The following is a 72089-nucleotide window of genomic DNA, read 5'->3' as shown; positions in this document are numbered from 1 at the left end:
TTCCAGGGCTTCATTATTTATACTAATTGGGACTTGGCCTTATTTTCTCTATTTTATAGAGTAAAGATAAGTATAAGTTCTATAAGGCTATGACAGCATGAAGTGAACTCTGGCATATGCTTTCAACCTCAACAAAGCTTCAAGCAAGGATCAGAGATAGCCTCCGGACCTTTTAGCCAAAAAACAATTTTCTTTGCTGTGGAATGTCACAGAAGCTCATCACCAGAAAAGACTGGTCACTTGTTAAGGCCACATCAACTCATGTAACAGTTGGGCGATGTAAACAGAATTTACATCTGGGGAAGAAGTACCCAGACTAATGAAAGAAAAGACCTCAGGAGTTGTAATATAGTCAGAAAACAGGATGAAAAAAGCACCAAGTCTTGAAATCAAACCTGCAGAGGGAGAAAGTTTAAATCTGAACTTGACCTAAATTACTAACTGAGTGACTTGAGAGGAATCACAGTATTTTTTTGGACCTCAAGTTAGACAGTGGAGCTGGAGTAAGGAAGACTCATTTTCCAATTTCAAATTGAACCTCAAACACTTACTAGCTGTGCAAACCTATGCAAGTCACTTAACCCATATTTGCCTCAATTTCCTCATCTGCATAATGATCTGGACAACAAAATGGCAAGCCATTCCAATATCTCTGCAAAGAATTCCCTAAAATGGGGTCACAAAGAGTTGGACATGACTGAAATGACCAAACAACAAATAAATAAACATACAAATAAATGAAAGATTCAATGAGATGATGAAGTCTCTCCTAGCTCTAGATAATAGCCTGATACCTAATGTTTAATAAACACTTGTTAATTGCTTGATCTTATAATTAAGTTACAGAAAAAATACATATTTTATTAGTTAAGCTTCATACAAACCAAGAAGCAAATCTGAGTCTTTCCCTATGTATTTCTACTGGTGCTCAAGGTAGTAAAAACGGACATGTATGTTATTGTTCTTAAACAAGTTGATCTAACAAGAGGTCATCATACTTAAAAGAGTTAGCCTACTATAATTATCTTAAGCTTTAGATTGTCTGAAACTTCTTTTGAAGCACTGAAGGAGGAAGAGAATTGAGTAGAGGTCCACAGTGTCTCTCCTGGTAACTAGATAGCTAAGAAACTATCCAATTAATTTAGCTAAAATGATTTGAAAATTAAGATATATCAAATAAGTATCTATTTGACTTAGGAATGTATTGTATCAAAAGTAAATCCTATTTTAATAGTACTGGATAGGTTCCATGTCCCTCAGCACCTATTCAGAAAATTCCAATGACCCTCCAATCATCTCTAGGATCAACTATAGAATCTTTTATTTGATATTCAGAACCCTTCATAGACCTGTCCACCCCAACGTTTCCTGTGTTCCTATACCCTACTTCTCTTCTGCCCTTCTGTAACCTTCTTACAATGGCTTCTTGCTATTGCTTACACAAATCTCCAGTTTTCAACTTTCTATTTTCACTGATCATCCCCCATTCTTGGAATTTTCACTTCCTGGTTTCCCTGATTTCCTTCTAATCTTTGTTAAAATCCTACTTTCTTCAAGAAGTTTTTCTTGATCCACCTTAATTCTGGTGTCTTTGTTATTTCTAATTTTTTTTCTCGGTAAGTAGCTCATTTGCGTAGAATTATTTACATGCTATCTCTTCTGTTAAATTGTGAACTCCTAAAGTTCAAGGATTGTTCTGTCTTTCTTTGTTTCACCATTGCTTAGTACAGGAGCTTAGCATACATAGTAGATGGCTAATTAATTAACTATTGTTAATGAATGTTTATTGTGTGAGTTGCTTCTCCTCTTCTTCTTTAATTCAATGCTCACTTCTAGGATTCCCTCAAAGAGGAGAGATGCAGTTATATATTCTTCCCTGCAAATGGACTATACCTCTAAAATCCATTCTAAAAACATCTTTTCCTTCCCTAAATATGATCTTTTTATCTAAGAAATATTGAATTCTGGGGGGAAAAATGACCTAGAAATCACTTACTCTAACCTTTTCATTTTATAAATAAGGGACTTTGTTAGAAGTGAGAATTATTTTGTATTCCATGAGTACATATAAGGGTTGGACTATGAGAATGAGAAATATAAATGTTGTAGTAAATTTTAAGGATAGGCAAAACTGTTCTCATATATAATGCCTTTACAAGTCTTTATATGCTTATATGTCCTTGTGTTTCTCAAGAAAGAAATATTAATATGTGAAGAAAATATGCTGAATGCCAAGAGAAAACTGATTTTGAATTGTGTGTATGCAAAATTATGCACCAAATACCCAATCACCATAAAAGTGGTGAAGAAATCAACATATTGGAAATATTGTTTTTCCATGACATCATTAGTGAAATCCAACTGCTCTTGCAATGTATCAATTCAAAAGGGAAAAGACAAAGCTAAATATTAGAGACAATCAATAAATATCTATTAATTCATTAATGAATGCTTTTTAATCGTACAATTAAGAGTGATTTTCTTAATTTTCTTGTGAAAGTAGATGAAATAATTCTACCAAAAATAATTTTTCAGTAAATGTCTCTGATTTCTTAAACATATAGAGAACTGATTCAAATTTATAAAATATGTCATTCCCCAATTAATAAATTTTCAGAGGATATGAACAGGCTGCTTTCATATGAAGAAATCAAAGCTCAAGATCTGGCTGCCTCTACATTAAAGGAAAGAAGGGCCTGGAATATGATATTCCGAAAGGCACAAGAACTTGAGATGCAGCCAAGAATAAACTACCCAGCTAATGAGCATTTTCTTCCAGGGAAGAAGATGGACATTTAATGAAACAAATGAATTCCATTTGTTTCTGAAGAAAAAACCAGAACTAAACAAAAAATTTGATCTCCAAGCATAGAACTCAAGAGATGCAGAAAAAGGTAAAAATAACTCTTGAGAATTGTATTTCTGTTGTGGATATACAAAAAAAAATACATGTAAAATTTGATAGTACTGATATAACATAAAAAAGGAAAGTAGATATGGAAAAGGGATGATGGCAGAATAAGGTGGGAAGGAGGGATAAAAAGAGGGAAACCACATCCCACAAAGAGGCTAAGGAAACTTATCATATCTGAGGGAATTTAGAGAGGGGGAGGAACATTGTGTGAATCTTACTCTCATCAGAGTTGGCTCAAAGAAAAAATAATTGACATTTGTTTTAGAGAAAATTCTCTCTCGCCTCATTAAAAACGGGGGAGAGGAAAAGGGAAAAGAAAAAGAGTAATAAGGGAAGGAAGGGGGAAAGACTCAAAGGGGGGGAGGGAGGGATTATAAAGAGGATAAGTATCGTGATACAAGAGGGGTACATAAGTTTAAAAGGGGGAAAGAGGGTTGGGGGAGGCAAGAATAAGTAAAGCACAATCTGGGGTTATTAGGATGGCAGGAAATACAGATTTAGTAATTCTAACCGTAAATGTGAATGGGATGAACTCCCCCATAAAGAGGAGGCAGATAGCAGACTGGATCAAAAGTCAGAACCCTACAATATGTTGTTTACAAGAAACACATTTAAAGCAGGGGGATACATATAGAGTAAAGGTAAAAGGCTGGAGCAAAATCTATTATGCTTCAGGTGAAGTCAAAAAAGCAGGGGTAGCCATCCTTATCTCAGATCAAGCAAAAGTAAAAATTGATCTAATTAAAAGAGATAAGGAAGGAAACTACATCCTGCTAAAGGGTAGCATAAACAACGAAGCAATATCAATATTAAACATATATGCACCAAGTGGTATGGCACTCAACTTCCTAAAGGAGAAGTTAAGAGAGTTGCAAGAAGAAATAGACAACAAAACTGTAATAGTAGGAGATCTCAACCTTGCACTCTCAGAATTAGACAAATCAAACCACAAAACAAATAAGAAAGAAATTAAAGAAGTAAATAGAATATTAGAAAAATTAGGTATGTTGGATCTTTGGAGAAAATTGAATGGAGATAGAAGGGAATATACTTTCTTCTCAGCAGTTCATGGAACCTATTCAAAAATTGACCATATATTAGGACATAAAGACCTCAAAATTAAATGCAAGAAAGCAGAAATAGTAAATGCTTTCTTTTCAGATCATGATGCAATAAAAACTACATTCAACAAAAAGTTAGGGGGAAATAGACCAAAAAGTAATTGGAAACTAAACAATCTCATCTTAAAGAATGATTGGGTGAAGCAGCAAATTATAGATACAATTAATAATTTCACTCAAGATAATGACAATGATGAGACATCATACCAAAATTTGTGGGATGCAGCCAAAGCGGTAATAAGAGGGAATTTTATATCCTTAGAGGCTTACTTGAATAAAACAGAGAAAGAAAAGATTAATGAATTGGGCTTGCAACTAAAAAAACTAAAAAAAGACCAAATTAAAAACCCCCAATCAAATACTAAATTGGAAATTCTAAAATTAAAAGGAGAAATTAAAAATATTGAAAGTAAAAAAACTATTGAACTAATTAATAAAACTAAGAGTTGGTTCTATGAAAAAGCCAATAAAATAGATAAGCCTTTGGTAAATCTGATTAGAAAAAGGAGGGAGGAAAATGAAATTAGTAGTCTTAAAAATGAAAAGGGAGAACTTTCCACCAATGAAGAGGAAATTAGAGAAATAATAAGGAGTTATTTTGCTCAACTTTATGCCAATAAATTTGATAACCTAAGTGAAATGGATGACTACCTCCAAAAATATAGACTTCCCAGACTAACAGAGGAGGAAGTAAATTGCTTGAATAGTCCCATTTCAGAAAAAGAAATAGAACAGGCAATTAAACAACTCCCTAAGAAAAAATCCCCAGGACCAGATGGATTTACATGTGAATTTTACCAAACATTTAAAGAACAATTGGCCCCAATGCTATATAAATTATTTGATAAAATAGGGAATGAAGGAGTCCTACCAAATTCCTTCTATGACACAGACATGGTACTGATACCTAAACCAGGTAGGCTGAAAACAGAGAAAGAAAATTATAGACCAATCTCCCTAATGAATATTGATGCTAAAATCTTAAATAAGATATTAGCAAAAAGACTACAGAAAATCATCTCCAAGATAATACACTATGATCAAGTAGGATTTATACCAGGAATGCAGGGCTGGTTCAATATTAGGAAAACTATCAATATAATTGGCCATGTTAATAACCAAATTAACAAAAACCATATGATCATCTCAATAGATGCAGAAAAAGCATTTGATAAAATCCAACATCCATTCCTATTAAAAACACTTGAGAGTATAGGAATAAATGGACTTTTCCTTAAAATAATCAGCAGCATCTATTTAAAACCATCAGTAAGCATCATATGTAATGGAGACAAACTGCAACCATTCCCAATAAGATCTGGAGTGAAACAAGGTTGCCCACTATCACCGTTACTATTTAATATTGTATTAGAAACGCTAGCTATAGCAATAAGAGCTGAGAAAGAGATTAAAGGAATAAGAATAGGCAATGAGGAAGCCAAATTATCACTCTTTGCCGATGACATGATGGTATACTTAGAGAACCCCAGAGATTCTGCTAAAAAGTTATTAGAAATAATCCACAACTTTAGCAAAGTTGCTGGTTATAAAATAAACCCACATAAGTCATCAGCATTCTTATATATCACTAACAAAATCCAACAGTCAGAGTTACAAAGAGAAATTCCATTTAAAGTAACTACTGATAATATAAAATATTTAGGAATCTATCTGCCAAGGGAAAATCAGAAACTTTATGAGCAAAATTACAGACCACTTTTCACACAAATTAAGTCTGATCTAACCAATTGGAAAAATATTAAATGCTCTTGGATAGGGCGAGCAAATATAATAAAGATGACAATATTACCTAAACTAATCTATTTATTTAGCGCTATACCAATCAGACTCCCAAAAAACTATTTTAATGACCTAGAAAAAATAACAACAAAGTTCATATGGAAAAACAAAAGGTCAAGAATTTCAAGGGAATTAATGAAAAAAAAATCAAATGATGGTGGCTTAGCTGTACCAGATCTAAAATTATATTATAGAGCAGCAGTTACCAAAACTATTTGGTATTGGCTAAGGAATAGATTAGTTGATCAGTGGAATAGATTAGGTTCAAGGGATAAAACAGTCAACAAATATAGCAACCTAGTCTTTGACAAACCCAAAGATCCCAGCTTTTGGGATAAGAACTTACTGTTTGATAAAAAGTGCTGGGAAAATTGGAAACTAATATGGCAGAAACTAGGCATTGATCCATACTTAACGCCGTACACCAAGATAAGGTCAAAATGGGTTCATGACCTAGGCATAAAGAATGAAATTATTAATAAATTAGAGGAACATAGGATAGTTTACCTCTCAGACCTGTGGAAGGGGAAGGTCTTTATGACCAAAGCAGAACTAGAGATCATTACTGATCACAAAATAGAAAATTTCGATTATACCAAACTGAAAAGTTTTTGTACAAACAAAACTAATGCAGACAAGATTAGAAGGGAAGCAATAAACTGGGAAAATATTTTTACAGTCAAAGGTTCTGATAAAGGCCTCATTTCCAAAATATATAGAGAATTAACTCTAATTTATAAAAAATCAAGCCATTCTCCAATTGAAAAATGGTCAAAGGATATGAACAGACAATTCTCAGATGAAGAAATTGAAACTATTTCTAGTCATATGAAAAGATGCTCCAAGTCATTATTAATCAGAGAAATGCAAATTAAGACAACTCTAAGATACCACTACACACCTGTCAGATTGGCTAAGATGACAGGAAAAAATAATGATGATTGTTGGAGGGGATGCGGGAAAACTGGGACATTGATGCATTGTTGGTGGAGTTGTGAACGAATCCAACCATTTTGGAGAGTAGTTTGGAACTATGCTCAAAAAGTTATCAAACTGTGCATACCCTTTGATCCAGCAGTGTTACTACTGGGATTATATCCCAAAGAGATTATAAAGAAGGGAAAGGGACCTGTATGTGCACGAATGTTTGTGGCAGCCCTTTTTGTAGTGGCTAGAAACTGGAAACTGAATGGATGTCCATCAGTTGGAGAATGGCTGAATAAATTGTGGTATATGAAAATTATGGAATATTACTGTTCTGTAAGAAATGACCAACAGGATGATTTCAGAAAGGCCTGGAGAGACTTACATGAACTGATGCTGAGTGAAATGAGCAGGACCAGGAGATCATTATATACTTCAACAACAATACTAGATGATGACCAGTTCTGATGGATCAGGCCATCCTCAGCAACGAGATCAACCAAATCATTTCTAATGGAGCAGTAATGAACTGAACTAGCTATGCCCAGAAAAAGAACTCTGGGAGATGACTAAAAACCATTACATTGAATTCCCAATCCCTATATTTATGCACACCTGCATTTTTTATTTCCTTCACAAGCTAATTGTACAATATTTCAGAGTCTGATTCTTTTTCTACAGCAAAATAACGTTTTGGTCAGGTATACTTATTGTGTATCTAATTTATATTTTAATATATTTAACATCTACTGGTCATCCTGCCATCTAGGGGAGGGGGTGGGGGGGGCGTAAGAGGTGAAAAATTGGAACAAGAGGTTTGGCAATTGTTAATGCTGTAAAGTTACCCATGTATATATCCTGTAAATAAAAGGCTATTAAATAAAAAAAAAATTAAAAAAAAAAAGAAATCAAAGCTCTTTGTAGTCATATAAAAATGCTTTAAATCACTACTGATTAGATAAATACAAATTAAAACAACTCTGAGGTATCATCTCATACCTATTGACTAATATGACAGAAAAGGAAAATGATAAATGTTGGACAAGTTATGGAAAAATTGGCTCACTGATGCACTGTTGACATAGTTGTGAATTGATCCAGCGATTCTGAAAAGATCCAACCATTTGCAATTACATCCAAAGACTAATCAAACTGTACATGCCCTTTGATTCAGCAATACCACTATTAGGATTGTATCTTAAAGAGATTTTTAAAAAAGGAAAGTGACCTATATGCATAAAATTATCTACATCAATTCTTCTGTGTTGACAAAGAATTGGAATTTGAAAGGTTGCACATCTATTGGGAATTGATGAACAATATGTATATGTATGTAATGGGATAACTATTTTGCTATAATAAATGATGACTAGGATTTCAGAAAGCCCTGGATTGTTTGTGTGAACTGATGCAAAGTGAAGTGATCAAAATCAGGAGAACATCATACACAGTAACATCAATATTGTACGATGACCAACTGTGAATGACTTAACTGTTCTTAACAATAAAGTGATCCAAGAAAATTTCAAAGACCTCATGATGAAAAATGCTATTTACATCTACAGAAAGAAATATTGGAGTTTGAATACAGATCAGAAAATTCTATTTTCACTTTTGTGTGTATGTATGTGTGAGTATATATGTATGTGTGTGTTTGCATTTTCTTTTGGTCTATTCTTTCACAACATGAAATATAGAAATATGGTTCATATGACTTGTATTAAATTGTCACTTAATTAAGGAGAAAGGATGAAAGACAGGGACAGAGAATATTTGAAACAAATTTAAAAATAATAATAAACTTTAAAATTTGTTTTTATATGTAATTGGAAAAAATACTAAAATTTTTTGCCAGTTACGAAAACAAGGATTGTTATGTATATAGCCTTATTTTTTCTGATTAAAGATACACTAACCACCTTTCATCATCATCATGATACTGTTGAAAAGACATTCTTTTGACTGTCATTTAATATCTAGAAGGAGGTAGACATTAAGAATAGAAAGTTAAGATAAAGTTTCTGAAAATCAAAAACTGGCATTAGTTGAAAGATTTCAATTTAAATAATAAATCCTGCAGTTTTTTTAACTCAAAAATAAGATTTTCTACATGTTTCAACTTTACCTTCCTCTACGTTTTTTTATGTAAGATTTTAGGACACTTTGCTATGTAGGTTAAATAGCCATTAAAATTATAATATAACTAGAATATTAATTTAGAAGAGTGTTCATGGCATATCTGTTTATTACTATAGTGTTGGAAAGTAGAAAGGAACTTTCAATTTTGATATCCATAGCCATTATCATTGCTATTTTGCTGGAGAAGCTGAATGAATGGAACTTCTAGCATTCCTTGAGTTATTAGCTCTAAAAAATGAAAATGATTTCATCTGGAAATTGTCTGCTTATCTAATAGTTCTGTTACAAAATTACTATCTTGACTTTATTTTTTTAAAAAACTTTGTACAAAGCATCTAGAAATCTGGCCTCTGCTATGAGTGTAATGAAGCAGAATTGGATATGGGCAAAAAATCCCTTAAGTCTGATTTGCTTTAACCCCCTTACATACTCTCACCCCCCACTCCTCTTCAAGAGGAGACACTGAAGGAGAAACTCACTAGAGATGACATTAGTTCCCTCAAATTTTTTTCTTGTTTTATTAATCTTATTTTTATAACATTGTCACTTACCAAAAAGCACTCCTACTTCCAAAGCCTTGAAACAAATGCAATAACAATTCAATCATCTGATAGTATATGTAACATTACATATCTGTAGTTATCACCTCTACTGAAAAGTAAAAAGAGCAGCAGCAGCAGCAACAATAACAACAACAACAACAACATTGTATACTCTACTGGAATGTGCCGTGGAACTGGAACTCTGGAACTAAGATTTCCTTAGTTGCTTTTCCTCTGAATTTGTATTATTTTCTCTTACAGGAAATAATGTATAGGAGTAGATACAAGGAACTGGGGAATACATGTATAAACTAATGAAGAATGAAGTAGAACTATAAACACATTGACCTCAGGGACTTTTAAAGGCATCACACCAATAGAATATTGATGCTCCTTTCAACTTTGCCAAACCATCCATTCACATCTGATGTGACAGCCATGACTTGTCTGTCCTATCTGGGAGTCTTCCCCTTTCCTTCCTCCCCAATTCAATGCTTGGTGGACAGTCAAACGAGATTCTTTTAAAGTGAAACTTTCTGGGTCCCAGATTCTTACCAGATTGTACCTAAATAAAGCATATTAATGTGCCAAGGAATGGGTAAACTAACGGGAGCTTGAGACCCATGGAGTAAAGGAGTAAGATATTAAAGAGTAGGGAAAAAGTATTGGAAAAAATGCTGCTATGCCTTCCAATAAATGTATAAGACAGTACTGATATAGAAAGAAAGCTGTATTTTTCTTAGAGTCTCAGGGATAATTACTTTAGCATTGCTTTGGCAGGGAGACATTCACTCCTGTGATTAAGGTTGTATCGGGTTATTTTCCCCCCCTACTGCCAGAAATGTAATGATAACAGTGTGTGGGAGATGGGGGAAGAAACACAAGAGGGGTGGATAATTTGGAGTTTAACCAAGATCCCAAACTGAAAGAAAAACTTTTTCTTCTTGCACTAGTTAAAACATAAATGGCTGGTATCATTTTTCTCTGCCAGTCTTCTCAAGGAATGGGGGCAGCTTGGGAAAAGATATGTGTCCAAAAAAAATAAAAATAAAAATAAAAGCTATTTGGTTTTTTTGTTTGATAACATTGCCCTCTAGTGGCTATTTGAACTACTAGGTTTCTATGGTGTATTCTGCTGAGTTATCTATCTTCTGTTGGATGGTCATCATAACACCATTTTCCTGGGCGTGGTGTGTATAATGATGACAGCAGAAAACATTGTCTCTTTTGCATCGAGAAACATGACAACCACAGACAGAAGAAGCAGAAGAAATACTATTAAAATGTCCTAAAGTACACCTTCCAATCATTAGGCCAAGTCATAAGCTTTAGGAAAAGCAGGATAGCCTATCATTCAGATTGACTTGTGGCAATCAGTCAAAGCAAAATGACCTTAGAAATCACAGCCCCTTTAAAGGGGCTGAATCACAAGAAAGGGAGGCACCTAATATCAACTGTAACATGCTTAAAATGGGATGGGTGACATTAGTTGCTCTCACCATTTTTAAAGTTGAGCAACTATATAAATACATTTTACCAGGACAGAAAACAAAAAATAGAGGATTATTGATTAATATGGCTTGGACAAATGGGAGATAATAAGAATACTTTTAAATTCTCATTATGATATTGCTAGTTAATATAGAAGAAAAGAAATTATATTTCTTAATTTGTTTCCTAATCTGAAATACCAGTCTTTGTGCTCCAAACATACCTGATAAGAGATGTGAAAATAAATAGTCAACTCTGAATCGATTAGATTGTTTTTAGGTAATTATAGCATTTCAAGAGGCCCAGAATAAATGGGAATCTTCATATGGAACTAGCTAGATGACTTTAGGAAAATCTGTTTTTCTACACCACCTCAGTTTATTCATATGTAAATGAATGATATTAGATTATAAGTAAATTCTTTTCCATTTATGAAAATCTGTGGAATCTTCTGATTTTAAAATAATATTTAAAAGATTTAATGCAAAAGGTTCATTATATTTAATTATTAAAGCATATTTTCTTATCTATGTAGAGCATGCTTGTTGCTAATGTGGAAACAGACAGCTTCACTGGAAGGTGAATGGGAAGTTAAGTATAGCCTGAAGAAAGAAATGAGAGAAGGAATGGACATACCTTTCTAAGAACATGTTATTAATTGTAGAAGTACAACTTTGAACAAAAGCTATCTGACTTCATGATTTTTCCCCTTAAAAAAGATATTTTCTTCCCTTGGGAAAAAGAATATCCATTTATTAAGAATGAAACTGGAAGTACCATGTTCCCTTTCTCTTTCTTTGTCTCTGTCTGCTGTCTGTCTCTGTCTGTCTTTCTGTCTCTGTCTCTCTCTGTCTCTCTCTCTCTCTGTCTCTCTCTCTCTGTCTCTCTCTCTCTCTCTCTCTGTCTCTCTCTCTCTCTCTGTCTCTCTCTCTCTCTCTCTCTCCCCTCTTTTTCCCCTCCCTTTCTCTGACAACACCAAGAAAATTATAAATTTTTCATTGAAGTAGCTAGTTGGCACAATGGATAAAGTGCTGAACCTGACATCAGGAAAATCCAAATTCAAAATTGGTCTCAGATACTTTCTGTGTGAAGCTGAGCCAGTCATTTAAATTCTGTCTGCCTCAGAGTTCTTATCTCTTAAATGAGAGTATTAATCACACCCTCCTTCTAGGGTTGTTATAAACATAAAATGAGATAATATTTGAAAAGCATTTTGCAAGTCTTCAAGGATAGAAATGCTAATTATTATTATTCAAAAACTCTCACAATGACTATCACACAAATAGTTATAGATGCTACAAGATCATTACTAACTTTAAGAAAAAAGTGGCTCATGGAAATGAAGTGACTCATCAATCTTATTTCTATTATTGAGAAATACCTGATATTTTCTAAAAATCAACAAAAAGTTATATGTGAAAAAAAGTTTTTTAGGACAGAAAAAAATCACCTACCACCAGTTCTGAAATCAAGAGCACCTGAATTCAATTTAGGCCTTCCACCCTTACTAGCATGGCCCTGAAAAAATTACTTAACTCCAATTCTCTTCACAAAGAAAGAAAACATTCAAAAGTAGCTTTTTTCTTGGTTATTCTTTTCTTTATTGACACTTCAAACTCCTAAATAAATCTTATTCCCAATATCATGGGTATTTGGCCTACTCTGAGGAGACCAGTATGCAAAACATTCAGGCTTTTAAAATTCAGGAAATGACAGTAATAGATCACCAGGCTTGTAGTTTAGAGGACCTGAGCTCAAATTTGACCTCGGATACTTAAAAACTGTGTAACCCTGAGGAAATAATTATAAAGAAAGCAGATCACCACAAAATTTATGCTTTTGAATTGTTGTGCTGTAGAAAACTTTTGAGAGTCCCTGACAGCAAGGAGCAGTATTTTAAGCTATTCACCCAAAAGTCAAATATTGAAGCTAAAGCTTCAATACTTTGACCACAAAATGAGAGGATGGGATGGACTCATTGGAAAAGATTCTGATGTTGGAAAAGAATAAAGACAAAAGGAAAAAAATGGTGGCACAGTGGAAAGAACATCTTCATGACTTCAAGTCAGGCTTCAGTAACTTACTGGATGTGTGAGCCTGGGCAAATCACTTACTTTTCATTGCCTCAATTCCTCATCTCTAAAATAAGCTGGAGAAGGAAATGTCAAACCATTCCCAAATGAGGTCATGAAAAAGCAGAATGAACAATATTCACTTAGATAGATAAATGTCATAGACACAGTGAATGTGAATTTGGACAGATTTTGAGAAATAAAGGAGGATATAAAGGCCTGGGATGCTATGGTCCATAGGATTAGGTAGAGTGAGACATGAGTGAACAACTGAACAACAACAATAACAAGTCTTTCCTGATCCTTTATAGCTCTATCATTGAATTATATTAAATATTTATATTATTTTCATTTTATTTATATAGCATATAATAACTATATATTTATTATATATTATTGAATTATTGGGTATAAGCTGCATGAGGCAAAATAGCACGGCTTTTACAAAAATATATAAATATGTCTGTATGTCTATCTATATGCATACATATATAGATATACATATATAGTGTGCTTAAAACACCACAAGTGTCCTTAGTCTTACTGCCTCATTATACAAATGAGGATCCTGAGGTACAGAGAGCATAAGTGGTTTGCTTATTTAAGATCACAGTCAGGATTCAGAACAAAATCTATGATCTGATTCTAAAAACAGTAGTCCTTCCATTATATTAGGTTGTAGAGTAGATAGAATGCTAAGCCTAGCATCAAGATGATTTCTCTTCTTGACTTCAAATCCAACCTCAGAGGGCAGCTTAATAGTACAGTGGATAGAGCACTAGCTCTGGAATCAGGAGGACCTGAGTTCAAATTCAGTCAGAGATATTTAACACTTACTAGCTGTGTGATTCTGGGCAAGTCACTTCACCCCAACTGCCTTACCAAAAAAAAGAAAGAAAATCTAGCCTCTAAAACTTATTATTTACATGAACTTGGAAAATTCACTTAACCCTGTTTGCCTCAGTTTCTTTACCTATAAAATAATTTGGAGAATTAGCAAACCAATCCATTAACTATGCCAAGAAATTCTCAAAAGAGGCCATGAAAAGTCAGACAGCTAAAAACATTATTAAACAACATTGACTTCTCTTTAATTATGTAGAATTACCAATAAAGAAAAGTTCTATAAATTATCACTAACGACACCATTTTAAATGGCCAAAATGTTGGATCATAACAAGAGTAAAAAAAAAGGCATATTATTATTATTATTATTATTATTATTATGGGCAAGAAATTGAACTTAATGATCCCTTAGATTGGAAGGGCCATTGTAGTTGGCTATGGGAAAATCAATCATGGTGCACTTTCTCCCCCTAGTGGCATCATTGAATATTAAGGTTTCAGAGACTGAATCATCAACGTCCTAATTAGACATAAAAGTGTGTTACAATGTCTCAAAATAATTCCAGGTAGAGAATTCAGAGTAATACCATGTTCTGTTCTAGAAAAGATTAAAGTAAACTGATTTTTCCCTACTCTGTAAAGTTGTCTCATTCTTCTTCCCCCAGAAGAGATAATATATGTGAGACCATTTTTAAAACTACATAGGATTATAAAATAATAGTTAAGATCATAATCATAATTGTCATTGAGGTATAGTAGAAAGAATGATTGATTTGGAAGTTTGGAACTTGGACTAAAGTTTCCTGCTGTGCTAATTACTATCTATGTGACCACAAGAAAGTCATTTAATCTTCCTCATTTAGATGGTGAGTGAGACATCATAGATGCCCTCTATATTCCTTTCCAAGTCAATTATGAAGTGATTATTGAGAGCTTTGGAAGCTGCTGAATGCTAAACAAAGGTAACGGTGTTGTTTTTCTTCTTAGCAATAGTAAACAATCAAAATAGGTTAATAGTTTATTGCAAAAATTTTTATACTATTGTGGAATGGTGGAAGACTGATTACTGGGTTAGGGGTAAGGATACCTACAATGAAATCTTGGCTCTGATCATTACTGGCTGTGTGACCATGGGTTAATCACTTGTTCTCTTAACCTCAGTTTCTTTATACATAAAATAGAACTCATAATGCTTGTATTGACTAAATTTTTAAGCACTTTGTCAATATTAAAATCCTACAAAAAGAGTTGTTATGATTAAAATGAAACTGATGGACAGAACAAAAGATGAGCAAAGCTGCTCAAGCAATTGCATTATTTTAAATACATGTACAACATTGGATTAATGTAAGGTGCTAGTTAGATCACTTGAAATTCTGAAAGATTACTAAAGATGGAAAGTGAATAAGCATTCTTATAATGTCCCACTATATGACAATTTTTGTAAAAATAATATTTTATACTATATATACTATACTATATACTATACTGAGTAAAGCAAAATATTACAGAAAAATAAAAAGTAGAGAAGAGGAAAACTATCCCTATCCTTCCCACACACCTATTGTTTGACTTTCTGAAACACAAAAACAAAACAAAAATAAATGCCTCACATCGTTTACTAGAAGAAGCAAAAAGAAGAAAGAAGACTGTTTCTATGAGCCAGGATTAGTCCCTCAAATGCCTTGGATCACAGTTTCTATCTACTTCCTTTGGAATTTGGACTGGATAGTGGTTAAGATTCCTTCTGGGTCTAATATTCTATGAAAATAAATAATTGGTGTCTTCCTTATACTCTTGGGAAGAACAAGGCAACACAGCTGGACATAAAACATATTGAGTTTAACAGGGATCAAAGACTTAGACTGAAGAAATGAAGGTCCTGAGGTGAAATTTTTATTTGGATGACACAATGTCTGTGCTTAAAGAGTTAGAAATTATAGGCAAGGAGTACTTGTAGGCATTTCTCGGGAGAGTTACTTCACTCAACAGACATTTCATTCAACAATCATTAATGAAGTACCTACTATATGCAAGGCTAGGGACACAATAATATGTATTGTGCAGCACAAAAGCCCTGCTCTCAAGGAACTAATAATCAAGCTAATAAGGAAGAAAGCTGTATACACAAATAATGATGGCATGAGGGAAATAGCCTAAGTGCAAATGAGACATCCAAGCTCATGAAATGTGCCTTCCTTAAAGAGAAAAATGTATTATGCTTAAAAGGTTTCAGTATTGCCATTTTTTTAAAAAGCCTGCAAGATAATTATAAGAAATCACAACAATTAGTGCACAAAACCTCCTTTCCCAGTGTGCTTTATGAGGTTCAGAAGGCTTTTCAGTAATCCCCTTGATATAATGGAGGTGATAAGTGTCCTTTTTATTGCAGGAGTGAAGAACTGAATTTAAACATGAAGAGTAATCCCTGCCCCTCAGCAAATGGGGAATTTTCAACTCAGGTCTGGAACAATGGTCAGCCAACAATAGAATCTTGAAAGTAATTATCTGGTGAAGTAATTCCAATGATAATTCTAGAAAGACCAAAACAAAAAGCAGGGAATAAGTAACCAGAAATAGAAACAAATAGTGAAGGAATATGAGAAGAAAAAGGGAATAAGGAAAAAGAAAATGAGATAGACACAGGGACAGAGACAGAGAGAGCAGAGAGACAAAGAGACAGAGACAAAGAGACATGGGGGGGGGGGGCTAGGGAGGAGAATTAATGTCTTGCATATGTGGAGTTTATTAATTTTATAAAGAAAACTTCATATTTATTATCACTTATCCTATTATCCTCTTTAAGGACCACCTTAAAGTGAAAAACCCAGAAACCCTGTAAAGGGTTAAAGGGGACAGTACCATTAAGGGGCAGGTCAGTTCTCTGAAAGTCCCCACAGTTGTGAATCCTAACACACTTGAAAGAATTGCAAATAGGCCTTTACTGACCCAAATGTTGTGAATTGGGAATGAAATAAATGGGAGGCAAGAGGGAAGAGGAGGGAAGTCAGAGAATGCAGCTGCCTCTTAGTGTCCTTGTATCATTATCGTTATCATCCTCTCACATGAAGGGATCTATTCTGCTGATCAGAATTAGATCCCTAGCAGCCACTAGCAGGTTGCTCCTGTAGTCTGTAGATTTTGAGGAAAACGGCATCAATTTGAATATTGTTTCTTTATTTATCACTCTCTTAGCAACAGTTTCCTCATCTATAAAAAAGGGGGGGATTGAATTACATACATGATAACTAACATCTCTTTCCTTCTCTAAGACAATGATCAAAATATGGATAAGGCAGGTGTTATTATTTCTCTTTCGTAAGTGCTGAACGTGATATAAAGGGAGCATCTTCAAAGAGAAAGGTACCTGGACTATGAATCTAGAGATTTGGATACTAATTCTAATTCTATCATTTATTTGTGATTATTGTTATTGTTGTTTGACCTTCATTCTTAAAGAGGACCATGACTGACACTGGAATGGAGAAACTCTGGCAGGGAGATAGACAAGCTTTATTAAGTGCTTGTTGATGTGGGTAGTGTAGATATCAGATGGCAGGTACCACAAGTTGGGGTTTGGTCATGTGAAGAATTCACAGTGGCCATTCTCTTTGGCAAAAGGTAGGTTTATTTAGAGAAGAGGTTCCGGGCAAAATGAAGGGATACAATAGACACCGGGAATGGCAAATATAGCATGGAGTATAAGAGCATCATGAAAGACAAGTTCCTTTGTGGAACTTACAATTGCCCAGCAGCAAGGAAGCATCCCATGAGGTTAGTGCATGTCCTTAGCTGGCAGACTAAATCCTGAAAGGGACTTAGCATTCTAAAAGAGTAAGTTAGCTATAAGGAAAAGTGGGTTTGAGAAGCATAGTGGAGGTAGGAGAAATACCACATTGCATGAGGTAAGGGTAAGGAGAAAGACACCATGAGACAATATGCTGTGGAGTGACCCAAAAGAAGGCAGTAGCCAATAAATAAATTTAGAGGGAAAATTTAACCTTAGGGACATGACTGAAATTTACAACAGAAAATAGCAAGATGAAGTTGCCCAAGACCCCTAGAGATGGTGGGTCTCAGGGGTTTGGGTCTCAGGGGTTTGACATAACTTGGATTTCTGATTGGATGAACTCCAGAGTGTGGTACCACAGAACTAAACTGATTTCTATTAATACTTTCTCCCTGCATGCCTCAGGGATCCATTCTTCAGTTTCTCTATGTTCAACAAACCATTCAGAATTTCATCATTTAACAAATGTCAGGGACTGTACAAAATTGTATGAATAAAAATTCAAGCATAAAGAAAATCAATCCTTTCCCCTAAGATGCTTACATTCTACTGGGGGAAAACAACACATAAAAAATACTTGAAAAGTATCTTCTTGTGGGTGGAGTGAAAATGCCCACAGAAAGGGCAGGTGGCAATGTCTAGAGAAGTGAGGAGGAGAATGCTATGGCTGTTGTTCTGGATGGATCGTCTAGGATGAAAGACCCTCATATGCTGAGCAAAGTTCCAAGCCTACAGACAACTAGATCACGATGGCAAAGTCAGAAGCAGAGCCTTTTAAGTAGGATGGAAAACTAAAGATTTCCATTGAAAGATTGCTCATTGTTAAAGTTTTATATCCTCTAAATTTGTTACCCCGAGTCCCAATTCTTCCCATCTCACTGTAGTTTCATCTTGGCTCTTAAATTTTAAATTTTAATTCAATTTTACTTCTTAGCTCCTTTAGACAAAATCAAAAAAAGCTAAGTTCGTCCTTTGTTCTCAGAAACTCTTTGCATCTCTATTCTGTCTCTTACCTTCAAACTTAAAAAATAATCTCATATAATTATACTCTAAAGTATTAATAGTTTAAAATGTACCTTATTCAAGACTTTTGGTCATTTCCTTGCCATGCTACCGATACTCCAGTCATCAGTCTCATCTTTTTCCAACACCTAAACTTTAAATTCCACACTTAGATTCCCCCAATTTTGATAATTAAACTTTTACCCAGAACTTCATGGTGCTCTTAAGATATCTCTATATTATGCTGCTACTTGCTTGTCTCCCCATACTTCCACACCCTCATTCCAGCTTCTCTTTTTGTATTGCTTTCCCCCATTAGTGGGTTAGATCCATGATCTTGTTTACTTGCATGCATCCTCAGAGCTTAGGACAGTCTGGAACCTCATAAACACTCAAGGAAGTTTATCCATCTATCAATCTATTTGTCATCTATTATCTATGAACTTTTTATCTATAGAGAGATTGATGTAATCTAAGTATTTCTCTGAATATTTCAGTTTTAATTGTTGTTTCTTGACCTATATACTATTGTGTTCTGCAGAAGACAAATAAGATTATCTGGTACTCCCATCTCTTTAAGAAGCTTGCCACATTTTGTTTTGATTCACACAGTCCAAAGCCTTAATGTACTCAATGGAGCAGAAGTAGAGGCTTTTCTGGAACTCTCTTGCTTTCCATAATACAATAAATGCTGGCAATTTGGTCTCTAGTTTCTCTGCCTCTTTGAAAATCAACTTCTTGTAGTTTTAATTTCACATATTACTGGTCTAGCTTGCAGAATCTTAAGTATATTCTTGTTAGCAAGAAATGGGTAAAATTGATGAGCATTTTGATCACTTTTTGGCATTTGCCTTTATTTTGTTGCTGTTTGAGGCAATTGAGGTTAAGTGACTTGCTTAGGGTCACATAGCCCGGAAGTGTTAAGTGTCTGAAGCTAGATTTGAACTCTGGTCCTCCTGACTTCAGGGCCAATGCTCTATCCACTGCACATCTAGCTGCCCCAGCATTTGCCTTCTTTAAGAAGTGGACATAAACTGATCATTCTAATCCAGTGACCACTGTTGAGTTTTCCAAATTTGCTATAGAGTACAGGCCTTTAAAAGCATCCTTTTTTAGGATTTTAGTTAGAATTTCATGACCTACTACTGGCTCTATTGGCAGAAATACTTCTTAAGGCTCACTTCACTTCAACCTCCTGGACATCTGGCTCTAGATAGTAACCACCCCATCATGATTATCAGTGATATTAAGATCTTTCTTCTGTATATTCTTGCCACCTATTTTTAATCTCTTTTGCTTCTGTTAAGTTCCTGCCTTGTACTGTTCTTTTTTAAATCATGTCCATTTCTTTGCATGAAACATTCCTTGATATCTCTAATTTTCTTAAAGATACCTTGTCTTTCTCATTCTTTTTTGTTTTGTTGCTGTTGTTGCTAATTCCTTTGCTTTGCTCATTCAAGCAAACCTTTTTAATCTCTTCTGCATTCCTATAGAATGGATTCTGCATTCAGCTGGGGACACATTTCCCTTTCTCCTTTGCCTTTCATTTTCCTTCTTTCTTCAACTATTTGTAAAAACTCATCAGACATCTATTAGGCCTTTTTGCTCTTTTTTTTTTCTTTCTAGTTTTTGTTATTATTGTTGCTGCCTTTTGTGCTATATTGCAAAACTCTATCAATAGTTCTTCAAGCACTCTATTAGATCTAGTCCCTCAAATCTATCCATTGCTTCCATTTCATAATCATAAGAGATTTTATTTAGGTCATGCTTAAACAGTCTGATGATTTTCCCTATTTCTTTAATTTAAGTCTGGATTATGCAATAAGCTCATGATCTGAGCCACAGTTAGCTCCTGGTTTTGTTTTAACTGACTGCATAGAGGGTTTTTTTTTAATCCCATTTTTCTTCCCCCATGCAAAGTATATAACCACTCTGGTGATGTCCATGTGTAGAGTCAACTTTGGGGATTATTGAAAAAGGGTTTGCTATCATCAAAGTTATCTTGACAAAACTCTTATTAGTCTCTGCCCCACTTCCTTTTGCACTCCATATTCAAACTTGCCTGTTATTCTATTTATATTTTGATTTCCTACTTTAGCATTCTAATTCCTCTGTAATGAATGTGGCATTTTGGAGGTTGTTACTTCTAAAGATGTTGTAGGTCTTCATAGAACTAACAACTTTGGTTTCTTCAGCATTAGTAGTAAGAGCATAGACTTGGATTACTGTGATGTTTAATGGTTTGTCTTGAAAGCAATAACTCATTCTGTCATTTTCGAGATTATCCCCCAGTACCACTTTTCTCACTCTTTTATTAAATATGAGGGCTATTTTATTTCTTCCAAGAGATTCTTGCTCACAGTAGTGTATGTAGTGATCATTTGAATTAATTTACCTATTCCCCTCTATTTCAGCTTACTGACATCCAAGATGTTGATGTGAAATCTTTCATTCTCATGTTTGATCATATCCAGCTTACCTTGGTTCATAGATATTACATTCCAGCTTCTAATACAATATTGAACAGCATAATATCAGACTTTTGTTTTGTCACCAGTTACATCCACAGCTAAGCTTTTCAGCTTTGGTCCAGCTGCTTCTTTCTTTCTAGAGTTACTTGTAGTTGTCCTCCAACTCTTCACCAGTAGCATATTGGACACCTTTCAACCTGAGGGGCTCATCTTACAGTGTTGTATGTTTTATCATTTTAAAATTATCCATGGGATTTTCTTGGCAAAGATTTTGGAGACATCTTCCATTTCCTTCTCCAGTAAATCATCTTTTATCAAAACTCTGTATTAAGATCTGGTGGTCTTGGATAACCCTGCATGACATAGCTCACAGGCAGTGATCCAGGAGGTAACCCTGTGAGGTAGGTCCTATTATTATTTACTTTTTTAGAAATGAGGAAATTGAGGCAGAGTTAATTGATTTGCCCAATGTCACACAGTTTTGAATTCAGATCCTCTTGACTTCCTGATCTGCACCACAAAGTTTTTTCAGTATAGAATAGCAAATGCCAGAATATCTCAAAATAAAAATGAGACTAATTCTAGAGAATGGAATAAAGATGCTTATCCAAATTTGTTCAGAATTCTATCCACTGTATTGCTTTCTTCTAAGGAAGTGAATATCAGTGAAGGAAACCTGAGTTAATATTGTACTTTTGATACCCTCCTACCATTTCCTCTTGCATATAAGAAACAATGGGGAAAAAAAGGAGATGAGGGAGAATTTAAAGTGTATAACTAGCATAAAGTATATTGTTATTATGATGAGGGGGAGATCCTTTGTTTATCTACTAAATTAATGGTTGAGAAATGAAATTTCCAGCTTATAGCTTCATCTGGTAACATTTTTTTATAATTGTTCCAATAATATGAAAAGATCACAATTATTCCATGTTCAATGGTGTCACAGTGTCATGTACTATCTCATGAGTAAAACTAGAGAGTTTTTTACTTCATTTGACTCTATAGTCACCATGAGAAAATAGTTATGGAAAAGTTTTTTTTTTTTTTTTTTAAGTAGTATTGAACTACTATAGTATAAAATATCTTAAGAACTTCATTGAAAAACTATAGTATTCAAGACATATGAAGGAATTGCTAAGGTCTCTTATGAATGCTCCAAATCAAACAAGAATTTCCTCATCAATATAAAAGACTATTGCTATATGAAAATATGCTGTGCTCCTAGCTCACATATGAAATGCATCATAAAGATTTTAAGTGAGATTAACAAATGCCAGAATGTTTCAAAATAAATATAGAAGATTAATTCTAAAGTCTGGAATAGGAATAGCTGTCCAAGAATTTCAATTTGGACAAGTAACAGATATATTTGTGTATGGTAGACTAAAGGCAATTGAAACACCCAGCAGTATATAGTCAGGCAGTAAAAATCCATCAACATTTTTTAAAAATGTATTTCTATATGTTTCAAAATTGAGGAAAGGGGCACAGTCATTAGGAAATAAGCTAATACTATATGTATTGTCGTTTTCTTCATAATTCTTCCTTTACTTCCTTAAATACAGTGCTCTGCTGATATTACTATATGATGATACTACATCATGCAATTCTACATTGAGGCAGTTAGCTGCTGGACCTGGAATCAGGAAGACAAGTACAAATCCAGCCTCAGGCAGTTCCCAATTGAATGTCACCTGATAAGTCACCTAATTTTAATCTGCCCCAGTTTCCTCACAAGGATAAAAACAGCAACTATTTCCTAGAGTTCATGTGGGTCTCAAATGAGGCAATATTTGCAAAGTTCTTTGGAAACCTTAAAGTACTGTATCAATACTTACTATTAGTATTAGTCATTTACATAGCACTTGGAGTTTGATTTAAAAAATACATGACATTAAGCAGAAATAAATGATGAAGATGAGAAATTTAGATGCTGGGAAAATCTCTATGACTGAAATACAAATGAAATAAGAATAAGAAGAGCAATATATTTAAATGAAGAGAATGCCTAAAGGGACAACTAGGTGTCACAATGGATATAGTTGTGGTCTGGAGTCAGGAAGCCCTATCTGAGTTCAAAGTTGGCTTCAGAGAAGCAGCTAGATGGCACAATGGATAGAGTAGTAGTCCTGAAGTCAGGAGAACCTGAGTTCAAATGTGGCCTCAGACACTTAACACTTCCTAACTGTGTGACTCTGGGGAAGTCACTTAACCTCAACTTCAACAACAACAAAAAAAGAACTGGGTTCAAATTTGGTCTTAAACAATTACTAGTTGTGTTACCTTCAGAAAATCATTTAACATATCTGCCTCAGTTTCCTCATTTATAAAATGGGTTTAATAAAAGCATCTACCTTTCATTGTTCTTGTGACTATCAAAAGAGTTATCTGTAAAGTGATTAACACAAGACCTAGTACTGTATGGTGCTATATAAGTTTTAGCTAGTGGTAATATTAGTAGTAGAATAGTAGTAGTAATAATAGTAGTAGAAGAGGAGTCATGTAGTAGTAGTAGTAATAGTAGGGATATGGGACTGCAAGAGTAGATCTACTTTTGCCACACCCAAAAGGAAGATGCTAAGAGCCTGAATGAAGCCCCTCTGAAGAGTCCTTTCACTCTATCAAATACAGTGTGCTTTTCAAAACAGAACAAATATATAAGAACTTGGAGTGCATTGCAGATGTTCACACACAGCCATTGCTATAAACTGTATTTTACATGGAAGGAAGGAAATAAATATTGATTAAGTGTCTGTCTATGTGCCTGGCATGTGGCTAAGTGTATTATGGATATCATATTATTTATTCTTCATAACAACTCTGGTAGACAAGTGCTATTATTATCCCTATTTTATAGGTGAATAAATAAAGGTTAATAGAGTTAAAGTGACTTGTTTAGTGTCAGGCAGCTACTAAATGTCTAAGGTCAAGTTTGAACTCAGATCTCTCCGATACCAGGCCCAGCATAATATCTCCTGTACTACTTAATTGCCTCTATATTATGGTCTTTGCAATAATGTCTCATTTTTCTTCTGATTACTATTTCCCTCAGTCTGTCCTCCTTTTTTCGGCTTCACCCCTCCTTTTCACCTTCTATTTCTACTCTCCTTTCTAACTGCCTCCCCCTTTGCTTTCCCTTTTCCTTTCCTACTTCCTTATAAAGAGAGACAAATTTCTATACCAAATTAAATATGCATGTTATTCCCTCTTTGAGCTAAATCCAATGATATAATAATCATCTTTTCTCTTCTTTCCCTCAATTGTAACAGGTATTTTAAACTTCTTTATGAGACATAATTTACTCCATTTTATTTCCCCTTTCCTCTTCTCTCAGTCCAATACCTTTTCCATTCCTAATTTCTTTTTGAAATCGCATTAAAGTTAACTTATACTCTCTAAGTATATCTCTTCTGACTGTTGTGACAAAAATATAGCTATCAAAAGTATATAGAGAAGTAAACATTTTAACCTTTAAAAACAGTTTCTCCAGCTTCTGGAATAAGAACTCACTATTTCACAAAAGTTACTGGGGAAATTGGAAAATAATATGTCAGAAATTTGGTATGAATCTACTTCTCACACACCATACCAAAATAAGATCAAAATGGATATATGATTTGGGCATAAAGGGGGATGCCATAAGCAAATTGGGACAGCAAGGAATAATTTACCTTTCAAATCTTTGGAAAAGGGAAGAATTTGTGACCAAAAAGAACAAGAGAACATAATGAAAGGCAAAATAAACAACTTTGATTATATCAAATTAAAAAAAAAAATGTTTGCACAAAGAAAACCAACAGAAACAAGATTTAAATGGAAGTACAGATCTGGGGGGAAAAATTACAGTCAGTGTTTCTGATAAAGGTGGTCTTATTTCTAAAATATATAAAGAACTATTTCAAATGTAAAAGAATTCAACTCATTCCCCAATTGATAAATGGTCAAAGGATATAAGCAAACATTTTTCAGATGATCAACTTATAGCTATCTATAGTCATATAAAAAAATTCTCTAAATCACAATTGATTAGAGAAATGCATATTAAAAAAAAAAAAAAACCTGAGATACCACCTCACAACCCTCAGATTGGCTAAAATGACAGGAAAAGATGATGATAAACATTGGCAGAATGTGGAAAAACTGGGACACTAATGCATTGTTGATAGAGTGGTAAAATGATCTAATCCTTCCAGAGGGCAATTTGGAATTATGCCCAAAGGGCTATAAAACTGTGCATGTCCTTTGACCCAGCAGGGCTATTACTGGGTCTGTCTCCCAAGGAAATCATAAAAAAGGGGAAAAGACCCATATGTAGCAATTTTTGTTGTGGTGGCAAAGAATTGGAAAATTAGTAGATGCCCATCAATTGGGGAATGGCTAAATAAACTGTGCTATATGAAGGTAAGAGAATATTATTGTTTTATCAAAATGACAAACAAACTGATTTTAGAATGGATGGAAGTCCATTCAGAGGCCTTGAATTCAGAGGCATTGAATCTGAGGGAAGTTGGAAAGGCTTTCCCATTGTGCTAGGTGGGCCTAGCCAAGCAATCCTTCCTATTGTATTGGGATTCAGGGGCTCACAACTTGTCTTCTTGAGTTGAGTTGGAGATATCACACTGGTATGCTGACCCATTGGTCTTCTGAACCAGGATAGAATAGCTAACACTAACATAAAAGCCTCCCACTAGATTCACTACTCCAGGCTTCCCTGCACAGGGCCTCCCTGGGCCAGGTCTTTCCATGCTTCATTTGCTCTGGGTCATGTTCCCACCTGCCCAATGAGACAGACCTTTCCTGATGATTTTCCAAGCTATCTTAAACTGGAAAATTATTATACTCCAAATGTCTGAAATATCACTCCAAAATTCATTCAGAGGTTTGATATAGCATTGACTCTGAGGGAAGCTGGAGAGAGCTCAGGCAATGTCTACTCTCTGCCATTTTTGACTTCCAACTCATTTTCCTAAATGTAAATATATTCCTCTCATGCTTACAGAATTATACCATATAGTCTATCATTATGCTTACTTGAACATATGGAAAATGACCAATTAAATATAAATAAATAACAAAATTTTAATGATTAAAAAAAAATTCACAGTACAATGACAGTCCAAGAAAAGTAGTAGACTTTTATAATTCATTCAATCCAATTTACTTTATTTATCACCAGCATGAAAGAGATTTGGGAAATTAATTGTTGAAGACAAAAATATAAATAAAGAAGGTACAGAGAAGTGTGGCATAGATGTTTTGTATTGCTTAATCCCCTAAAAACTATCTTAGGGAAGATCCCAGAACTCTCAGAATCTTTGTCAGTTGTTAGAGGGCAGAATTAGGGAAACTAAATTGGAGAGGGGAAAGACAGCACTTTGTTCTGATAATCTTGTTGAGGACACCAGCTTCCCTTCTCTTCTGAGACTTTGAAGCCCACTTAAGCAGTATGTTGTTGTTCAGTTATATCGAATTCTTTATGAGTGCCTGGATGATAGTATGTACCTGGATGTTCTGTTCTCCATTGTATCTGGAAGTCTGTTTGAATGTTTTGTTCCTTATATCCCTGATATTGTATATCCTTCTTATCATATGGTATCCCCTTTTCATTTTGTTTTCAATCTTTTCCAACATCAGGGTGTTTTCCGTGAGTCTCATCTCCTCATTATGTGACCAAAGTATTTAGGCTTCAGCTTTAGTATTTGATTTTCCAATGAATAGCTTAGATATTTAGATAGCCCCAAATTCTGGGCCAGAGTTTCTACACTGGCTTTCACATTGCAGAGGTGAATGTTTGCCAAGAGGAAAACAGGAAATCTAAGTAAAATCTCTGTGGGGCAGAGTAAAGTATTCTGAGCAATCTTATTCTACACAGCCATCTTTGAGCCTGGAACTGAAAGGGATCATAGAGACCATCTAATCCAACAACTATGTTTTAAAGATGAGTAAATCCTATATATCCTGGAAGAAGTAAATGGTTCACCCAATCAGACAGGTAGTAGGTGATGAAGGCAAGACTTAAACCCTCCATGTCTTTTCACTACACTATCCTGTTATACAAAAAGAAAAAGGGAGCAGAGATTATTCTTAAAATTGTATTTTATTTTATTTTACTCTAAAGTTAAAAACAAAAGAAAATGGGATTTATATTACATAATAAAATGGAAAAAGATTGCACCTAGAAGTGTGAGCTTCTATTGTAGTTCTTTATTTTTTTTGATCTTAAGATTCCATTCTTAAAAATTTTTGAGGACCTCAAAGAGCTTTTGTTTATGGAGGTTATGTCTACTGAAATTTATCATTTTAGAAATTAAAACATCTTAGTATTATTATGAAAATTGCAAACCTCTAGGCATCCCATTTTGAGAACTGTTGTAGTGGATTAACCACTCTGCTGCTATCCTAAGATGAAGATTTATGGAAATGATTATTCATATGATTATATTCACTCTGAAATTTAACATTAGACAATGTAGGGAAGATTATAATGATGGATTTTAGTAAGAGAATGATGTTATATCTGAGTTTTCTTATGAAGCACTTATGAAGAATTTTCATGTTTAAAAAATGATAAAATAATTGTGCCAGAAACAAAACAGTCTTTTCTTATAAGAGGAGCAGACTTTAATCTGAGGGAAATGAGAAATAAAAGATTAAAAAGAATAACAGATAAAAAAGACAAAATGGTACAAGTTTGAAACTTAAAGAAAGCAATAGATACATGGTCAAATAATGTGAACAGTTTGCAAAAAAAATAATTTCTAACAACAATATGAAAAAAAATTTCTTCAAATCACCAATCAGAAGAAAAAATAAATTTAAAGAAGTCTGAGATTTAACTTCACAACCAGCAAAATGGGCAACATGACAAAAGGGAAAAAGGCAAGGTTAGAAATGCTATGGAAAGACAGGTATTCCAACAATAGTATAGTTATAAATTTTTACAACCATTGTAAAAAGTGATATAATCTTACATGAACTGATGCTAAGTGAAATGAGCAGAACCAGGGGATCATTATACACTTCAACAACAATACTATATGAGGATAAATTCTGATGGAACTGGATATCTTCGGCAATGAGAAGATCCAATTCAGTTCCAATTGATCAATGATGAACAGAACCAGCTACACCCAGAGAAAGAACATTGGGAAATGAATGTGGACTGCTTGCATTTTTGTTTTTCTTCCCAGGTTATTTTTACCTTTCTGAATCCAATTTTTCTTGTGTAACAAGAGAACTGTACAAATATGTACAAATATATTGTATTTAAGATATACTTTAACATGTTTAACATGTATGGAACTACCTGTCATCTAGGGGAGAGGGTGGAGGGAGGGAAGGGAAAAGTTGGAACAGAAGTGATTGCAAGGGACAATGTTGAAATATTAATCATGCATATGTTCTGTCAATAAAAAGTTATAATAATAAAAATGTGATATGATCTAAATGTTTTACATTGTGACCCAGAATTACCACTATTTACATAAAGACTTCTGTGAATTCATGTAAAGGTAATTAAATTTAGAAAACAAAAGTCAAAATAATAATTTAAATGAAAAGAGCACTTAGAATAAACTAAATACTACATAATTATAATGATCAATTTTGGCCTCAATGAAGAAATGAAGGGATGTTCCCCTATCTAAGATGTGCTGTGATTTTGCTTAATTGTTAATTCTGTTACCTGGAAAGATTGACTGGGGTTTAGGGGATGGATGGAAAGTTATCTAGAAATGATTTCATGTAAAAACAAAGGGAGCCAATTGATTTTATTATTGTTGTTTTCATTAATATATGATGAGTAAAGCCATAAATATTTTCTTTCAGATTTAAGATTAAGAAAGGGAGAAAATGTTATAGAATTTGAATCCACGTTTCCTTATTCCAGGTCCAGCATTCTGTCCATTGAGCCACTTAGCTGCCCTCCAATTTTGAACATAGTTTCTTTCACATAGTACATCCTACTTTCAGAACACTCAGTTGTTAGGAAGTTTTCCCTTAAGTTAAGCTGAAATCTGTCTTTGCATAATTGCTACCCATTGCTCCCAGTTTATTCCACCAGAACCAAGAAAAACATGGCACATACCTTATGTTATTTGGAGACTACTCTCAATCTAATTAAAGGGTCAGAGGGCTAGACTGTTAATCAGTTATGGTAATAAGGGGATAAAGGAAGACATTCCCCTTGTCCTTAGGTTCTGGAAGAAGTCATTGTTGTAGTTACATGAAGTACTTGTCTGACATTAGTTCCTGTAAATTGTGCTGTTGTTCAGTCATTTTTCAGTTATAATAAATTCTTCATGACCCCATTTGGGGTTTTCTTGGAAGAGCTGTTAGAGCAGTTTGCCATTTCTTTCTCCAGATCATTTCACAGATGAGGAAACTGAGTCAATCAAGGTTAAGTGATTTGCCCAGAGTAACCCAGCTAGTGAGTTCCTGAGGCTATATTTGGACTCGGGAAGATGAGTCTTCTTGACTTATTAAGGCTTGGTGGTCTATCCACTGAGCTATCTAACTGCCTGGTTGCAGAAATAGATCATCCTTAAGGAATTAAATAGGTTCCTCCATTCCTCCATGCTATTTTGTATTGACTAACCTGGTGTTGCCCTTACTAAAATGTGATATACCAAAGAATTAACATTATTACAGGCTGGTATAATTAAGAACACAGAAGTGTTATCATCTCCTTTGTCCTGGACACTACTTTGATTAATGAACTTTAACATCATTAGATTTTCCCCCTCGCCATGTTATACTAGCTATATTAGCATTATACTAATATCAATTCCAGGCTCAGACTGAAGGTTAATTAAGAAGGAGTCTCTAAATAGATCATGTTACTGTCCAACCATAGTATCATAGGACCAATATTAAACCACAAGTGACTTGAGATATACTAAGCTATTATATTTTTCATCCAATCTTGAACTTCCCTTTCTCCACTGTCAGATTCCCCAGGTAACATTTCTTTAAAAATGCTACATAGAAACTTCAATGTTTTATGGAATGTGTATGTTATGGAATATTATTGTTTCATAGGAAATGATCAGCAGAATTATTTCAGAGAGACCTGGGGAGACTTATGTGAACTGACGCTAAATGAAGTGAATAGAACCAAGAGAACATAGTATACAGTAGCAACAAAATTATGTGATGATCAACTCTGATGAACATGGCTCTTTTCAACAATGAAGTGGTTCAGGCCAATTTCAAAGGCTTTATGATGAAAAGAGCCAACTGCATGCAGAGAGAGGACTTTGAGGACTGAATACAGATCACAACATAGTACTTGCACCTTTTTTGTTGTTGTTTGCTTGATGTTTTTTCTTCATCAATTTTTTTTTCCTTTTTGATCTGATTTTTCTTGTGCATCATAATAAATGTGGAAAATTGTATAAAAGAATTGCACATGTTTAACATATATTAGATTGCTTACTGTCTAGGGGAGAGGGTGAGGGGAAGAATGGGAGAAAAACTTGGAACACAGGGTTTTGCAAGGTTGAATGTTAAACTATCTTTGAGTATATTTTGAAAACTAAAAGCTATTATTAAAAATAAAAATAAAATAAAAAGAATGTTCAACTTTTAAATCTTAGAAATTATTGCAGAGCAAAAGAGGGAAGGGGTGGGGAGTAGGGATGACATGGAAAAAAAATCTTTAACTCTCCTCGCCATAGATACTGTTAGGCAATTGGCTGACACATCTAGGTAAGAATTAACTGCTGCTCTCCAGGTATATATACTATTAATTGTTTATCATGGTGTAGGCATACTAGGTACTGGGGATTCAAAGACAAAATTGAAACGGCTCCTATTCTCAAAGAGCTCACAGGCAATTTATACCACACACATATACTACCTCAATGAAAATGAACAAATCATTAAACCCTGAAAAATCTAGTTCTCTTCTTTTTGTAAAGCTTTACTTTCAGTGAAGTTGAAAGTATTAATAATACTTTTAACACTCATGGAAATAATTATGTATTTAGAATCAGAGGGACCGGGTCTTAATCACAACTTTACCACTTACTACCTACAGGGCTATAGACAGGTATCTAACATAGACATTTCCTGAAATGGGAGGATTGGCCTATTGAAGTCTAAGCTCTCAAATTTTGATTCTATGACAGTATCATGAGGAGAAAATGTTTTGTAAACTTTGCATACAGGTAGATCACAGATGTAAGTTGTTTTCATAATATTAGTATTTTTTTTTTTTTTTTGGCTGTGCAGTGCCAAAAATGCTATAGGTTCTGAGACAAAATCTTTTCAACATAAGACAAGTACTCAAATATTCAGCATGGTGTGACAGGAAAACAGGCCTGGAGAAAATGAAGTCAGAATAAAAATTGAGTGCAGAAAGTTAAGTTCTGGGCCCCAGGTGGATCTTACTGAAACACAAGGGCTTGCTAGGCTTTTGACTGTAACATCACCACAGAAGGAATCCTAATTTCCCAAAAGAAAATCCAAAGATATTAAGTAGTCCAAAAAGAAAGTAACAGTGGGTAATAAAGGACACCCAGATTATCATAGCTTAAAGAGATCATTGCATTCCATATCCTGAATCCAGAATCCACTGTGTCCTGAGTCATTGGTTCATGAGTACAGATCGTCTATGAGACCAGATGTTGTCACTGGGGCATTTCCCAGTGAGTTTAGCATTAGGACCATTGGGAAAGAAAAGAGAATACTCCAGAGCATGTTATGCTCCTGGGTCAAATAATGGGAATTCAGTGTATTTGTGAGAAGATCAAAATGGACAAAAGTTCATAAGAAATCCAATTAAAGTAGCTCAGTAGGGAACTTTACAAAGTTCAGAGGGTAGGAAGAACAAATGCATAGGAAGAAGAAATGAATTTATCAATCCAAACAGATTGGAGAGTTTGAAACTAGATGAGGAGCAGAGAAATCAGTATTTTCATTCTATTATGGAGGAACTGTGGTTTAAACCATGGGAAACAGGACAAAAAGATTTCATTCTAAGGTTTGCTACTCCAGTTGTATTCCTTACATTGCCTTATAAGTAATAAATCTATTCTTTCCTTTGTATTTTTCACTATGGACACAAAAAATTGAGTCACTTGAAGTGTTTAGGTAAAGTACCTAAGGCATACATGCATTTCTAGATTTTCTAAGATCTTATGAGTAAAGAAAAATAACAATGGGCTGTGGTTTTCTCTGGTTTAGAGGCAACATAATGTGGAAAAACTAGCAAGGTTGTGTTCTTGTCCCATTTCTGCAACTGACTTTGAATAAATCTGTTTTACTCACTAAGCCTCAGTTTCTTCAACTGTAAAATGAGATTACACAAAGCAATACCAGAGATCTTTGTCTGGTTCTTAATAGCAATAACAATAAAACTGCTTGTACTTCTCAAATTTAACATTTTATTGGTTATTGGTTACTTTGGCTGCATATGTTTTGAATAGCTAAACAGGAAAGAGGCAAAGTTAGCCATATTTTAGAACATGTTAAAAAAAAAAATCCCCCAGAAATCATGTTTGGCAAAAATCAAAGCAAACTGGCAAGCATTCCCTCCTTGTTTTGAAAACCCAGGTGTACAGTATTTCAAGGAAAATTTAATCCACATGGTTCTGATTCATAGATACTTAGACCATTAAAAAAAAAAAAGTTACTTAAGAAAAAGCTATTTGATACCTAGAAAAACTGTTAAGTCTGACACATAAAATACATTAGGTTTAATTTGGTTTCTTAGAATTGGTACATTATATTTTGCCAATAGATATTAAATATGAACTCTGATTGTTCTTAAATTCAGAGAAATATATTCTCCCAAGGCAACATAGGATCTTCTGGGGCTGTTTCAGCTTTTAGAGAGTAAACTAGTATTTCATCTGTAAGGTTGGTCATTTCTTTAAAAATACAAGATTTTTTTCTTCATTTTCTGGGTTTTGGGGACAAAATTATCTATAACAGAATAAGAATTGGTTACTGTACTGAAATGGAGCCATGCCTGTGTGTAAGAAGTGGGGAGGTCCACTTAAGATACCTATTCACTATTGTGCCATTTGATACCATTTGATAGGTTTTTGCTACTTCTATTTCCTATTGCTTTCAAGCATTATCTGCTGCCGGTTAATCCATTCAGCCATGATGACAATACCATGTACCTTAAAAAGGCACACCAAGTTCCCTTCTAGCTAGAAATACATTTTTAAAATTTCTATTTAAAACTTGTGCTTAAGAAAAATCTGGTTTAATTATAGACATAAGGAAGTCAGTGATAACTTATAGAGAATGAGAAGGCTATGTCTAGGTATTTTGAAGAAGTATAAAGGTTAGAATAATAAATGGCTTTTTCTAAAAAAAAAAAAGCAGCATTAGAGGTGATACACATTATATATATAATCACATATATATATATATATATTTATATATGTATGTGTTACTATCACCTGCATTTTAGATTGATTGATAATAATAATTATTATATTTCTATGGCCATCACTTCTCTGTAAGGAGGTGAGTGGTATGCTTCATTATTAGTCCTCTAGAATAATGGTGCTGCGACATTGCATTGATTAGACTTCTTAAATCTTTCATTGTTGTTTTCATTTAAATGTTATTATAAAAATTTACCTGTTTTTGCTTCCTTCGAACTGCATCAGCTCATACAAGTAAAAATTTTCCATATTTTATATTAAGATATGTTATTATGAAAATAGTTTCAACCTCTCAGACCCCTAGAAATGTTCTTAGGGATTCCCAAGGACCACTAAACCACATTTTAAGACTCGCTAACCTAAAAAAGCACCCCCTTTACTTCCTCCTCTGAGATAGAGACCTGTTTGCAATTTGTGTGTGGATGTGCATGTTTCTATGTATGTGTATGTAGACATATATATTTTTATGTAAATGACAGGGATTTGTAATATCAGAATTGCACTCCCCACATCCCTCCAATCTAGTTTTGAGTGGAGCACTCTTTTTAGTCATCTTGAGTCTTTATCTTGTACTCAGTCCTTTGCATGATGGCTTTATGAAGAAAAGGAAGGGAATTAGTATTCATATGCCAACTACTGTGTAAAGGTACTTTTTTCAAATTATTCATTTAATCCTCACAACTTTTCAAGGTAGATGGTGTTATTGTTTCAATTTTACTGCTGAAAAAAACTGAGTCAAACAGAGGTTAAGGATCTTGTCCAGGATCACAGAGTTAGCAGGAAGATGAAACTGCATTTGAACTCAGATTTTCCTGACTCCAGACCCAGATACTATCACAAGTGCCACCAACTTTATGACTTTAAGCCAGATTGGTATCACAAGTCTTTCTAGTATCTGGTCATCAGTTTTGTGGCCACTCCTATTTCCCCCACCTCAATCATTAACAGATTATTTTGGCCTATAAACTCAGGGTTCTGGGAAGATAGTGATGAAGGTAAGTAAAATTCAAGTTCTCCAGATTTCTCCCAAAAATCTAACGATTTGTGCTTCAGGGTGAACATAGACTGGTTAAAAAACAAAGACTTGGGGCAGAACAAAGATCTTTCTGTAGAAGATCAAAGAAAGACCTAGTGCTGTGGATGGTGCACTACCTCCAAGGTGCATCTCCAAGGAGATGCAAACACCTCCAAGTTAGCTCCACAGAAAGACCTAGAGGAAGCCTGGGGGCTAGCTGGGTTCAAAAAGAGCCTTAGTCCCAACTATTGGGACTTTCACCTTCTGCACAGCCTAGGGAGTTGGAGGCTGAGTCCAGACAGACTGAGAGAACCTCAGCTGATTAAGAACTCCAGGCTCAGCTGTGCTGCACAGACTCAGTCCTGTGCAAGAAGGAATCAGTACCCAATGAGTGCAGAAGCAAGGGGACAGGGACACTGCTGGCTGCGGGCACTTGCAGGAGTGTGGAGCTTTTGGTTTGGGGTTCCAAGTAAGAGGGGAGAGCTGAGGTGAAGACCAGGCACTATCCTCCCCAACCCAGGATTAGAGTTGTTTAGAGTTATACTTCTCATTTATAAATAAATAAATAAATAAAGTAATGAACAGACATGGAAATAGAGAAGACAGAAGTTCATCTTCAGAAAAGGATGATGAAGTAAAAGAAAAAAGCCTCTTCTACTCAAAAGAGTAACATTAAATGGTTACCTACTCAGAGAGAATTCATAGAAGAACTCAAAAAAAAAACAAAAAACAAAATCCAAAAAAAAAAAAAAAAATTAAAAACCAAATGAAAGAGATTGAGGAAAATCTTTAAAAAATAAATTTTAAAAAGCCATCCAAAAAAAGCAAAAATAAAAGCAAGACTATGGGGGAAAAATGTTAACCGACTAGAAAAGGCAATACAGAATCATAAAGGAGAAAATAATTTCTTGAAAATTAGAATTGGGCAAGGGGAAGCCAAGTAACAAAGTAACAAAATGTAAAGAATGAAAAAATAAAATAGCATGTGAAACATAAGAAAAACAATGGATCTGAGGAACACATTAAGAAGAGAAAAATAAAAGAATAATTAGACTACTCAAAAATTGTAACCAAAAAAAGAACCTTGACATAATAATGCAAGAAATAATCCAAGAAAAATATCCTGAAATGATAGAACAGAAAGGGGAAGTAGAAATAGAAAAAAATCCACCATTCACACCTCAATGAAATCCTTTGTGGAAAACTCATAGGAATATTATTGCCAAGTTTGGAAAAAACCCAAATGAAAGAGAAAAATTAAAAAAAAAAAAACAACAGGGGAAAAGAAACAATTCAAATATGCTTGAGCTACAATTAGAATTGTACAGGATTTATCAGTAGCCATAATAAAAAAATCACACATTCTGGAATATATATCCCTGCAATCAAAAAAAACTAGGCCTGTGGTCAAAAATATCATATTCAGCAAAATTATCCAAAATATTGAATTAAATAAAAATATCCATTCAATAAACTTGCAGATTTTCAGGGCTTTGTCTCAAACACAAACTTAAGAGAAAAAATTAACATATAAAAATCAATATCAAAGATTAATTTCAAGGAACTTAACATGGATAAATTACTTATGTTTTTTGAATGTGATCTGACACTACAAAGCAAAACTGTCTAGGAAAAGGTAAAAGTAGTAAGTATGTTATAGAGGAAAAATAGACATGGAGACAGTAAAGAGGGAAAGAGGACTTTTGTTCTGAAAATCTACTCATATCAGAAGTAGGTTAAATTGGTAACACCACATATATACCATGAAGGGTATAGCACCCATCAAAATTTATAAAGAGATAAAGGGGGGGAGGGGAAGAATAGGATAAAGTGGGGTATAGAAGAGTGTGTAGTTATGGCAGTGGGACAAGGTGTGGAGATGGGCAAGGAACAAAGAATAAGGTAGATTATAGATGGTTTTGTAGAATAATGGTAGTGGTTTAAGGTGTATAGATTAATGAGAAAGGGATAAATGAGGAGCAAGCATGGCATAAAATAAGGTAGTGTACAGAAGGGTGTTTAGATTAACAAAAGGGTGGGATAAGATGTAGATTAATTGGAATGGAATGTAGGGAGAAGTAAAGGGTGGGGGAAGAAGATAAGGGAGGGATCTAGCGGTGGGGGGAGGTTAAGTAATAGCAAGACCAATTAGGAGCAGAATTAATGTAAAAGTTATCTGGGATAGGAGATAAGAGACTTATACAAACTCTACAACAAGGATCAGGAGTAGAATTTATTAGGAAAAAAAAGTAGGACTAATAATCATTGGTCTTAGATAAAGATTCAGTCAAGAGAGAAATCTACATGGTGCTAGCCATATTAATATTGTTGGGTTATTTTTGTTTTGTTTTTGTTTATTCGTTTTGCTGAGGCAACTGGGTTTAAGTGACTTGTCCAAGGTCACATAGCTAGGAAGTATTAAGTGTCTGAGGCTGGATTTGAACTCAGGTCTTCCTGACTTCAAGGTTGGTGCTCTATCCACTGTGTCATTTAGCTCCCCATTAATATTGTTTTAAATGCATGTTTACATATGAGTAAAAATGTGTGTGAGTATATGTGGCTATGCATATATATAACTTTGCATGTATATATGTAGATATGTGTTTATGTGCTGATGCATGAATGGGTATGAATGTGTATGTGTCTTTAATTATATATACATATATTTGTGTTTAACTGTCCTGTAGGCAGATTGGGAGAAATGAGAGGGGATGAAAGGGGTATAAAAGAATAAAATGAAAAGTGTACAACAGAGAACAAAAGAACAACCTTAAGGAAGCAAAGGAAAGAAAAACACTAATGAATATAATTTATTATTATACATGCTTTCCTGAAAAAAGAAATTTATTGTTATATATTTTGAGTTCTCCCTGATATTCTGCTGGGTACATGACAATGTTTTGCTTTATTTTGTCTTTCTTTTCTTTCATTTTTATTCTGTTTTTTCTTATTTTATCTTCAATTCAATAAAAATTAAATTAATGTAAATTAAAACAGATTAGGGGATGTATGACAAAATAAACTAAAAATGCAAGATAAAAAAATAAAATTAATAGATCTTAATTCTAAGGCTAGAAAGGATCTCAGAGACAGTATAATGAAACTGCAGCCTAGAGAACACTTGTCTAAGATTCTACAGTTACTAAGTGGAAAGACAAGGAGCTTTGACTCCAACTCCAGCTCCCTTTCCACTGTGGCATATTGCCTTTATAATTTTCTGGTTATTCTGTCCTTATATGTTTTTGTACCTTGAGGGGGAACAGAAATAACAATGTCATAGCTACGATTCCATATCATCTTGTTGACATCAAGAATTCACAAGCATTCTTTTCACCTAATTCTCTCCCTTCTCTCCAAATCTCTTTTATTCACTTTCACTTCTATTATTTCATTTTAATTCCTATTAGGTGTAATTCAACAACTTGTTAAATATTTCTCTTGAAGATGTATATTTGCTCTGTCAATTTACTCTCTGATGGCCTCATTTATCATTCCTGTAACTTTAGGGCACAAATTGCTCTTACCTGGCAATTACTCCCCTGTGTTTTTAGTTTTCTCCAATTAAAATGCAAACTTTTTCCTATCAAAGATTGTCTTAATTTGTGAATTTATATCCTTGGGACTTAACACATTTTTTGGTACATTAATCACAATGAATATTTTCTTATTCATTAATGCAATCATTTTATCAATCTACTTTAAGTCATCCTTTTGATTTGGATTTAAAAAATTGCATTCAGATTTTAAAAGGTCCATTTCCACAAAATAATACTATATTGAATTTGTTGAAATGTAAAACATTTTTGCTTGATATTTTAATCTGGATATCTTAAAAATGACACAAAATATTGGTTTTACAAGTATACCCTGTGTATTCTGGAAGGAAACAGATATTGGAAAACATGTTTCTTTTCCAATTGTAAAAATGCACTGAGTCATTGGACAAAGAACCAGGCTACCCATAAACTATTATGGGTCAATTGACAACTATTTCCATTGCTCAGGAATCTTAAGAAAGGGTTTTCCATAGCTCTTGATAAAAATACTTTTTATTAGTCTATACAATGCAACAAATGCTAAGAATCTACTGTTTTGAAACAAATTGACTGTGATTTTATTAGATTTCTTTGCAAAGATGATATTGATCTTGAAGATATTCTTAGGTTATTGTTGCAAATGTCTTGGTCATGAAAACTGGCTCATCTCAGTGTTCCTCAGGCCTGAGTAATATACAAAATGAATTTTTCATCTGTGCTATCATTGAAGTATACACCTAGTAAGAGAACCTAATGCTCTTATACCTTCCATCAACTGTCATTACCCTTCCCATATATACATTTACACACCTGAATGTGAACATCAACTTATTATATAAAGAACACTAAGTTGAGAGAACCTAGAATCCTGACCTTGTGATTTAATACTTGTATAAGTGCAGGCAAGACATTCTCTGTTCCTAAATTTCCTTTTCTGAAGAATATTTGAATCAGACTTGGTAATTATTTACACCCTTACTATCTCTATATCATATAGTTCCTAAGCCATACATTGATAGTATATGCCAGCTCTTCTGGCAAATATGTCAATACCAATGGGGGCTCAGTATTTTACTTTCCTCATATCCTTCTTTCCCTGTCTCTTAGGATGTAGGAAATTGGATTCTTTCAAAGAATTTACTTTTTTTTTAAGGTTTCTTCAAGGAAAGGAAATATGGAACAAAATCCCAGGGCCTTTTTTGTTGTTGTTGTTGTTGTTGTTGTTTGTTTGTTTGTTTTGTTTTGTTTTTTTAAGGACTGAGCCAAAGACAGAAAACTGAAAAGGACTGAGAAAAAAAGAGGTATGGTAGGATCAATCTGCTTCCACTATAGTGAGATGGAGTTAAGGAGGGGGAAAAAAAGAGTTGTATCATAAAAGCAAGGAAGCAAAGTAGGAAGCAAGGATGGAAGGAAAGGTGGAAGAATGGAAGGAAGCATGGAAGAAAGGAAGGAAGAGAAGATCTTAGTTCTAATTTTACCTGTTACTATTTAATTATGTGACTTTCTGGCTCTGTTTCCATATCTGTAAAATGAGAATGTGAGATACTCATTAAGAAAAGAGAGTTTCATCTCTTTGAGGGCAAAGTCTCATTGAGTTCTGTCTTTTTATCCCTAGAGTTTAATAAATATTTGGTAAATTCCATTTTTAAATCTTCAGGAAATTCTTTGTTAATAGGATCATTTGCCTCTTCTATAGAAAAACTGGACATTTAAAAAACGTTTATACTCAGAGACCAAAAATCAAATAGAAAGCTGAGCCAAAGACTTTAGATTTGGGGAGCTGGGGGTAGATTTGAATGGAATTTCCAAAGTAACTATTTGTAGAACCAATCCCCAAAGCTGCTTTTTTCCTAGGCTGGGCTGGAGTCCATCTCTCCTGACAAGTTTTGCCCAAAGAGGACTTTTGCTGTGGGTTCTGACCTGATCTCACTCTGATCTGCTTAGGGAACTGTAGCTTCTTGGCTGGAAGTCAAAGGACTGAACCGGCTGTGGATATTGTATCAGCTGGAGACAGGAAAAATTGAAAAGAGGCCAGGTGTGGGAAATTTTCCAGTTCTTTGGAGATCATAAAAGGTCACAAATGATGCCTGAAATCCAGAAAACTCATGCTTAATTTCGGTTGTCTATTCCACAGAACAAGATAACAAAGGTATTGCTATCCATCACGCTCCTCCACCCACACTTTCCTGCTCCACAAGTTAGGGAACAGACTAAAAAGGAGATGGCATATTGGTAGATGGTATCATAGCTACAAAAGGGAAGGGTAAGATCAGAGGTGTTAGAGAAGAAAGGGGAGAATTCTGTGAGAGGAGAGTAATTTTGCCTTGGGGAATGAGGGAAGGACGTTTGAGAATTTCACTTAAACTTGCCATTTTTGGAAGGGAAAAGAAACTCAGACCCAGTAAAGATTGCCAAAGTTTAACTGATCAATCAATTAAACAGCATTTACTAGATTCCTAATAAATAGCAATCAGCCATTCAATAAATATATATTAGCCTATATTCCAGGAACTATGCTAAATGCTAGGGACATAGATAGAAAGAGTAACATGATTACGTTTTACAATGAGCCTATTTTCTACTGAAGGGAACAAATACATGAAAGAGTAAAAATAGAGACAAAAGAAATCTGGTCCCTCAGTGGTACTAAATAATGTCAGTTGGTGACAGAATAGAAATAATCCAATTAGACTTGTCTTTTGTGCTGCCCACAATGACTGCCCTATAACAGAATGGTAGGTGTAAGACTCCTCCAAGATTTCTATGGAGGCAGAAGATCCATAAACCTCAGGCCCCAAAAGGCCAGTTACAGAGGGAATTTCAGGAGGCTCATAACAATGTGCAGGTGCTCATCCAGGCTTAGCCAGAAACTAGAAAGAGAAGCCAAAGAGTTGGAAGCTTGCATGTGCATTCCCTTGGAGAGACTCCAGTAAACTTGGGGCTTCCCCAGAGTTTCTCATATCAAAATACAGTTATTTGGAGAAGTCAGCCTTTTTTTTTTTCCAACAAAGAATTTAGAAAAAGCCCATCAAATATCCCAGTCTGTTTTTGTTTTTTTTTTCTTTAAAGTATTAAAGGAGGGAGAGTGGTTAAGTAGCCTATTAAATACTGTATTTGTAATGCAAATGAAGCATACTCTGGTTGTTAGAATTATCTTGGTTTAAGAAAGAATTGAGTCTTTTCTCAACATCCAGGAGGGCATAGAAACATTAATGACTTTGGCCAAAGTTTGTGAAGGCAGAATGTTTAGAACTCTTGATTAAGAATTAAGAATAGTCTTTCCTGAGGGAGAAAGAGGTCAAGAAATAGATAAATAAATAAATGTCAATGAGTTGCTATCAATTCATTCACTCATCTATTTATTTATTTATTCGTTCATTCATTTATTTATTTATCTGTCTGTCTGTAGAGCCAGGAGGAAAGAAGGGACAGAGAGGAGTCTTTATGAACTTTGGACTGATCTCTATGAATATCATTTGATTTTAGAGATGATGAATGAGAATAGCTCTAATTTTCCTTTTTGAAAATTCTGGTTTCATGGTTGTAATTTGGAAAGAGAATTCACATCCTCATAATGGAGTTATATTAAATAATCCTACAAACATTTCCCTCTGCCCTTTTTATGGAAGATTGTTGTTGTTTGTCCTTTGCTCTCAAAGAGGAACAAGACATCAGGGAGATGATACCATGGCATGCAAGTAAATTGGATTTAAGGGAAGGAGGGCTGGGCAAGGTCACCTGGCTCACTTTCCCCTCCAGAGCCATCTAGGAATGTGACCAGATATAGATCAGGACTACTGGAGATGGCTCAGGATGCAGAGGGAGACTTTGGACTTTTTAAACTAAGGTCTTTAACAGGTCTCAGTTTGACTGAAGTCACACTCATTTTGTGATTAAGGTTAAGTAGCAATTCAGGCCCAGAATCTCCTGTTTCATCCAGTCCAAAAGAATATAAATAAATGAATGGATGAATCTGGGAGGAGGAAAAGGGTTTCTGACTTAACCAAGAATGACTGATATTTACATTCAATCTGAGTCAATCAGGACTTTAACAATGACTAACTGGGCTTGCTCTAGGATTTATTGGTGGTCAATGAGAATCGTATTGGTTTGGGTTTGAGAGATAGATCTTAAAAAAATAAGTCTAGTCAGTAAACCCCAAGATATTTTGGGAGCTTTCAGACATGCAAGAGAGAGAAAACATAATTTTAAAAGTATCTGTAGAAATGCCCATAATTGGGCATTATGATGCCCAATGTGGCTAGAGGGAGGAAAGGAGGAAAGGAGAGAGAGGGCAGGAATTAAAAAGAGATGAAGGAAGAAGGTAAAAAGGAAAAGAGGGAAAGAGGGGAGGAAGAAAGTGTATAAGGTAGTAGCCCTTACTCAAATTAAAATCAGAGACTCTCAGTTCTGGTCTTTTCATTAGAAATAGGTGAAATTCATCTATATCATTGAATGTCTATCTTCTTCCCAGAAATATAATGCTCATTTTAGCTGGATAGTTTATTCTTGGTTGTAATCCAAGTTTCTTTGCCTTTCAGAATGTCAGATTCCAGGCCCTTCCATCCTTTAAAGTGGAAGTTGCTAGGTCCTAGGTAATCCTAATTGTGGGTCCTCGGTATTTAAATTGTTTCTTTCTGGCTGCTTGCAATATCTTTTCCTTGGTGCTATAGTTCTGAAATTTAGCCATGATATTCCTTGGGAATTTAATTTTGGGATTTCTTTCAGGAGATGATTGGTGAATTCTTTCAAAGGCTATTTTACCTTTTGATTCTTTGATATCAGGGCAGTTTTCCTTTATGATTTCCTGTAAGATAATGTCTAGGTTCTTTTTTTTTTTTTCTCAGCATAGTGAATGAGATGAGGGGAAATCTTTCAAGACAGTTGTGAAAATTGAGTAAGCCTTCATCTGCTTCAGAGTTTGAGTAGGCCTGAAGGACTTTGAGCATTTACCGAAGGGCATACTTAAGTCCCCTTCCTGCTATCCTCCCATGACATTGACATCATTTTCTCCCTATTTCAAATATGGGCAACTATGAACTTATTGGTCAAGTTCAATTTCTTGGGTAGTTTCCTAGTTTAGAATGTAAGATCCTCAGAGGGTCAGTGGTGGGAGGGGGCATTTGCATTAGGGACTAAAGTGTTAACTCTACCCACAGGAGGTGCTTCCTCCGAGCTTCGATCACCTGCTCAAGAGAATATAAAATAAACTTTGCTTTGCTTCTAGAGATTTCTCCTGCTTTTTTTTATTAAATGGTGACCCCTCACCATTTCCGAACCACACAATAGCTTTCAGGAAGTTCAATAATCCTTAGATTGTCTCTCCTAGATCTATTTTCCAGGTCAATTGTTTTTCCTAGGAGGTATTTCATATTTTCTACTTTTTTTGGTTTTTATTTGACTGATTCTTGAAGTCTTATTGAGTCATTCACTTCCATTTGCTCAATTCTAATTTTCTTCACTTACCTTTTTTAGCTCCTTTTGTATTTGGCCAAATGAATTATTTTATTCATTGCATTTTTTTTTCCATTTTACAGATTTTGTTTTTCAATGAATTGGTATCTTTTTCATATATATTTTGTGGTGCATTACATGCTTTTCCCATTCCTTCTTGCAGTGATCTCATTTCCTTTCCCCATTTTTCTTCTAATTCTCTTTTAAGATCCTTTATGCAATCTTCTAAGAAAGCCTTGTGAAATGGGGACAAGTTCATATCTCTCTTTGGGGCTTTATCTGAAGTTGCTTTAACTTTAGGAACCTCATGATTTGAGGTCTGTTCTCTCTCTCCATAAAAGCTGTCTATGATGAGAGTTCTTTTTAGTTTTTTACTCATTTTTAAAAGAGTTGAGGTCTGCTCAATGCAAAGCAGTGACAGCTGATTTAATTTGCCCTGGGGCAGTTCTGTTTATTGACTTCTGGTGCTGGGTAATTGCAACTAGATACAGCATTCTTCCAGGGCTCAGTGGGCTACAATTTGCCTTTTGTAGCAAATCTGCCAAACCACCTGCTTGCAACCAGGATAGAGTAGCCTAAGAGGCTCACAGAAGATTCCCAGGTGAGTGGAAGCTGCAATGCTCTGATTCACAGCCCCAGCTTCTTGCCCCAGTCTCCGTGTGCTGCAGTCTGGTCTCAACAGACTGTCCCCTGCCTCTTTGAAACAGACCTTTTCTTATGTTCTTCCAAGGTATCTTCTTCTGGGAATGTGTTGTACTCCAAATATTTTTGGGTTCTTTAACTCCAAAACCAGTTTAGAGTCTTAATCTGCTGTTGGTTTGAGAGAAAGTCAGATGAGGTCAGAGAAAGTCATGTTTGCTCTCTGCCATCTTAGCTCCACCACTACCTCCTAAAATAAGAGACTTTCTAAGTAAAAAGCAAAAAGGATGTATAATAGTCTCATGAGAAAGGGCAATTCCCAACAATCAAGGTGTCATTAGTAAAGGAGTGCAAAGTGCAAACTGCAAAACACAGGATTATATAGACCTTAACATGAAAGCCCCCACCCCAATCCCTTCCTGGTCCTTCCTGCTATTGGCTGGGATTCTGGATTTACATTCTAATCTGCCCAGAGACAAAGAATACTAGCCAATATCAAACTCTTTACCATATTAGGAACTTAACACTAATGAAAAGGTAAGTATGGGGGGAATAGGAGGGAAATGTATGTTTAAATAGTACACTTAGAATATTCAATTAGATAAGATATTAAGTAACCATAGATGTGAAGTGCTATAATCCAGTCATAATATCAGGGTAATTTTGAATAAGCCCAGAATTAGAAGACTAGAACAATTAAGTTGGCACATAATGATCTGCTGAGCAAAACTTAAACATAATTTATCTCTGTCTTGGAGAAATCAATAATTTTCATCTGTCACCATGATGGAAGAGTGAAACCAGTATCAGTCAAATGGAGGGGAAATCAGCAAGAATAGTCCAATTTTAAAAGAACTTTAGATTCAAAACATTTGAAATTTTTAAAAAATCTATCTAACACTTAGCTTCCTTAGAATTTTTAATTATCTTACTTGGTTGTTTTATTTCTGAATTTGGGTATTCTATTTTCTTTTGTAATTGAACTATACTTTCTACAGTATGAAGTGTGTGGAGAAAAATGATCAATAATTTCATCGGTGAGAATGACAATAATAAGACAACATATCAAAACTTTTGGAATAGAGCCAAAGCAGTTCTTATGGAAAATAGCAGAAATTTTATATCACTAAATATGTATATTAATAAAATAGAGAAAGAAATTAGTGAATGTAAATGAACAGCAACAAAATATAAAAATAAATTATGAACTCCAATTCAATACCAAGTTAGAAATTCTGAAAATCAAAAAAGAGATTAATAAAATTGAAAGTAAGAAAATTATTAAACTTATTAATAAATTAAGAGTTGGTTTTATGAAAAAATTAACAAAATAGATAAATATTTGGTTTATTTGATTAGAAATAGGAAAGGAAAAAAACTTACCAACATCAAAAATGAAAGAGTGAATTTACCACCAAAGAAAAAGAAATCAAAGCAATAATTAAAAGCTATTTTGCCGAACTATATCCCAACAAAATTGACAATCTAATTGAAATGGATGAGTATTTACAAAAATATTAATTGCCCAGATTAACAGCAGAAGAAATAAATTACTTTAATATTCCTATTTTTTAGGGGGAAAAAATCAGCAAATCATCTATGAACTCCCTATGAAAAACCTCCAGGTCAGATGGATTTACAAGTGAATTTAACCAAACCCTTAAAGAACAATTAATTCCAATACTAGATAAACTATTTGGAAAAATAAGCAAAAAAGGTGTCCTGCCAAATATCTTCTATGACATAAATGTGGTGCTGATACACAAACCAGGAAAAGTCAAAACAGAGACAGAAAATTATTCTCCCTAATGAATTCCCAATCTCCCTAATATTGATGCAAAAATTTTAAATGAAACATTAACAAAAAGATTACAACAATTTATCAGCAATATAATGTACTACGAAGAGGTGAGATTTACACCAGGATTGCAGGGCTGGTTTAATATATTAAAAAAAAAGAGGAAACTATTGGCAAAATTGCCCATATTAATAATGGAACTAACAGAAATCACATGATAATCTCAATAGGTGCAGAAAAAGTTTTTGATTAAATACAGCAACCTTTCCTATTAAAAAAAAATAAACAAACTATAGAGAACATAGGAATAAATGGAGTTTTCCTTAAAATGATAAGTTGTATCTATCTAAAACCACCACCAAGCATTATTTGTAATGGGCAGAACTAGATACATCCCCAATCAGATCAGGAGTGAAACAAGGAAACCCATTATCACCACTCTTATTTAATCTAGAAATATTGGTTTTCGCAATAAGAAAAGAAAAATAAAGGAATTAAGAGTAAGCAATGAGAAAATAAAACTGTTTTTCATTGCACATGATATGATGGTAAATTTAGAGAATCAACCAAAAAACTACTTGAAACAATTAACAACTAGCAAAGTTGCCGTATACAAAGAAACTCCTACACAAATCATCAGCATTTCTATGTTACTAACATCATCTACATCCAGAGAACTATAGAGACTGAATGTAAATCAACATATAATGTTCACCTATTTTTTTTCTGCTTTTCTGTTGTGGTTGTTATTCTTTTGTTTTTTAAACTCTTCTACCTAGAAGACTAGACTACCTAGCAAACTTAAGTTACTGATTTCAAAGATCTTGTTTGTCCTCATTCTGGAAGAGGACCAGGACATCAAGAAATCGATGCTATGTCTTCCAAATGAATTGGATTTAAGTGAAGGAGGACTATGCAAAGGGCAATGGTCCTCTTCAAGAACAAAGGATAAATGACAATAACATGTGTATCTAACCTATTCTACTCATCTACCACTCTATTTCTTAGCCAATACCAGGTGGTTTTGATGACTACTGCTTTATAATAGACTTCTAGATCTGGTACTACAAGGTCATTTTTCCCCCTTAATTCCCATAATATTCTTGACCTTTTTTTCCCTCGTGATGTTATTATTTTATCCAGTTGGTATTATTTTATCTAGATCCATAAAATAATTTTTGGGCACATTTATTGGTATGGCACTGAACAAGTAGACTAATTTAGGTGGAATTAACATTTTCACCTGATGATTTTTTTCAAATATAAAATCTGCTGTTTGGCTTAACCTGACCCTCTCCAATCTTTCTTTTCTTCTTATGCCTTATTGTTTCTTAATCTATAATTCAGTGATGCCCATCTTCTTTTAATAAAATATTCCATCTCTACTTCATTTCTATGTCTTATAACCTTCTCTTCTCATCACTATCTGCTGCTTTACCTAGTTCTACAAATCTCAGTTAAAATCTTACCTTCTATAAGAAGCTTTTGCTTATGTTTCCTTAATCTAGTGCTTTCCTTTGAGATTTTCACTACATTGTCAAGTGGGTGTGGATGTGGTATGTAGAGAGTGATATAGAAAGATAGCTATAGATAAAAATATACATAGAGATATATCTATAAATATATCATTTTTGCATAGCCTTTTGTATATAAAACCACTCATTAGAATGTGAGTTCCTTAATGACAGAATTTTCAATGCTTATTTAGCACAGTGCCTGTTGTACAGTGATTGCTTAAAGTATATATATGTATATGTATATGTATATGTAATCTGCTAAATGGCATAGTGGATAAAGCACTAGGCTTGAAGTCAGAAAGACCTGAGTTCAAATCCAACCTCAGAAACTTCCTAGTTATGTGGCATTGGAGAATTAATTTAACTTCTTTTTGCCAGTGGAGAAGGAAATGACAAGCCCTCTTATAGCATTGTCAAAATAAGAGTCATAAATGACCAAAACTATTGTACAACAATTTATAATGGTATATAGATACCATTAAGGTGTCTGTCTCATCCTATCCCTTCATGGTTTTGATTTCTTCTTCTAGCTGTTTATATTATGAACGAATTTCATTCCATATAGATTAGAGATGATGAATATTTGTGATGATGATAATAATGATGATGATGTTTTCTCTCCTCATGACAATCATTCATCTTACATTGAATTTTTTGGTGAGTTTCCTTGAGGAAAGACTATTTTCATGTTAAAATAAAAAGTCACTTTTTAGTGTAAATCTTTTATAAAAAGAAAAAAAATCTTCTTTGAACATGAAGTCCTGCAAAACACAATTAAGAAAAAAATCCAACAATAACAACAATGAAATAATCTTCATACTACCAGGCTATTTAAGATCCATTAAAAATTTTGGTACTTTTTTTCCTTCTGATGGTATATTAGTCATCAGAAGCAATTTAATCCATGCTTAAAAAAAGAAGCAATATTTCTGAGGCATCCAACTTAAAGAATTATAAGCCATGAAAATTTCCCATATACCTTCAAATGCTTTTCATGTTCTTTGTATCCTTTATCCAATTTCCTGTTCAACATCTACTGTTCTTCATCTGTTGTGATGGATGATGAAACCCTTTCCATTCAGCCTGGCAAGTCTTTTTCAGACCTAAATCTACATTTCAAGGAAAATGTCTTTTAGACCCTAATGAATTATTTCAACTGAACTCTAAATATTGTTATTTTTGGACAAGTTCTTTGATGACTAGGAAGTTTGATGAAAGTTTTTCTTTGAACCTTTAAATGACTCAACTTTCCCCCCCCCCCCCCCCGAAACCAAATGACATTTAATGGCTTAAATTTCATTCCAAACTGAGAATGTATCAAGGTCCAGTGGGATCCATACTTGGCAAAGTTCACTCTCCTTTCCCAAAATTAAGCTACTGTTCTAAACATCTGTTCTGAGACACTGGTACTATTGAAAGGGCATCTTCATAACACAAAGTAGAGACTTCCTGTAGTGCTTTGAATTGAGGAAGGACAGAAATGGGAAGGCAAACATTTCAATTTCTCATCTTCATGTTCCATTTTAGAATTCTGGCACTTTTTCTTAATGGTACAAAGGCATTATGATGGCCTCAGGGCTGGTTCATGAACACATTTAAAATACACAGCAAACTTCAGTATATTTTGCCAATTACCTAGCACAGTGCTATGCATATAGCAGACATTTTCCAAGATGATTATTGGATTTTCTAAACAATGAAATTAGATTTTGAATGAATAACACTTCCCTGTATTATATTTATACCTCTGTAAAATATCACAGACTGCATCTCTATAGACCCCAAATTAATCCTTTTAAGTTGATTGGGAAACAAGGTTACCATATCTACTGTCTGAATCCTATACCAGATACTTACTAGAAGGCAAGTCATTTCAGTTTGCTAATCCTCAATTTCTTCACTTGTAAGAGAGGACTGATAATGCCAATGGAACCTAAATTAAAAAAAAAATTTTTTTGTCTGGCTCAAATCAAATAATGTTAATAAAAACTGATTTGCAAATCATGAAACACTGTATATTGTTAAATACTGTTATTTATTGTTTTTGTTGTTATTTTTGTGTTAATCTAAATGCTCTGAATAAAAAGCATATTGTTTTTTCCCCTAAAATTAACCAATCAGTGCATTGCTATAAAGCATTATATAGTGGTATTTGAAAAACAAATTTGGAAACCTTAAGCCTCTGTTCTTGATATGTGAGAGTTCAGACAAGTGTATTGAGAATGAATTGCATGGAATCATAATACCTACTTCATTATTAACCAATCACCAAATAGATATCTATTAAGCACTTATGGTGCTTATTCACTATATTGGGTCCTGGGGCTGTAAGGATGAAACAGTCTCCATTTCCAAAGTTATTACCACCCTATTGATTTCATTTGATCATTAGTTAAGACCCAAGAAATATATTCAAAAATACATGTGCCTTGAATTATTCAATTTAGGTTTCTAGACAGCATATTCATTCATTGTTTCAAACACTCAATAAGCATTTATTGAGTATCTACAGAATGCAGAAATCTGCAAGATGATAATTGGAGTAGCAAAGAAATTTATGCTTTCCCGTTAACTAATTTCTAAGAAAAACAGGCCATTTCTAGTGAATTTGAAATCTTGGTTCCATTGTTGCCTATATTTCTTGGTACCATATATGAAATGTGCTTGATTGACACTTTTTAATTAATTTCAGCAAGTGATTATCAAGCATGTATTATGTGTCCAGCCTTGTGCTATCTACTGGTGATGCAGAGAAAAAAAAAATGAAGCAATATTTGCCCTCAAGCAGCTTACCCTGCTGCAATTAAATTACAGAACTGATGGTCACTGAGTGGGGGCAAACACTAACAGGTGCACACATGAAGTCCTGCTACAATTGGACTTTTTGGCACTAAGAAACATTGCCTCATTGTTGTTGTTGTGCCTCACTAGTGTTGCTATACCATATTATTTGATTCTTTGTTTAGCCATAGCTATGTATATATTTCTTGATTATTTATCTATTTCTCTCTGTCTCTGCCTCTCTCTCTGTGTCTGTGTCTCTCTGTCTCTGTCTGTCTGTCTGTCTCTCCCTCCCTCCCTTTCTCCTTTTCTCCCTCCTTCTCTCTCTTTCTCTCTCTCTCTATGTTTAGTCTATTAGTCTCACTGTCTGGAATTTTCTCCTAGAAGTCCTGTTTGATGATGAAACAATTGATGAATTGGATTGAATTGATGGATTAGAGAATAGGGAGAGAATCGGGACCTCATAGAAAGAGAAGTATGGAAGTCTGGAGTTTACTTTAAAGAAATTAGTCTTCAACTTATCCCATCCTCCCAAAATTAGCCCCTGATAATTCAAATTAGTCAACAGGAATGAGTCATTAAGTTCCTGCATATATATATATATATATATATATATGTATATGTATCTATCTATCTATCTATCTATAGGTATCTATAATAGATAGATACATATATCTAGATAGATAGATAGATAGATATAAAGGCAGGATTCACTGGAAAATGATAAAACTGACTTCATCCCAAGCATTGCTTAGATACAGGAGCAAAGCATGTAGCATAAACTACTATCCTTCCCCAATGCTGGAATGACATGAAGGCATCTCTGTGGAGGTTGTGGATTACACAGTTGACAGAAACAGTACACAATACTCATAACAAGACATTGTTTGATTAAAGAGATTTGGCAGGATTTGGGAACAGGTTGGAAAAGAGTCTTTCATCCTGGAATAGGTTCGACAGTCTCAATACTAAGGAAGCCAGTTAAGCGGCTTCCTTGGTGTGATCATGGAGGTCTCTGCTCTGTAGGCTATGGTAACTGCAGAGGCAGCTGCAGTTTTCAATTCTGTTATTGTTCCCTTTCTGGTTTACAGCTGCGTTATTTGATCTAGTAAGGGTGTGGAAAACAAGGAAAGATTCTGTCAGAAAGGATTTGGCAACAACCATAAAATAAGAGTTATTTCAAGCCATTCCTTTTCTTTTTAAAAAAAAATAATTTTATTGATATATTTTAAAAATAAATGCCACTGACAATTTTAGACATCTTGCTCCCTGTATGGATTACACTCTGGTACCAAAGTGAAATAGGTAAGAAAACTTGGCTAAATTATGGTCATGAATAACAGAGAATGCAATATTCCATATTTGACCCCTTTTCACCCAAGAAGAGGGAGGCATTTCATCATTTATCCTCAGGGACTTAGACTGATCATTACATTGAGTTGAATATCAAGTTGTTTCATTTTTTTTAAATGAAGGGAAAAAAAAAACATAGTTTGTGTTTTTGTATGTGTGTGTGTATGTGAAGTTCACCCACTTGAAGAATGTACATTTCAACCACAGACCTAAAAAGTTAGAAATAAAATGGAGAATTATTGATTTTTACTTTCTATTCCCAGAATTCTCTTAACTTTCCCCCTTTTTTCCATAGTGTTATTTGTGTAGTCCTATATCACTTAGATTTTTATTTATATGTAAATATTAAAGCATATTTTATTTATATATTAAAACTTTGTTAGGTTTTTAATATTATTTTTCAGTACTATATATACATGAGATTTCTGGAATTGCCTCCAATATTCAATTAATTTGGAGAGCCTTAACATGTAATATTCCTTTCCATACTGACAGTGTATCACTTAAAATATATCCCCTTTTCTTTACTTTTAAATATTCTGACTTTCATAAGCATGCTACTATTATTGAGTTTTAGAAAATCCTCCCTCCCCCCAAAAAAGCCCTTCTGTGTGATTATGTGTTGATGTGTATTATATTAATTGATCTGAAAAGTATCTCATTATTTAATCACTGGTTTTTAAAAAAGGAAGATAGAGATATCTGGGAATAATATAGATATTGAAGATGGACACTTGCTGCTTAATTTTGGAGATGTTATTCATTGAATTCCTACAATGTGCATCTGATACAATTAGGCAGAAATGTGCATGTGTATGTGTGTGTGTGTGTGTGTGTGTGTGTGTGTAGGGAGAGAACTGGGTCCTCATAGAAAGCAAAGCATGGAAGTCAACCTATCCCATCTTCCCAAAACCAGCCCCTGATAATTTAAATTGGTCAACAGCAATGAGTCACTAAGTTCCCGCCCTTCTATATATATGGAAAGTGAAGAGTCCATGATTATATCATAGTTATGAACCTAGGAAACTAGATGGTAGTGTCTTGGACAGAAATGGGGAAGTATACACGAAAGGAAAGTTTAGAAGCAACAATGAGTTCATTTTTAGACATGTTTAATTTAAGACATCTCTAATACATCAGCATGAAATGTCTAACAGGCAATTGAATAGCAGTTTGCAACATTGTACAGGAGCCAGCAACAAAATCATTACAAAGAAAAAGAACAAGAAAACAAAATGGTTGTCTAATGAGGTTTTACAAATAGTTGAGGAAAGGAGGAAAGGGAAAAGGAAAGGAGAAAGAAAAGAATATAGCCAACTGAATGCAGATTAGAAAAAGATTTATGTCTCAATCCTGAAGAAAGGCAGTTACAAGAATGTTTAAATTAACAAAGAATTATGCTCATTGCACACACTAGCAAGGTTATACCTAAGATTCTGCAAGCTAGGCTTCAGTAATATGTGAACTGAGACTTACCAGAACAGGCTAGAGACAGAAGAACTAGAGACCACATTGCCAGTATTCACTATATTATGGGGAAAATAAGAGAGTTCCAGAAAAAAAAAAATTTCTGCTTCTGTTTCATTGAGTACTATTGACTATGTAGATCACAACAAAATGTGGCAAGTAGTATAACAAGTCTGTATATTGTCACCTTATTTATTTAACTTATATGCTGAGTACACCAGGAAAAATGTTAGGCTGGATGAATCAAAAAGCCAGAATTAAAGTTGTCTGGAGAAATATCAATAATCTCAGCTACGCAGATAATAACATTCTGATAGCAAAAAATAAAAAAGAATTAAGAAGTCTCTTCATGAAAATGAAAGAGGAGAGCATAAAATGTGTCACAAAGTTTAACATAAAAAACTCTTAGAGCCTGGCAACAAGGACTATCACTTCCTGACAAATATTAGGAGAAGAAATGGAAGCAGTATCAGATTTTTTAAATTTTGGGACTCAAAGATCACTGCAGACAATAAGTGTAACCATGAAATTAAAATTTTCTTGGAGGAAAGTTATGATAAATCTGGAAAGCATACTACAAAGAGGAAAGATCATCTTGCCAACAAATGTCCATGTAGTCAATGCAAAAGTTTGTCCAGTAGCAAGGTAAAAACTACAAGGTAAGCCTAACTTGTAGAATCAATGCTTTTAAATCGTGGTGCTGGAAAAGACTATTGAGAGTCACTTTACTTAAAATAGTTCAGATTGCTTACTGGAAGATCAAATGCTGAAACTGAAGTTTAATACTTTGGCTACATAATTAGAAAAGGCTCATTGGAAAAGATACTGATGTTGGGAAGGATTAAAGGCAAAAGAAAAATAGGAAGGCAGACAATGAAATGAACAGATAGTGTCACAGCAGCAATGGACATGAGTTTGGATAAACTTTGGGAGATAGTGGAGGTTAGAAACATGCTAATGTCCATGGGGACATGAAGACTTGAACATGACTGAACAACAACAAAAGGGTACAGAAAAAGATAGTGAGCCAGGTATTGAATATTGAGCAAAGAAAGAGATTGACCAGGTTGTGAACATATGACACCTACCATCATTTGGATGGAATGGAAAATTGTGATTGCATATACTTCAAAGGAAGAAAAAAAGGTTCTAGTGTGAGGAAGGCAAAAAGAGAATCTGAAAGTGTCGGTGGAGATCAAGCAGAATTCTGGCTAATGGGATGAGACAAAGTATAGTCAGTGTTTGAGAAGAAAACCAAGGATATTCTATTGACAAAGAAGATTTCAATGACAGTTCTTTGAAGGAGTTTGAGAGAAAGAGGTTTCTTGAATCCATGTGCCTCGGTTTTTTCTTCTGCAAAATAATGGGAAAGAATTATATGGTCAGTACTATAATTCCATCATGGGATCATTTAGTAGCTTTCAGAACCATCTAAATTACATTAAGAGAGGAAGATACCTATTTTTATTTGCTTTATTATTTTTTCAGTTAACAAAAATCTAGTTCTGTCTCCCTCACATCTATACCTCTTTTTTTTTTTTTTTTTTTTTTTTTTTTTTTAGGAATATACTTTAAAATAGGTTACAAGTGGTCCCTTTAGCAAACTAGGGCCAGGGATATTTAGGAAAGCTGCTTTGAATTAGACAATTGGATAAGACTAGTGATTGTCAGTGTGATGTGCAGACCCTTGCTATTAAGGGCTCCCAGAAAGCCTTAAGACATGATCCCTGTAGTTTTTTTTTTTAATAGCTTTTTATTTACAAGATATATGCATGGGTAATTTTTCAGCATAGACAATTACAAAACCTTTTGTTACAACTTTTCCTCTCCTTCCCCCCACCCTTTCCCCCAGATAGCAGGTTGACCAATACATGTTAAATATGTTGAAATATAACTGTGCATACCCTTTGATCCAGCAGTGTTACTATTGGGCTTATATCCCAAAGAGATACTAAAGAAGGGAAAGGGACCTGTATGTGCACGAATGTTTGTGGCAGCCCTTTTTGTAGTGGCTAGAAACTGGAAACTGAGTGGATGCCCATCAGTGGAGAATGGCTGAATAAATTGTGGTATATGAATATTATGGAATATTACTGTTCTGTAAGAAATGACCAATAGGATGATTTCAGAAAGGCCTGGAGAGACTTACACGAACTGATGCTGAGTGAAATGAGCAGAACCAAGAGATCATTATATACTTCAACAACAATATTATATGATGACCAGTTCTGATGGACCTGGTCATCCTCAGCAACGAGATCAACCAAATCATTTCCAATGGAGCAGTAATGAACTGAACCAGCTACGCCCAGAGAAAGAACTCTGGGAGATGACTAAAAACCATTACATTGAATTCCCAATCCCTATATCTATGCCCACCTGCATTTTTGATTTCCTTCACAAGCTAATTGTACAATATTTCAAAGTCTGATTCTTTTTGTACAGCAAAATAACGTTTTGGTCATGTATACTTATTGTGTATCTAATTTATATTTTAATGTATTTAACATCTACTGGTCATCCTGCCATCTAGGGGAGGGGGTGGGGGGGGGGAAGAGGTGAAAAATTGGAACAAGAAGTTTGGCAATTGTTAATGCTGTAAAGTTACCCATGCATATAACCTGTAAATAAAAGGCTATTAAAAATATGTTGAAATATAAGTTAAATACAATATATGTATACATGTCCAAATAGTTATTTTGCTGTACAAAAAGAATTTGACTTTGAAATGGTATACAATTAGCCTATGAAGGAAATCAAAAATGCAGGTGGACAAAAATAGAGGGATTGGAAATTCTATATGGTGGTACATAGTCATCTCCCAGAATTCTTTTGCTTGGTATAGCTGGTTCAGTTCATTACTGCTCTATTGGAACTAATTTGGTTCATCTCATTGTTGAAGAGGGCCATGTCCATCAGAATTGATCAACATATATTATTGTTGTTGAAGTATATAATGATCTCCTGGTCCTGCTCATTTCACTCACCATCAGTTCATGTAAGTCACTCCAGGCCTTTCTGAAATCATCATGCTGGTCATTTCTTACAGAACAATAATATTCCATAACATTCATATACCACAATTTATTCAGCCATTCTCCAATTGATGGGCATCCACTCAGTTTCCAGTTTCTGGCCACTACAAAGACAGCTGCCACAAACATTCTTGCATATACAGGTTCCTTTCCCTTCTTTATGATCTCTTTGGGACATAAGCCCAGTAGTAACACTGCTGGATTAAAGGGTGTGCACAGTTTGATAACTTTTTGAGCATAGTTCCAAATTGCTCTCCAGAATGATCATTGTAGTTTTAATCTCTATAATAAAATGAAGTTTATATCTTATTTTATAGACATAATTAATTTAACACTGAATTTAAAACAGCACTTCTATACATCTCAGAAATACAATATCATTTCCTCTCTATTCTTCTTGGTAGAAGAAAATAAAGGTTAGAGGAAGGAGGGTTAGTTAGATGAAACCTAGACCTTTCTATTTAATTAATTCCATAAATATTTATTGAACAATAACTATGCATGATAAATTGATAAATAATATGAAGAGATATAGAATTTGAATAGGGGATTGTCCTCATTTAATAGAGCCTAGATTTTGGAGATGGGAAACTGACATGAATATTGATAAGTAAAATACACAATAGTACATAGTGAGTGTATTTGAGAAATACCAAACAAAATACTAGATACATTTTGGGATAAATACTATTATTGATAGTTCATAACTGAGTTTATCTTTTACAGATGGTTAGGAATTAAGCCAATAAAAAGAAAAAGATGGGACATTTCATGCATAGGGAAATAGTATGAACAAACAAATAAAAAACAGAGATGGTATATTAGGGTAACAGATCTGATTTGATTGGAATATAGAATACAGGGAGAATGATAGTGCAATAAAAAGGTAGAATGTTATCAGATTGTTTAGGGCTTTGAAAGCTAGGCAAAGTAGTGTAATCAATCATAATCAATAGGTAAGTACTCAAGATTTATAAGTGAATAAATAACATTTATACCTGTGTGATCTGATGCAAGTCACTTAACTTATTTAAGCAAGAACATGATTTGTAACTGAGGGATCAGACACCTTCCAGCTCTAAAATTTATGAAATTATAGAATTCTTCTGAAATCTTTGATCATGTCTCCATTTATTCTCCAACTGACCATGATTGAAAAATCATTGCATATGAAATACTAATTTGTTTAGAAAGTATAGGGATCAATAGACTGGTATTTTTGGATGTCTATCATATACATAAAGAACCTTGTAAATAAACTGTACTTAATTAAAGTTTAGTTCCTTAGCCAAATCCCATCTGCTATCATTTTATGATGTCACATAATGAAATAATGGTAGTTAAGTAAATGGACAATCATGCATGCTTCTGGATTTTAATTTTATCTGGCCCATATTAAAATAATTTCATTCTAGTATGGCAAATGTTCAGATTTCTACCTTATTTGAAGAACAATTGTGATAAAAGTTCTTTATAATTTGATATTGAATACTATGTATGTTCTGCATTGTTTTGGATTTTGAAATTTTCAAAGAAATTTATTTTTGTTTTCCATTCATTTCATTTGTGTCTGACTCTTCGTAGTCCCAAATGGGGTTTTCTTGACAAAGAAAATGGAGGTTTGTCATTTCCTTCTTCAACTAGTTTCACTGATGAGGAAACTGAGACAAATAGGGTTAAATGACTTGTCTAGGATCACCTGGCAAGTAAATGTCAGAGGTTGGAATTGAATTCAAGTCTTCCTAACTCCAGGCCCAAACACTCTAAAATTATGCTTTATATCTGTATCTGTTGTTCTGTCTTTTTTATCTATGTATCTATCTATCTGATGAATAAGTTGAGGTATCAGGGGCAGTTGCCTCCATTTTGTAGTAGTCTTTCTGGAGCCTTAGATAAAAAATAGAGGCCATTGTTATCTAGTAACAGGGCAAAGATGGCATTTGTAAAATAAAATAAAATAAAATAAAAAAAGGGGCAGGGGGGAAGAAAAAAGAATTAGAAATTATTTCTCCTTAAATAGAATGCCAGTAGGTGTCTACAATCCTATTCTCCTTTATCATTTTAAAGATACACACTTTTTTTTCTGATCCTGGGAAATTTCTTGCCCCAGTAGGAAATGTCATAAAATCCATCTTAGTTAAAACACAATAGAATTGAAGGATATTGCTTAGTTCATATTACTAGTTGCTATATTTCATCTCTATTTTTTTTCATATGCCTTTGCCTTCTGACTTTTGATGCACCCCTTGACCCAATACGCCTGATTATTGATTTTCATTCTAGAAACTATATGGTTTCCTGGTTTCTGATCCAGTTTTCTTCAATCTTTTTATCTCTTTCCTTTTCTGATTTCTGGCATTGCTTCAACTGGACTTCTGTTTAGTGCCCTTTTAGACTTTTAACCACTTACCTTGTTGCACACTCCCTAGCCAAACTGATTCTAAGATTGAAATCTTTTTAATTCCTGATCAAGATACCATGTTTCTTGGTTCCCTGAATTTTCTTTGTCCTCTGTACCTGAAATTATCTCTTTTTTCACCTCTACTTCCCAACTTATCTGACTTCCTCTAAGTCCCAGCTAAAATTTTATTCTTACAGAAAGTCTTTCTCATTCCCACTTAATTTTTATATCTTCCATCTTTTGATTATGTACATTTTATTCTGTATGTAGCTTGTTTATGTATACTTGTTCACATTATGAGGGAAGAGATGCTATGTAAAATAACATTGTGTTCCTTTTTTAAACTCTTGCTCTAACTAGAGACTTCTACTACATGTAGAAGTCAAAGCAATTACTAAATTAAAAAAAGAAATCTAAAGTTCACAAATGAGTGGACTGTGTTTTGTGTAATGATTCAGCCGTATATGTTTACAGTAATGCAAGTGCTTTCCCATGCACCACCTCAGTTGGTTTTTAGCAAAGAAAACCTCCAAGATATAGGTAGGGCAGGTATTATGCATATTCTAAAAATGAGGAAATTTAAACATAGGAAGACTTAGATGACATATCTAGAATTACATAGCTGACACAGAGTCAATATCATTCACGCACTGTGACTTGGAAAAAGCTAAAGAAATGTAGAAGATTTGCCCTAAAACTCTGAACTTTATAAAACATCACAATAATTTAATTTAATAAACATTATTAATTGCTTTTTCGTAGGAATAGTTAGGTGGTGTCTTGGATAAAGTACTACACTTGGAAACTGGAATATTTTAGTTTGAATCCTGCCTCAAGCACGTATTAGTTTTGTGATCTTGGACAAGTCACTTAACTATAGTGCCTCAGTTTTCCCACCTATAACATTTTTTTTCCTATAGTTGTCCTAAAAATCAAATGACATAATTTGTGAAGTTCTTTATTGCACTTTTTAAGTGCAACATGGATAGACTAAAAGAAAGTAATCATTGACCAGTGGCCACCAATGTTGTCTGCTTCCTGAGGGTCACATTACTTCCTGAAACTTCCTGTCACTGCCTTAGGGTCTAACGTTTAGAGAGCTCTAGGCCTTGAGATCATGTGACTTCCTGCAACCTTGGTCCAAGACCTGATCCTTTGGCTCTGAAGATTATGGGATTTAGGCTTGGTCTCATAGACTTCTTGAGAAAGCTTCATCTGTCTGTCTCATTCATTGTTAAATAATACTACAAGTGCTAGGTCTTAGGGAAGATGATGTTTAGATGGAGGAAAGCAGTTCTTGCCTGTAGTTTTCACAGGGACATAGGATACAAACCAAAATCATCACAAATAAAAATATCTTAAGGCATTAAAAGAAGCATAGTTCTGGGGGAGGCAGGGCAGCTCCTGGAATTCCAGCCTTTAGAGAGCAGTGTCAAGAGTTTTTGAACTAAACATAAATTTCATGGCTCTGGAACAGAAATGACAGGAGAAGCAAGGAACTGAACCTACTGTAACCCAGAGGAGCACAGACCTGCAATCTGCTTTCTGTGACTTCTGTGAGCTATTCAAATGTTAAAGAGGGTTTGACAAAGGAGACCGCCTCCTGAGCAGTAGAAACTTGTTTAATTCAAAGGGGTGTCCAAACTTTTAGCTTGATAAATGAATGCTAGAAGATTGTATAGGAATCTGGATTCAGAGCAGGGCACATTGGAAATTCAGGATTTGGGGTTTTTTGTTTTCCTTCCAAGAGAAATACATATCACAAGGGTAGGGATACTAAGAGTTTTGAGAACTATATAGGCCCCTAGAGAGAAAGGTGAAACATATTGTAAAGGTGGGAGAATTGTAGTTATAGGGTTTTTTTTCCCCTTGAGGCAATTGGGGTTAAGTGACTTGCTAAGGGTCACATAGCCAGGAAGTGTTAAGTGAGATCGGATTTGAACTCAGGTCCTCCTGACTTTAGGGCTAGTGCTCTATCTACTGTAACATCTAGCTGCCCCTGTAGCTGTTGTTAATGGGCTACTATGAATTCTTTGTTTTCTGAATTCCATAGGCTTCATGATATTAAGACTTTCCAAAATATTATATGCACTGTTATTAGCCTCAGGTCACACACCTAAAAAACAGTATAACCTGGAGTCCAAGTATGATGGCTTTAAACTTAAAGCAAATGACTAGAGGCCCCTTTGGCTGCTATCTAGAGAGACAGAGACAGAGATGTGCAGATGAAAGAGAGTAAAGATCATTATTGACTATGGAAGGGATTATAGAAAGCTTCACACAGGAGACCTCATTTGAACTGGACTTTAAAGCACAGGGAATATTTCAATAGGGTAAGAAAAAATCAAGATAAAAAATTATTCTTATTCTATTATTCTTATTCTTACTTATTCTATAAGTATTTCACATTTATTTGGTTTTTAATCATTTTCAATAAATCTCCCAGATTGCTCATTTTTGAAGTAGAGTCACAATGAGATAATATATTTTATTCAAATAACCCAGGAAGTCAAAAGAAAACACAAGTAAAATAAAAAATACTATGATCCAAAGATTTTGAGTCACACTCAGAAGCACTTTTCTAAGAAGTGAAGCAAAGCCTTGTGAATAATGTAATCAGGATGTTCTCATAACAGAAAAGAGGAAATACAGCCATAGACTCAAGTCTTGGTTTAATTGCAACATGACTTTTTCTGACTGCATTCAGCCTTCAGATGTGCTTTTCTGTGGTCGATGTTTGTCATATTTCTCTGCTCTGTCAACATGGAAAATGCTATTTTGGCTATTTCTACCATATGAAATAATAGCCTGGTGGTGATCTGTCTCAGGAACTGTCAGAGACAAGACACACCACTCAAAGCATGAAATGATATAAAATCTTAAAGGGCACACTCCAAAATAAGAGAATTTTACAGAGAAAAAAAGAATCCACTCTTCCCTAACTGTCTGGTTCAGATTTTTGGCTCCTCTTAAAATAGAACAATAAATGTGCAGGTCTAGACAGAGCAGTAATTTTGGTTTCAGAGAAAGTTGATACAAATGCAGAATGAGGATAATGTTGAGAATGTTTGTTTTCAGCAATTCAGCCTCAATTAGCTTGGGGAAAGTGCCTTCTAAGGAACAAAGACAGGACTGAGAACAAGAATGTGCCTTGTGGGCATTTGGCTGGGATATTGCAAGATACTTTAGACATGCCATAAACACTTGCAATATGGCCTCTATATTTGGAGAAATGAAGTGTCAGCCTTTAACACCTCATTTTTTTTTGGTATATCATCTGTGTACCATTCATCTTTCCATGGCCCTTGCCCTAGTGAAAATGCATCCCAACTATTTATATAGCCTCTCATTGAAGTCTTCACTGTGGTTATTTTGTGCAGATTATTTTAATGAAAAATAATGGAAAACAGGAGAAAGCAATGTTGCTCCCAACTGGGTTATCATTTATCCCTGTGATTTAGGCTAAATCTGCTCCAGGATTAAGTACACCTCACCAAAGAACTGTGGATCCATTGTTCCTAATAGTTTAGCCCTAGAAATTAACATTTTTCTTCCAAAAAGTATCAAATAGGTTCACATTTTGTATCCAGAACAGAAGTTTGAACTATTGATCTTTCTGAATTTAATGGGAATATTTACATCTGGACATCACTTTGCTAGAGATTCCTTTACCCATGCCCAAATGAATGAAAATAGTTTTTAAAATTAATATTAAAAAAGTTCCAGCTTTTACATGAAAATTGAGACTGGGATTTCAGGATAAAAATCCAGGATATAGAAGTCAAGATCTCTATTCAGACCTAGGTTATCTCTTTTTGTATCCCCAGCACTTAGCACAGTGACTGGCACACAGTAGGCACTTGACAAATATTTATTTAATTGAATTGGGTTATTGTTATAAAAGCAAGAGCTAGAAAATAAACCAACAAGTTAAGTAGTTATTATCTTCAGATTTATTAAAATGTAGATCATTGTCTATTCAAATCAACTCATTTATAATAACAAGTCATTCTGTATAATTAGTGTAACAGCTCATAGAATGCCAATAACATGGGATGTTCCCAGTAGGTACTTGTTGAAATGACTCAGAATCATTACCTTTTTAAAATTTTATTATTCTATGATTTAATAATGCAGGTCATAAGATCATAGATTTAGAGCCGAATCCAGTGTAATAGTCTCATTTTATATCTGAGCAAATGGAAATCCATGGAGGTTAAATTCCAGGCCAAATGTTAACTAATCAATGAGGAAGAGAGGCAGAATTTTTATACAGGTCCTTTCTTTTCAACTCAATCATGCGGGGGCTCATTCACTAATGCCATAAGGCATTGATGTTCCAGTATTTGTTCACCACCTGCTATGACTAAAGTTCCTTTTAGTGCCTTCCAGTGTTGAGGAAAGCAGTATGAGTTAGTGGAAAGAATTAGGAGACTGGAATTGAAATCCTGACTCTAATATTAATTGGTTGACATGAGAAAGTTACTTTAGCACTCAGAACCTCTCTGTAAAATAGGAATAATAAAATAGTTTCTTTCTCACAAAATTGTGAGACTTTATGTTATGCTACAGATGGGACATACTAGTTCAAGATATTAAAGATAGGATTTTAAATAGTAGGAAAAAAGGAGGGGATGCTTGTGATGATCTGCAAAACTTATAGACAAAATTATTCTTATCCTCATAACCTAAGATCCTTTAATTGTTTGTAATTAGACCTGAGTAGGTTACTTAACATTATGAAAGGTTCAAAAGACTTAGAAGATCTTATTTTCCAGAAGTGATGAAAAATAATTTATCTAACACTGTTTTAATTAAACTCATTGATGGCCAGTTTGTTTTGATGATAGAAAGTCTTCCAAGCTAAGTAGTCATGAAAAACAGTTGCTAAGAAGCCTAGAAGTAGACTATATTCCACTTCTTATAAGGGAGGAGAAACTTGAGTTCCTGATTTTTCCTTTTCTAGGGGCAGCAAAGCAGAAAATGAGTAGGATGACAGAAACTTCCTTAGTACTGATCACACATGTTCTATGTCTCTTGCACTTAAACCTGAAAGGGCTGCTTTATATAAGAGCAGTTTTCTGATAATGCTGATAAATTTGATAATGATAATAAAATTATATTTTAATGTCTAAAATCTAATCTGTCTAGACATAAAAAAAAAATACCAAGTACACAAAAAACAAACAAGCCTCCTTTTCTCCATTGCCTTAAAAAGAAAAAAAAAAAAAAAAAGAAAATCTCAGTTTAATTGGGAATGATTCAGAAAGCCTGATGCTCTTTGCTGGAAGTTCAAAATACTGACAGTCAATGACAAGAGAATATTTCCCAGACACATAGTAATTATATCTTGTAGTCATCTTACCCATCTTCTGAAAGGACTCAACACTATTTTGCACATTAATCTCATTAGTTGTCATAAGAATGCTGAAGTATTCTGATATTTTTTCTTTTCCTAGTTATATTAATAAGAACCATTCCAAAACAAATAAAAAAGTTTTATGTCTGTATATATATATTTTAATATATTCATGAATGCAACACACATGTACAGGCTGATATAGCAGATAGTTACAGTTCAGGATTAAACTTGGTTTATTTATCTGCATGAACAGACAAATCCCCAAATCTAAAGATGAATTGTGTATAGTGCCCCAAGAGCTAAATTAATACAGAAAGTGAATTTCAGAGCCATGGATCAACTATAAAGAAAAAATATTCTAGGAAGCTAGAAATAGAAATCTAAATCATCAAAGTCATCACACAAACAATACATACCCATTATCCAACTTCTATTTCATTCTGCCACCTGGATCTTTTTCCTACCCTCCTGAAAATGAATAATTTAAGAGAGAAAACTACCAAGCCCAGATGTTAACATTGCAAAGTGGATTCATAAGAAATATTTGAATCCTTCCCATGACATGAGGTGCCATTTTGTTATTAGTCAAGCAAGACCTATTTGATTTTGAATAAGTATAAAATGAGCATTGTGTCCTACAGTGACTCTCAAAGTGTGCTCTGCAGATATCCTTATATAATTCTGAAAACCTTTCAAGTGTTCTATTAATTTCACAATAGGGAAAGAACATTTTAGTAGCCAAATAAAATATTAGTATTAGTGTGCATTTATATACATATATATATATATATATATATATATATATATATCTGTGAGGCTAGTTTTTTTTTTTCATGTCAGACAAAACACTTTGCAACATATTGAATGCAGAAGCAGATATGAATATCCAGCTGTCTTCTATTAATTCAGACATTAAAGAGATTTGAAAAAATATGCAAAAAAGTCATACTTCTCACTTTTTGTTTTGAAAAACAGACATTTTAATAAAATATTTTATGTTAACATGTAATGGGTTTATTATTATTCTTTTAAGTGAATTAATAAATATTTTAAATACTATTTTAATATCTAAAATGGTAAATATAGATAGATATGCGTCTGATAACCAAAAGCTCTCTCTGAGTTCTCAATAATTTTTAAATTTTAAAATAATTTTTAAATTTAAGATCCTAAGACTAAAAAAGGTTGGAAAATACTCATTTAATATTAGGGCCATCATAAAATGACATGCTTTGCCACTTTGGGGGTAATTTCCCTCCCTCTTAAATTCCATCTGAGAAGTTACATATAAGGAAAACTTATAAAAGGAGCTATGAAACCTTTAAGAACATATTTAGCTATATAAATTTAAGTGGCTTTTTGGTTCCCAGGCAAAAGCAATTAGACCTAATAAATCAAAATCATTTCAGGCTAAATAAATAAGTGGTAAATATAGCAGATAGGAATAGTGGATAGAATCTAACTGAATAACAACAACATATATTTGTTAATTAAACCAATAAAATAATAGAATGGTTGGAGGGGGCTACAGATATAGATTATTGCATTCGTTTTTAGATGAGGTCACAAAATGGTTAGTTTTGCTTAACTGTTTACTTTATTATAAGAGAGCTCTCACAGAGTAGGAAAATCAGTAAATGTAATACTATAACAAACCACATTAATAAAACTTTTTTAAAGGAAGATCATTTTGATGGTTGAGTAGAGGAGGGTTTAGGTTGTCCAGAGATATGAGGAAGGATGATCAGCCAAAAGAATACTGCAATAATCCATATGTGAGTTGATAAAGGTCTGCACTAGGGTGATGGCAGTGTCAGGAGAAGAGAATAACTAAGATAAATGTTGAGAAAGTAGAATTAACAGGTTTTGGGAAAAGATAAAATATGAAGTGTGAGAAGTAATGAATAGTCATGAATGCTGGTCATTAGCTCTGGTGACCTGGAGTCAAAAACACCTTAGTTAAAAGTCAACTTCCAATATTTAAGGTAACTTTCAAAAAACAATTTAATCTTTCTTAGCACCAATGTCCTTATATGTCAAGAAGGAGGTGGTTTTAGATGTAAGCCGGGCTCCCTGTCAATTATGTGATTCTTTAATAAGAATGGAAAATGCCTTGTATAGTACTGGCCCTCACTCTCAGTATCATTCTCCATCCCCCACTTAAACAACAATGATGAATGAGCGTTCTTGCTTTTGTGTTTTGTCTAATCTTCTCAATTTTTGTTGTTGCTGTTATTTGCTTATTTATTTATTCAGTTCAAGGTTTTCTTTGGCTAAGAGTATCCCATGCCTAATTGCTTTAAGGGGAGAATTAATACACTAAAAATGAATGACAGAAATTATGATGCTTTTGAAAAGATTCCAAATACAATGAAATGTCTTTATGAAGTTTCATGAGTAAATTATGCATTCATGCCAGAAGGAAATATATAGTCTGGCCATGATAAACATGGATACTATAAGATCTATACCCCGAGGATTTGTATTTGGACCAGTTTGTTTGAACATTTTTATCAAGAACTTGGATAAAGGTCTAAATGACATGCTTTATCAAGTTTGAGATGACAAGAAGGTGGGAGGAATACTTAAAATACTAGAGGCTAGGACTAGGATCGAAAAGAACATGACAAGCTAGAATGATGGGCCAGTTTTAATTAGTATAACACAGATATATGAAGAGTACTACAATTCATCTGCAAAGATGAAATTCATCTGCAAAAATATAGAATGGGGAAGGCATAGCCTAACAGCAGTTCATTTGACAAATGTTTGAGAGCTTTAGACGTTTGAAAGTTTGATATGACCAAGCTGCTAACAATAATAATTGATTTCATTAATAAAGTTAAATTATAATTATTTTTATCATTTTATATTATGTATAAAATATATAATTATTAATTATAATATTTATATTTCATATAATATATAACAATACATTAAAATAAATATTATAATTAAATAATTTATAGAGTTAGCTATAACAAGGGAGTAGATTATTCCATTGAACTTTGCTATGACCAGAACAGGAAACAGTCAATAACCCTGGAGTCAGACAGATACTTAGATCCAGATTCTATCTCTATCATTTAACTACTTTTGTGACCTGAGTTAAATCACATTATCTCCTTAAGGCTCAGTTTTTCATTTCTAAAATGAGAGAGATGAGCTGGTAGCCAAAAAAGTGCCAGCCTAGTTGGGAGGCTCAAAATCAGTAGAATATAATCTCCTTGAAAGACCAGACTGGTTTTGTTTTTGATTTTTTTGTTTGTTTGTTTTTTTTAATCTTTGCCAGTGCTTGGCACAGTGCAACACACATAGTAGATGATTTCATGCCATACAATGATCAGTTGAAAGACTTACAAAGGTTAGTCTGATAAAGAGAAGATTAATAAGTAATTTAATTCTTCTCTTCAAGTATTCAAAAAGCTATGTTATGGAAAACAGGGTTGAACTTGTTTTTGTTGGGTCTGGAGGGAAAATTAAAAACAAGGGATAGAAATCCTAAAGAAATAGATTTCAGCTCAATGTAAGAAGAAACATCTTACAAATTGTTATTGTTGTTCAGTTGTGTCCAACTGTTTGTGACACTCCACATGATTTTCTTGGCAGGGATACTGGAGTTCTTTACCATTTTCTTTGATAGTGATTAAGCAAGCAGATTAAATGACTTTCCTAGGGCACACAGTTTGTGGGGCTAAATTTGAATTCAGGTCTTCCTGACTCCAGGCTGAGCATGCTATTCACTGAGCCACCTAGCTACCTACATATATTCCTATCTAAAAATGCAATGAGCTCCTTTAGGAGGTATTGAGTCAATGCAATTGCTTCCCATGCTGACTACTCTCTGACTACTAATCTCCTGTGCTGTGACAATTAAAATCCCATCTTCTACAGGAAGCCTTCCCTAACCCCCTCTTAATTCCAGTGCTTTCTATCTTTTAATTAGTTCTTACTTATCCAGTATATAGCTTACTTTTTTTCTTTTTAATTTGTTTGCAAGTTATCTGCCCTATTAGATTATAAAATCCTTGAAATCAGGGATTATTATTTTTCTTTTTGCATTCCCAGCATTTAGCACAGTACTTAGCATATAATTTATGCTTATTAATATTTATTGGATATATATATATATATGTATATATCCAATAAATAATAAATATTTAAATGAAGGCTGGATAACCATTTATCCTAACTATTGTAGAATGGATTCTTGTTAAGATATATATTAAACTAGATGTCTGCTAAGATAGGCAGACCAAGCTTGAGAGTCTATAATACTATGAGTGAATAAATACTAAACATTTCAAGGGTACTTCATAGAGACAAATGATTCATATTCAATTCAGCAAGTATTTCTTGATTATTTGCTGTTTCCCTAGAATTTGTACTATATCATGTGTATATTATTTATTTATTTACTCATTTATTTTTTGCTGAGGCAGTTGGGGTTAAGTGACTTGCCCAGGGTCACACAGCTAGGAAATGTTAAGTGTCTGAGGCCATATTTTAACTCAGGTCCTCCTGACTTCAGGGCTGGTGCTGTATCCATTGTGCCACCTAGCTGCCCCTAATTAAATATATCTTAAGATAAAAAGGATCTCCTACCTCTTTTCAAAATTACAATATGTTTATCTTTCTATCTTAAAGGAGATTTATTTTGCTATCTTAATTAAGAACTTAATCCTTTACTACAGGTGACAGTACTAGGTACTATCAACTAAATAGAATATTTGAAGATATTTTCCTTTATTTAGCAACAACTTTCTCTCAGTTCTTAATCATAGTTAGGGAACACAGTAAATGTTTATTGATTGACTGACATATGGGGAGTTTAATAAAAAAATGAAAGCAGTTGGGATTGCATTCATTGTTAAGCCTTTAAAAATGCATTTTAATCAATCAATTAATTAAAAAAGCACTTATTAAGTGTTTACTATGTGCCAAGCACAGCACTAATACCAGTTATACAAAGAAAAGCCAAAAATGAACCTTTGCCTATGAGTGCTTGACCATTTGCAGGATGGTGCTTGGTAATGCTCCAAGGGAGTTTAGGGAATGATCATCAAAGTGATGAGGGAGCTCCAAAACTTTCTCTTTCTCTCTGACTTTGAGAATGGGCCATGAAGTAAAGCACTTGAAGCTCCTTGAAGGAGAAAATCTCTTTGAACCCTGCCACTATAAAGACCCCATCAGAGGACAAGCAGCTTCATTCTGTTGCCTGGGTGGGGCTGGTTGAGTTTGGAGCTGGAGATATCAATTCTATTGAATTGGAGAAACACCCTATTCAATTGAAGATTTTCTATTTAATTCCAACTTCACCCACCAGCCTCATTGGGAAGGGGAGCAGGTCTTGGCTTGTACTCAAAGATTTCCTTATAAAAATGGCAATTTTAAACTCATTTATTTGCAGAGGTCCTAACATGCCATGCTATGCTATACCAAGGAAACCTCTTCCAGGTAGAATAATATTCTCTTTCAGTGCTACCCTCTCTTTATCTCCCTCACCTATTTGCCTAACACGATTTTCTGCCTCTCTGTGGGGATTTTTCTAAACTTTACTTCTCTGCCAGGACTACTCCACTAAGAAATTCAGCTTTTCTATTCTTGCATAGCAAAGGCTGACTTCCCAATGCCAAAAATAAACCTTTTATCAATCTAGGTTTTTCTGTTCACAAATTCCATTACGAAGATCTCTGCATCGCCAGAAAGGGGTTCCCTAAAACTCCTTACTCATGTGTCGAATCCCAAGGGGGTGCAGGGGAGCTGACCCTCTCCATTAGGTTCCCTGAACCCCAGACTTGCCATTAGACCTTATCATTTAACTCCCTGACCACCAGGAACTCTAATCTCATCATTTGGTTCCCTGACAACCCTAAATCTAGATCTCATCATATTTTGGTTCCCTGACCAAAGGGAACCCCAAAACCTAAACCTCATCAAAAGTGCAGAAGTTGATGCATAATGTATTGTCAGTGAAGTGAGAGATGTTGGAGGATTGTCTGTGGGGGCAGTGCCAGGTAAGCAATGTTTAGTGGTGGGGAAGGAGTAGTGCCCGGCAGCCCAAGGTGCTACCTTCTGGTATACTCTTGACTTTGAGGAGGGCAGTGACTGTGGAAATGCTGTTAGCAACTTGAGGGGATTATCTTCTGGATTCTCTTTAGGGGTTACTGCCTTTCTGCATGGGATGGGAGAAGGGCAGTACTTGCAGCATTTGGTGGAAGGGGAGCTGGAACTGGTACCTGGGGCAACCAATAATATTTTTTGAGTGTATTAATCATTTTGAGGAGAGGAGTATACTCCACCACCCCAAGATACATATTCATATATACACACTTATACACAAACCTGTTGACTTTGGGGGGGGGTTTCTTCAGAAGGAAATGAAGGAACCAGCAGGGGTGAGGTGGGGTCAGGAATGTGAAAATTAGGTATTTTAACCCCCATTTATAAACTCTGCAAAAAACCATCTTTGACCACTAAAGACCATCATTCAAGAATCAAGGTCAATCAATTTAACCCAGGGATATCCAATAACAATAAAAAAAACATTTTTCAGGAGTTCACAGGAGATTGTCCACACACTCCATAAGGAAGAAATGATGGAAAATCCTAAACAAACACTTATTCCTTGTAAACTAATCCCTTATTCAACTTCTTATATATAAAGGAAGAAACAGACACAGAAAGTGGTTAGGTAGCATATCTATAGTAACTTTCAAAGTTGAGCTATGAACCATCCTTTCCCAGGTTCTTATTTGGATCTTTTTCTGCTTCATGGTGTTACTAGATCCATGGAAGTGGGCTTTATTTTCTTTCTTCTCCACCTTAATCTGGGTTATGCATACAATAGGTACTCTGTACATGTCTGTTGAAAGTCTCCACTTTCTATAATGGGTCTGTAAATAGTAATTTTCACCTATTTTTCTTTTAATAGATTTACACTGCTTTACACTTAAGAAAATATAACAATTTCCTCCCGCCTCCCCTATCTCAGGACAGGACAGAAAGAGACCTCAAAACATTCAATGAATCTATATCCTGGATGTACCTGACTATAATATTTTGTCTGATTAATAGTAATATTAGCATTAACTGGACTTTAGGAGCATTCCGAAAAATCCCTTTGTGTCCTGATTTTACTGTGAAAATCTTGTAAACAACCTGCATCTGCTTCCTTGATACATTTCCAAAAAAACTAAATTTAAAAGTGTGGTTTACACTTCCTGTGGAAAACAGCTAGGGAATGATTTGTAAATCACTCCAGGTTGGCCAGATCCCTCTGAAACCTTCCTAGGGATCAAAGCAAAGTATTGGTTTAAAAAAATACAGGAAATGGTTCCATTCTGCTCTCTTTGATTCTTAAATCTCTTTATGAAAGGTTTTATTGTATCATGTATATCAATGGCTACAGCAACATTTGAAGGAGAACAGAGAAGTAATTCATAGATGATCTCTAAGCTTATGACAGAGTTGTTTGCATTAAAAGTTTTCAAATGATTCGGGCAACTAAACAAGCAACAAGTTTCTGTTTCTATAGGACATCGCTGCAGCAGGGACTGGGTCATTTTAGAGTTGGAAAAGACCTTACTTGTTTGGTTTAAATTCAGGTGTAACTTACTTTACATAATGAGTATTTCCTTGGATTCCTATGTAAAATTAAAATTTTGGGTTATTGAATCTTTTTTTGTAAATGAGCAAGATTTGCCCAAAAGGCTAAGCAATGTAATGATAAGGCTGTAAGGTAAATGCAAGACTAAGAAAATAAGTGACAAGTACAAAGCCTAGATTGAATCTTTGGTGGCCCTTGAAATCAAACTCCTCAAAACTCAGTGGACTCTGAGGAGATAAAATGTGTAAAGATATTTTAAAATTTAATGCTTTTTTATGAAAATCATCTTTTCTTCTACTTTTCTTTCTTCTTCTCATTATTTTCTTTCTCCTCATTCTTTTCCAGTTCTTTCTTCTCCCTCTTCTCCTCCTCCTTCTTAGCCTTCTCATTACTCTTCTTCCTATTTCTTTTCATCTGGTACTTAATAGCGTTCAGATAGAAATTGTCTTGAATCAGCTCATTATTTTACTTTTTTAATGTTTAATGTTTAGCAAACTATTGTGTAGATGGATTAGATGAATGCTTTTTGTAAATGAAATAAAAGTAATGAGATATAAATTCATCTTCTATAGACTCACTGAAAACTTCTATGGAATAATTCTA

The sequence above is a fragment of the Sarcophilus harrisii genome, chromosome 1 (genome assembly GCF_902635505.1).
Source record: "Sarcophilus harrisii chromosome 1, mSarHar1.11, whole genome shotgun sequence".
NCBI classification, from domain to species: domain Eukaryota; kingdom Metazoa; phylum Chordata; class Mammalia; order Dasyuromorphia; family Dasyuridae; genus Sarcophilus; species Sarcophilus harrisii.
The sequence above is the reverse complement of the archived record's forward strand: the minus strand, read 5'-3'. Positions refer to the sequence as shown.